Source organism: Miniopterus natalensis, chromosome 17 (genome assembly GCF_054644295.1).
Source record: "Miniopterus natalensis isolate mMinNat1 chromosome 17, mMinNat1.hap1, whole genome shotgun sequence".
Taxonomy (NCBI): Eukaryota; Metazoa; Chordata; class Mammalia; order Chiroptera; family Miniopteridae; genus Miniopterus; species Miniopterus natalensis.
Genome location: NC_142097.1, coordinates 36,893,759 through 36,964,467, shown reverse-complemented (window position 1 = coordinate 36,964,467; position 70,709 = coordinate 36,893,759). Strand labels below are relative to the sequence as shown.

General features: G+C 48.7%; 1 protein-coding gene across 3 annotated transcripts; it reads left to right on the top strand.

Moving 5' to 3' along the window:
• The first annotated feature begins 17,276 nt into the window (after nt 1-17,276).
• PECAM1 (platelet and endothelial cell adhesion molecule 1) lies at nt 17,277-61,414 on the top strand. 3 transcript variants are annotated; one of them, XM_016204598.2, is made up of 15 exons: nt 17,277-17,519; nt 17,605-17,631; nt 23,062-23,355; nt 24,868-25,173; nt 26,615-26,890; nt 31,338-31,586; nt 32,690-32,965; nt 36,001-36,288; nt 36,882-36,989; nt 38,146-38,173; nt 38,891-38,964; nt 40,778-40,831; nt 42,188-42,250; nt 56,666-56,688; nt 60,988-61,414. In XM_016204598.2, exons 1-15 carry the CDS (start codon nt 17,456-17,458, stop codon nt 61,015-61,017), a joined length of 2,160 nt encoding a protein of 719 aa, XP_016060084.2. In that variant the 5' UTR covers nt 17,277-17,455; the 3' UTR covers nt 61,018-61,414. The 3 variants fall into 3 exon arrangements, with proteins under 3 accessions (XP_016060084.2, XP_016060076.2, XP_016060093.2); XM_016204590.2 differs by lacking the exon at nt 56,666-56,688 and adding an exon at nt 48,173-48,229; XM_016204607.2 differs by lacking the exon at nt 56,666-56,688.
• The last annotated feature ends 9,295 nt before the right edge of the window (nt 61,415-70,709 follow it).

Sequence of the window (70,709 nt, the reverse complement as noted above, 5' to 3'; positions counted from 1 at the left end):
GATATAACTTCAGCCCAAAGTGAGAGGAACTTGAGCTGGGTGGTAAGAGCAAGGGCCCTGGGGTCGGCCCCTGACCAGCCGTCGTGCTGAGGGTGAGTTCCTGCAGCTTTACGGACCTCATGAGACTGAGTCATAGTGCATAGAAATCACTTATTACTCTACAATAAACGCACGTTACTATTATTGGCATTTTATCCAACATGAGCCTCCCGATCCATAGGCAGCCACTTGGAATCCCACTGACCTGTCCATCACGCACATTGAGAAGTCCCAGGTGGGCACCGTTGGTCCGGCTTTACCTTTGGGCTGGCCGTGAGGATGCTCAAGCACTCAGAAGTGCTTCTCTTCCCTGCCTGAAGTCCCCGAATTGCCCTGTTCATGGAGTTGGTGAGCTGAGCAACAGGTTCTTAGGTGTATGGTTTGCGGGCAGTTTTTGTGAAATCCTCTGGTATCAAAATGGTACCACTGAAGTTAAGAGCACAGAGTGAAATGTTTATGAGGCCCTTTCATTCAAGAAAAGAGTCAGTTTGCAGACCTCAGGTGGTGAATTTAAAGAACAGATTATCATAATTTTGACAATTGGTCTGAATTTGGTACCTGGATTGCTTAGAGCCAGACCTACCAGCATGTGGCGTTGTGTGTACAGTTTACCTGTGAACAACTCGGGAATTAAGGCCACTGACCCCTGCACAGTAGGAAATCCATGTATAACTTTTGACTCTACAGTAGGAATTTTGCATTCAGGGATTCAACCAACCATGGATCGAAAACAGTATTTTCCACCCACAGTTGGGAATCTGCGGTTGGGAATGTGAAAATACAGTTTCCGTTCCGCAGGTGGTTGAATCTGCGGCTGTGAAACCCAGGGATACATAGGGCCAAGTGTATTTATTGAAAAAACTCCACGTATATGTGGGCCCTTGCAGTTCAAACCGTGTTGTTCAAGAGGCAACTGCATTTGCTATGCACGTGTGCAAATATGCCAATTCTAAAAAGGTAACTGGCATTCTCTTCTTGATTGGGAAATGCAATGCTGGGCAAACCCTACAGATATAGGAAAGTTTATTTTTTTGGACTAGGTGAAAAGTTTTCTTTTCCATAGCAGAGAGAGAAGAGTAAATTTTCTGTGTTTAATGCTATTAGTGTGCATGTTGGCCGGTGCGTGTGTACTGGGCTTGCAATTCTTAAGATGGTACTTAGTCGCCCAGCCAGAGTGGCCCAGCGGCTGAGCATCGGCCTATGATCCAGGAGGTCGAGGTTTGATTCCTGCCCAGTAGGGGGCGTGCAGGAGGCAGCCGATCAATGACTCTCATCATTGATGTTTCTCTCTCTCTCTCTTCCTCTCCCTTCCTCTCTCTGGGGGGGAAAAAAAATCCATTGAAAAAAAGATAATACTTACTTAAGAGCAGGGAAATGACAAACTCATTTTTGCAGCCCCTGCCCAGCCTGTGCAGGGCATTCAGTGGCCACCCAGCTGATGAGAGTTGAATCGCTGGGAAGCAGTTAGTGAGGGTGTGGATGGGGATGATTTTAGGATTTGGGGCACCCAGCAATCAGAAACTGTGTGTTTCTGACCTTGGGGTCTTTCCTCTACAGGCTCCAAGCCCCAGGGAAACAAAGCTATGGCGGCTGTTTCCATTTCCTACACTGATGACTTCTATGGGTTCCTGGGCTGGTAGGTGGTTTTTATAGTTGTATTTTACCAGAGGTGAGGGTGGGGAGGGAGTGAAGAGGGTATGCAGGAGGGAAAGCTGTGCTTTCCTTCATCAACAAAGCGATTGTAGGCACTGTGCTAAAATTTAACGCCAAGTATAATTTATATACCATAAAATTTGCCCATTCTAAGTGTACACTTTAGCAACTTTTAGTTGGGATTGCTAGATGAAATACAGGATGCCTACTTAAATTTGAATTTCATATAAACAACACATACCTTTTAAGTATAAGTGTGTCCCATGCAATATCTAGGACATACTTACACTAAAAATATTATTTGTTGTTTATCTGAAATTCAAATTTAACTGGATGTCCTGTTTTTATTTGCTAAATTTGAGAACTCTATATTTTATAAATATATATGATCACCACAATCCGGCTTTAGAACATTCCCATCACCCCAAAAGTTCCCTTTTGCCCATCTGCAGTCAACCGCTGCTTTCTCAAGTCCTAGGCAATCATGGGTCTGCATTCTGTCTATAGAGTTGAGGAAGGCTGTATTTTTAAGTGGAGCAACTCAGCTGTTACACAACTTAGTTTAAAATTAAAGTATTTACATGAAGAGTTCGGTTTCACTTTCCCAAGCAAAAGCACAGAGGAGACTGGCTGCCCAAGGTGGTGTAGTTTATTTTCTGCCATCGAGTAACTTTTGAGCTGCAGGTATGTGGAATATTTTAATACCTTAATGTTTGTAAACTGCATGGGGAAGCATGGGTAAGGCTGAGAGCCTTTTGGTCTGTCTGGCCATGAGAGTGGGGACCCTTTCAAGGTGCAGCCAGGGCAGGCAGGGCAGGAAGTTGGTAGGGGCTTTCAGGAAATCAGAAGGGCCCATTCAAGGACCCTGCGTGCTACACTGGCAAAATGCTCGTCCTTGGCTACCTGGGCCCAGCCTTGGAGTAACTTAACTAAATATTTCATTTAGCTAAGTGTCAAGGTGCCTAACACGGTATCTGTTGCATTAACAGTAGCTTGAAAACAGCCGTACATGAATTCAGAGTTCATTTGACACTTATTGCTGAACACTCATTGAGGGCTGAACCATCTCGATCTGAGGCTATGCATGAAAGAAAATTAATTCTTTAGCAGCTGATGTTTATTGAGCACTAACTGTGTGCTAGAGTTTTCTAAGTGCTTTATGTGTATTAACACTTAATCCTCACAAATGCTAGAAGGCAGATACCATCATTCTCCCCATCTTGCCTATGAGAAAGTGGACGCTCAGGGAGGTTAAGTAAGCTCCCCGAGGTCACACAGCTAGTCTGGGCCTAGAGGAGCCTTTTCTTACCACTACTCTGTGCTGCCTCACAGATATGGTAAGTTCTGTGGGGGCCCAGAAAGCACCATGTCTGAGCCACTGGGAAGGAGGAGTTAATTGACCAAAGAGTCAGGGAACAGCATTCCAAGCAGAGGGAACAGCATATAAAAAGGTAAGAGGCATGAGAACGTGGTACAATGAAGAGCGACCAACAAGGCTTGGGACAAATGACATTTCAGAGCATAAAAAATAAAAATAAAAAATCCTGGCATTTTCCTTAGGGAAAAAAGTCCGATCTTGGCAAGGGAGAGTCTCAGATGAGAGCCCTAAAGGCCTTCAGGGGTGGCTTGCGGCAACTGTCTCGACTTGGTGAGTTGTTTCTAGCCCATCACTCTCCCTCAGCAGGTCGGTTCTTCTGCCATAAAAAGGCTGGTAATACCCATGCTGTAGGGCTCATAGGAGGACGCAGCATGGCGTGAGGCATGGTGTAAGTTAATGAAATGGAATAGTGTAGGTGGCAGGCGTCGAAGAGCTTTAAAGTCAGCACCTGGCCACCCAAGTGTGACAGCGCTGCGCCCACCCACTGGGTGGCCCAGGCCCCTGCGCCCTGTGTAACGCCTTCCCTGGCCGTCGGGGATTGTCAGGGTTGGCCTCCACCCGGGCGATCTCTTTCTGCCTCCACCTGTGGTTCTGGAGGCTCAGGCTGGAGAGGCCAGGGGCCCACGGGCTCTGGAGAGAGCCGTGTGTTCGCGGGGAAGCAGCGGAGGGAAGAGTCCTCCCGCTGACGCTCCCTCCTGGCTTCCCGGCGATTGATCGCCATGGAAACCGGCTCCCTTCCTCTCGCTGCCGCTGGCTGGTTGGGGGTGCACATTGTTGATGCCATTGCTGCACAGATGAGAAGTTCCTTCCTCTTTCCTGTTGCAGAAATGCCACAGTCACCGCCGCTGTCCTAGGACGGCGGCTCACACCTGAAGAGCCCGGGCCTGGGAAAAACAATCTCATTTGGTCCCCTAGGGGCCCGGGGGCCTTAGAACAATGCCGGTGTGAGCACAATGGCTGAACGGGGGGCCCCCGCTTTCCCCTTCCCTCGGCTCCCCTGGCCACATTTTTAAAATGGATTTACAGGCTGGTCGCAGGTAATACTGTGTTAGCTTTGTGGCCAAAGCCTTCCATATGGGCAGGGCAGATGCGATCCCAGGCAGGGCAGAGCCCCCTTCCCCTGCGTATGTCTCCCCGCCTGCGGAGACCCCAAGAGAAATCTCTTCTTGGAGGGTAAGGCTTTTAGATGGAGGGCGCGTGTGGTTACAGGGGAGGGGAGCTGCAGGTGGAGTGGAGATGCCAGGGGAGGGGAGACTGGCATCCAGGGCACAGGGCACAGCCGGGTCATCATCGCTCACTTACGCATCATAGGCGCTTCAGGTGTTATCAGCTGGGACCAGGAGAAAGCTGAGGCTGCCGGCTTTGGCCCAGCACTCAGGCCATTTCTTAGAGGCCAGTGCCTGGGTCAGAGCGCCCAGGGCATGACATCACATGTGCTGCGCCAGGTCCTAGGTGTAGGGACACAGGGCAAGTGGTGAGTGGGGATCCCCGAGACAATGAAAGAAGTTCCCAGGCCCCTCACTGTCTGACTGGGCAAGTCACCGCCAACCTCAGGGACCTTCTCTGTAAATTGACCTAAGGGATGGTTCTCTTGGCCTCATGCTACAGAAAGAAGAGGGGACTAAGGACACTTCCCACTCACCCAGCTCACTGTTCCAGAGGTCCATCTGAGAATAATTTCCGGGTGCAACCGATCATGAAATTATCTGGGAGGGAAGCATTCCACAAAGGAGCCTGGCATTTCCCTGCGGCTCTAGAACAATGTTAAAAAATCGCGCCTAACCTCCTTCATCTAAGGTGTGTCCTGTCTTTCTTAGGTCTCAAAATGTTCCTCTTCACTTTCCATCTAGGATGTCCCTTTATTTGGAGCATGTCTGCTCCTTGTGACCCTGGGGTTCTCCCAGGTTCTAGGTTGCAGTGTGAAAGTTTATGTTGTATTTTTGTCAGAGGAGCAGCCTGGGTCCCTGGACCCCAAGGGAGCCCTGGCCTCAGGAAAAAGGCATTGGAGACAGAGGTGGTCCAGCCAAGTGCCTTCAGAGCAGCTCAGCTCCCCTCCCCCTCTTGGTCGGAGAGAATGGGCCTCTTTGGGGAGGACATTCCGGATCTCCCTGATCCTGTGCGCTCATGGGACCAGCAGAAAGGGAGGACTTCCATGCGGTGCTTGGCTTTCTCCTCAGCACCTGACGGGTCTCACTCCCCATAAGACCTCAGGAGAACTGGAGGGCTGAAAGTTGTAGGGGCCCCCTAATGCGGTAACCCCCCAACAACATCTGCATCAGGGAGCATCCGGCCAGAGCTTGAATCCTTTAGGGACAGGCAGGTGTCTGGTCCATTTTCTAAAAGTGAAGATTTTGGCTGAGATAATAGTAGACCCACGTGCATTTGTAGTAAATGATGCAGAGAGGCCCCTTGTACACTTGTCCAGTTTTCCCCAATGGTAACATTTTGCGAAACTCTAGTATAATATCACAACTGGGACATCGACATTGATACAAGCCATGGATCTTATTTAATCTCCCCAGTTTACTTGTTTTCATTGTGTCTGTGTGTAAAGTTCTATACAGCTTTGTCACCGGCATGGGTTCATGTCCCCACGACTGGGCAAGACACAGTTCCAGCACCACAGGGGTCCCTCCTCGTCATTTTATAGCCATACCCACTTCCTTTTCTAGCCCCAACCTCTGGAAACCACTAATCTGTCCTCTATGTCTAAAATTTTGTTATTTCAAAAATGTGTTGTAAATAGAATCATATTTAGGACGGAGGTTGGCTTTTTTTGCTCAGCATATTTCCCTGCAGATTCATCCAAGATGTTGGGATAAATCTATTGCTCATTTCCTTTTATTGCTGAAGAATATTCCATGGTGTGGATGCACCACAGTGTGTCAAATCATTCCACCACTGAAGGACGCCTGGGCTGCTTCCACTTTTTCAGGACAGCTGGAATTACAAGTAAAGCAGCTCTCAACACTCATGTCCAGATTTTTGTGTGAACATAACACTTTTTATTCCTCTGGGGAACTGGTCCATTTTTTAAAATAGCTCTAATTAAAGCAGATCCTGGAGGTTTGTGAGCAGTCCATTTGGAGACTTACATGTGTTCTCACATCCTCGATATTAGAAATGTTTATGCAGGTTCCTGGCTTGGTCCTAAATCACATGAATCTTACATCTGTCTAGAAGCACCATTTCCTGCGCATATTCTCAGGCCCCAGCTTGGCTGCCTTTTTTATTTGGATGTTTCTATTTATTTTAATTTTGTTTAACCAGGTAATGAAGCTACAAAGAAACAGGAAACATTAAGACAGTTGTATAGAACACACTGAAGGATTACATCCTAGAGTAACCTTGGTGAATAAATACTTAATATTCTGTGTATTTCAACTTTTTCAGATATTGGTCCCTTCAGTCTTTATTCTGAGCCAAAGATTTTCCTATGGCGGGCCATTCAAAATATTTTTCTTCTAGAGGCACTGTGCAAAAACTTGGCGCTAGAGTCAGGCAGCCAGGGCTCCAATGGACTTGACCACTGAAGCCTGCCGTGGGCCCGGCCGGCGTGGCTCAGTTATTGAGCCCTGACCCGTGAACCAGGAGTTCGCGGTTCGATTCCCGGTCAGGGCACAGGCCCGGGCTGTGGGCTTGATCCCCAGCAGGGGGCGTGCAGGAGGCAGCCGATCAATGACTCTCTCATCATGGATGTTTCTATCTCTCCATCTCCCTTCCTCTCTCTAAAATAAAAAAAGGAAATTTGCTGTGGGATCTTGGGCAAGTGTACTAACCTCTCTGAGGGTCTTGTTTCTCTCCTGTCCAACGTGGAGACATGTGGCTCATGGCAGCAGCGAGACCCTCCGTGGGAACGCTGAGTGCCCCGTACATTTTGGCAGCAACCCCCTGAGAACAACGCTGTCCTTGGAGGAAGGTTGTTTGAAGGGGGCAGCGAGGGGCGAATTATATCACACTTCCCAGGGGAAAGCTCGCTGCCAACCCTCTACCTGGTCGCTCCTGGTCTCAAAATCAAGTCCCCGCCGTCCCTCCTGGAGGCAGCCAGCCTGTCTGCTCTGTCACCCTCTCTCTCAGGCGCCTTTCTTCCTCGGTTCTTTGTGTCCCGTCTGTGGCGTGTGGCATTCTCCTGCCCTCCAGTCCCCAGGGATGAAGACTGTGAGCACTTGGGCCGAGTTGTGTTTTCCTTCTTGGCTGTTTTGGTCCCTGCGGTGCTTGATGTTTGGTTGGTCAGTGGATCTGCTCAGGTTTCCACGAAGGGGACACAAATGCCCTCTGGCTGGCCGTTCATGAGCTCCATGAACAAGGTCACCGCCCTTCTCAGCATCAGGCAGAGCTGTGATCCCGGCCCACCAGCAGCTGGGGCCACTAACCACTTCTGTGATGACTGCCAGCAGCTGTTGCTTCTCCTTTCCTTTTGTCTTCAACCCTGGCCGTCGGCAGGAATGCTTCTCTGACTCATGGCGCTGGTCTTGACTAAGATTTGCTTCCATAGCAGCCTCATCAATAAGGAGAGGGGACGTTCGGGAGCCACGGTTTTCCCCTGGAGAGAGGAGTGGCCCGCGTGGCTGCTGGTGTCCCCAGGAATTGGCATGTCCACTCGCCTCTTGCCAACGTTGGCTCAGAGGAGACACCACAGATGTTTCCTCTGGAAACATCTTCCTGTCCCTCGGCTGCCTTTAGAAACCTTCTCAGAACTTTCCATCACCTGCTGTGTTGCCAAGTTCTAACTGAGATATACCTCCCTTTCATTTCTCCCCCAAAGTAGGAAAAAACTGCCCCATTCCTCTTTCACATAAAAACAGTGTAATTACTTAAAGATAATTGTCAGATATGCCCCCAGATCTTAACATTCCCACTTCCTTCCAGTGCTCCTCTTAGGATGTGGCTCGAAGGCCCCTGCCTCAGCATTTTCATCACTGGTCCACATGCTTTGGGGTGCCACACCCTCTCGGTCCCCAGAACCAAGCATGTATGACAAAGAACAGTGGAACTGTCTTCTCCCCTCTTCCAAACTCTTTATTTCCATTAATGCTGCCAACTCTGATGGCAACCAGACAGATCCCTTTCAAACTCACCAGTCTTTCCCACGCATTCTACTGTTGAGTAGCATGTCCCCCACCCTGTATCTAAAAGGTCAGCTTTGAGGAACCAGAATCAGAAACTGACTCTGTTCTAGATCAGCATTTGGCCCACTGCTTTCTCCTAGGGACATCTTTTTGACTACCCCTCCTGTCACTTGGTCTCTCCCTACCCCCTCTCAGTGCTGTGTCATTAGTGATTCAACCAGAGTGTTTTCAACTAGAAGTGTCAACAGGACTCCTTTGAGTGAACCCCAAGCAAACACTTCTCCATGAAGGCCCCGGGACAGACTTGGCCAGATGTCTTTCTGAAATCTAGAAACCTTGTATCTGTGGTATTTGACTGTTCTAACAATTTAGTAACCCTCACAACAGTTGAAACCTGGTTAACTCGTCTGGACTTATTGTTAGAAGATCCTTGCTGATTTTCGGTCATCTCCACTTCCTGCCTGGATGTCCTCCAGGTAGCTGCAATGTCGTCCACCAAAGCCTGTAAGAGTTCTGCTGTAATCAGCGCTGTCTGTTGGCTGCTAGGCCCCCATCTCAGTCCCTCACTGAGCACCCCTCCTCCTGGCTCCCCTGCTTCATGCCCCAGGCCTCACCTAGCCCCTACTACTGGCCTGACCACTCCTGGGCGTGACCTTCACTGGCAGGTGGCCCTTGTTAGGCCTGGCCGAGACCCCCTATTCTCAACCTTTCTCTATACTCCAACCACAGGGGGCTGGGCCCTCTCTCTGCATAATGTTTTTCGAAGAAGATTTTATTGAAGGTCTGCACACAGTGTGAGCCGTGACTCACCAGAAGATTGTAGGGAATGCTTGGACACACATAAAGTTTTTACATACCTAATAAATAATCCGTTGGAGTTTTGTAGAGGATGAGTATAAAAGCCCCTGCGATCTGTGGAATTCCCTATCCCCACCCCTGTTTTCTTCAGCTCAGGACATTTTCTGGGGTCCAGGCTAGATACTAGCAGGGCACAAGGTCTCCCCCGCCTCGTGCCTTTATCACCTGGAGGCCCAGCCCAGGAATAGCAGCAACCGGTTTGGCCCAAAAAGCTGGAAGGAGAAGCCTCTTAGGCAGGAGCCTTCGTTTCCTTCCAAAGCAGAAACAGGGATGGGCTGAGAGCAGAGAAGAAAGTGCCCTCGCAGGCCCAGCCTCTGCTCCCTCCCAGCACCTCCGGCCAGATTTCCTTTTCAAACCAAAGTGAGAGCTGATCGCGATAAGAAAGGTCACACATTTCTCCTGGCCTCATGGAAGCCAGCTGGGCATGGACGGAGCTAATCACACACTAGACTGAGAACCAATCTGGTGAGGTATGTTGTAAGTATTTTAAAGTATTATTCTCTTGTAACTTCCCAGGGCCCATGAGCAGAAGTGGGCAAATCCCATGGGCCAGCGCTCTGTCTCTGACCTTCCGTGTTTTCTGCTGCTTTTCCTCAATCCCTAATATTAAAACCTTAGGGGAAGGACAGGTACCTAAAGCCCAGAGCTTTAGGCTTAAGGAACCAGTTGGATAAACGGCTGCTTACGTTTTCCTGGGCCACCAGGTGAGGCTCTGTCATTCTCCAGGCACTGATGGGGTGACATGAGGGATGGGGACACTGTTCCTGTTGGTAAGTGCCCTGGAAAAGGGGACTGGACTCTAGTAAACATACTTTTAAGTTATAGTCATTGAACTTAAAGTGCTCCCGGCACACCGGCAGCTAAGCAGCTACCGAGTCCCACTGCTGCAGGGGAGGGAAACTGCCCAGACCTGCCCCCGGGAGGAAAGGGGTTTGGAGCTTGGACGTTGAAGAGACTTGGAGCTCAGGCTGCTCACAGTAAATTTCTTTCTTTTTTTTTTTAGGGACTTTTAAAAATTAAACTTATTGGGGTGACATTGGTTAATAGTATCATATAAGTTTCAAGTGTACATTTATTTCTATGATACATGATCTGTATATTGCATTGTGTTCCCACCACCCAAAGTCAAATCTTCTTCCATCACCATATATCCCCTCTGTGCCCTCCTTCACCTCCACCCACCCCTACCCCCAGCAAGCACCGCACTGTTGGCCGTGTCCATGAGTTCTTCCTTTTTTTCTTTTTTGCTCAATCGCCCCACCCCCATCCCACCCCAGAGCTCCAGCCTGCTCTCCATCTGTGGGTCTGTCCCTGTTTTGCTTGTTAGTTGAGTTTGTTCATTAGATTCCACATCACTCACCGTAAATGCCAACCTCATTGCGGGGAAATGGTCTGAGGGGGGCTGACTAGGGAACCTCAGCAGTGTTTCCCAGATTGTTGCTCAATACACTTAGCATTTGGCTCAACAGTCAGTGTAAAAACAAACTCTGAATCGGAACCTGGTGATAGGCTGGAAACTGCCTGTACTTTAAGCCAGAGCCACTTTTTGTATCTAGAATTCACTTTGTTGATCTTTAGATAAACCACAACCATTCCTCCCCCTTCTCCCGTACCCCCTCCTCCCTCCCCCACACCCCTCCCCCCACTACCCCAAGAGATGTTCCTGGCAGGGTAATCTCTCCAAGAACTTATGATAAACCAATTAGAGTTTCCTTTTATTTTAGTAAAGTTTATTCATCTTGGATAGAAAGGACAGAAAAGGGAGAGCTAGGAAAAAATTCTATTAATTATTATTGTTTTGATTACTATCATTACTGCTCCTACAACAGTATCAAGAGTAGCCGCTATCTAGTGGATATGTGGTTTGCCAGTACTTCTGGGTTTTATCCTTATGAGGAATCCTTTTCTCATGGAGGGGGTGGGGTGAATGATAGCAGAGCAAGTGGCTTTGTAACTTGCTAGACATTTACATTAAAAGAATTTTGATTGAGTTCAACTTGGGGCAAGTCTCTGGTAGAGTGCCATAGGTCCTATCGTTTTTTCTCCTGTTGAATCTTTTTATTAATGACTTGAACGAGGACTCTGGTGATCTTCTTTAAGAAAAAAAGTTTTTAATTAATTTCGGAGAGAGAAAGGGAGAGGGAGAGAGAGAGAAAAGCATCAATGATGACAGTCATTGATCGCCTGCCTCCTGCATGTCCCCTGCTGGGAATTTAGCCAAATCAAACCTCCATCTCCTTGATCATAGGTTGATGCTCAACCGCTGAGGCATGGCTGCGGGGCTCTGGTGATCTTCTGATAAAATCTGAGATGATGCAAAGCTGGGAGGGCGAGTCAGAGGATAAGATCAATTGTCCAGAAGATGGATAAGGGCTCTTCCCTGGAGGCCGATCTCTTATCCACCTTAGACCGAGGAGGAAGCCAGGGAGCAGCACCTAGGTGGACGCTGCAGTCGGGGCTCCGGGCCTCCCCTGGAGCTCATTGAGCCAGAGTTTCCAGAGCAGCAGTTCAGGCGGGGCGGGCTGGGCCCCACACCAGCCTACAACTATTGTTACTATTACTCTTGTTTTTTCCCTTTTCATATTGTTGTTGTACTCTGCTGACGAAATGTCTTTCAGATGGCAGCTCTGCTTTGGTCTTCATAACAAGACTAAAATAGGTAGAATTAGTATATTATTCCCATTTTATAGGCGAAGAAAGGGCACCTCCAAACACTGACGCTATTAAACTGCGCGGAGAAGGGACTGGAACCCGCCCTTCTGATCTGCACGTCCATTAAACAGACGGGCGGGCGGCCCAGGCTGGGAGGGATGGCTGACCGCTCATTTCCTACCACCTTAGTCGGGAGATGGGAGGCCAGCGGTGGTGGTGCCTGTGGCTCTACGAGAAGGCTGCCTGTGTCCCCCTGCCCCCACCCCAGCTTCTCAGAAAAGCCCACTTCCTGAGGTTGCACCGGCAGGCCTCTTTCTCACGCAGCAGGGACTGGTGAGGGTTGGGTTTCTGCGACCTTCCTGGTATTTGAAGGTGGGAGCCCGCGTGTACACACCACTCGGTCCCCCGCAGTTCCCTTTGGCCGAGGCGGGGAGAAGGGGCCGCGCTCCTGGGGAAGTGGCCTGGCCAGAGGTCCTGCTGCGGGCACACCCACCTGCCACCACCGCCCTGAGGCTGAGTAAGTCAGAGGCTGGATTAGTTACCAAGGAGCGAAAAGAGTTGTGGGGAACCTCCCCCCCCAATCTAGGAATCCACTAAGGGAAGGGGAAGGAAGGGGGAAGATAGGTAAAGGTCACACACATATAAAAAGTCACTCAAGTTACAATATTTAAACAGGTGACAGAAAAAATTCCACTTGTACATTTTTAATTCTCAATAAGACAGTCATACTTTATAAATAAAGACTAAGGAGCATGATTGTCTTTTCAGTGAATAAAATAAACGATGAAGAACACATGCCTTAGCTCTTATATCACAGCCAAGGCATGAAAGGAGGAAGGGATTTCCATCAGAATGGGAAGGAGTGGTTCCCAAGGAGAGACAGTGAGAGGGAGACAGACAGACCCAGGGAGAGTGGGGAGGCGAGGCTCTCCCGTGAGGATCCAGAAATCCTTGTTGTCTTGGCTCCGGGGGCCTCAGCATGTGACCCTGTGGTACTGTCTGGGCTGGGGAGGGGCAGGTACAACAGCCATTTGAAATGATCTCCAACCCTCTGGGGCACAGGTTGTATTTTAAAATTCAATTTCTTAATTTGATTCTTAATAGATACTACATTCCCATGGTTTAAAAACTAACAAGGACACCGATGTTTATAATGAAAAACACAATGAAAACTATAAAACATTAGTGAGAGAAAGTAGACTTAAACAAGTGAAGAGATATGTCATGTTCATAGATCAGAATACTCAGGTATGTGCTAAGATGTCAGTTCTCCTCAAATTGATTTATATAGATTTAATGCAATTCCAATCAAAATCTCAGGAAGCTTTTTTGGGTAGAAATTTAGAAGCTGATTTAAAAATTCATATAGAAGGGCAAAGGCCCCCAAATAACTATGAAAAGGAAGAAAAAAGTTTGAGGACAAAAACTACCTGGCTTCAAGATGTATTATAAAGCTACAGAAATCAAAACAGTGTGGCACTATGTAAAGATAAACAAGTCGATCAATGGAACAGAATCGAGACTCCAAAAATAAACCCACGTATATACAGACAACTGATTCTCAACAAAGGTGCAAAGACAATTTACCGGAGAAAAGATAGTCTTTTCAACAGACAGTGCAATTCAACAAATGAAACAATTAGACATCCATATGCAAAAAAAAACACAAAAAACTCTGATTGATACCTTGCATCATATACTAAATGTAAAAACATGAGGGAAATCTTTGTGACCTCCTGGTGCATGGGATGACGCCCAACCAACTGAGCCACACCGGCCAGAGCTGGACAAAAGATTTTAAGACACATTAGATGGCCAATAAGCACATGAAAATGTGCTCAATATCATTGGTCATTAGGAAAATGCAAATTAAAACCACAATAAGAAATTGCTACGCTCTCCACTAGATTGGCGTAAATTAAAAAGATTGGCCTGCCAAGTGTTGGTGACCGTATGAAGCAACCGGAACTCTCATCCATTGCTGGTGGGAATGTCAAATGGTGTAATCAGTTTGGAAAACAGTTTGGCAGCTTCTTAAAATGTTAAACATACACCTGCCATATAACCCAGGCACTCCACTAGGTACTTACCCGGGAGAAGTGAAAACACGTGTCCACGTAGAGGCTTGCTCACAGCTGCTCTGTCGTATTAGCTTGAAATCGAAACAACTGACGTGCTGTTCGTAGGCGAATGGATGAACTAACCGCGGCATTGTCATGCACCAGAGTGTTACTCGGCAGTAAAAAGAAAGTACAGCACTGATCATGCTGATTGAATGAAGACTTTTTTTAAAAAGGGTACCTACTCTATTTCATTTATATAAAATTCTAGAAATGCAAAGTAGCCCATAGCGACAGAAAGCAGGTCAGTGTTTGCAAGGGGGCTGGTGGGTGTAGGGAGAGGGGTGCAGAGAGAGAGGGGGTGCTGAGGGGCACAGGGAAGCTTTGGGGGTGATGTATATAGTCAGGGCCCTGGGAAGGCTGCCCCAAAATATCCCACAACGGCATATTGATTATTTCGAATGAAAATCACATGAGAAGCAGCAAGAGTCGAGGCACTCTGGCTCGCTAAACGAAGGAAATAAACGTAGGTGCTCTCCCTGCTCCTGAGAGCTGAGTCAAGCTTATCATAAGATATAGTTATAAAATCCAGAGCGAAAAGCTTGTGTAAATAAGCCTTATAGGGCCTTTGCTAATTTATTACCCAAGCCCAAACCTTGCTTAGATTCCTTTCTAATGAGCGCTAACTTTCTTTGTCCTGTCAGTTTCTCAGAAATGTTGTTTGTCTGAAAAGTATAAAAAAGTTGCTTAATTCAATCATCTCTTTGAGCCTTATTTTATGACCTGAGCGTCATATTGTGACTCTCCTGCACACATGTATTAAATTGCTATCCCCCCTGTTAACCTAGTCTTGCGGCAATTTTGCTATTTTATTATTAGTCCAGCCGTAAGAACTAAAGAAGGGGGCAGGTATTACCCCCCTCCCTGTTCACTTGCTTAATTATGGCTGTCATGTCAACACTTTTCTAATTGTACCTTTTAAATATGTGCAGATTTCTGCATATCAATGATATCTCAATAAAGATGTTAAGGCTTTCGATTTCTTGTCACAATTTTAAAAGATAATACAAAAAAAAGGCAGTAGTCACATACTTTAAAAGGTACGAAAGGTTTACACTGTGATCCTTTTTGCCCCTTTCCAAATTCCAGATACTTTTTATTGTTATCTGTCTGTTCATATCCTCTGCCCATTTTTCTATTGGATTGTTGATGATTTTCTTCTTTTATCTCTTTCTCTCTTTTTTTTTTGGTCATTTTCTTCTTGATTTCTGAGCACTTTTTACATATTAGAGAGATTTGCTCTTTGTTTATGATGCGAGCTGCAAATATGTTTTCTAGCTTGTAGTTTTTCTCTTGACTGATTTTTTTTTTTTTTTTTTTGGGCAAAGCAGACTTTTCATGGAGTATAATTTAACAATCTTTTGTTTTATGACTTCTGGATTTTAAGTCATAGTTATTTTATTATTGGCAGTTTCTGAAAATGTTAGACATACACCTGCGGCGAAACCAGCCTTTCCCGTTCCAAGGTTAGGAGGAATTCTCTCACACTTTTTTCTAGAATGTTTACGGTTTCATTTGCACTTTCAGATGGTTGGTCCATCTGGAATTTATTCTGGTGCGTGATGTAAATTGTAGGATATAGTTTTTCTGCGTTTCTGTTAAAACACTAAGCACTTATTTTTGAAATAAAGCCCCCCCCCCCCCCCCCCCCCCGGTGTTCTAAAAGTATTAGCATTGGATATGAAACAATGACTAATTTTCAGACGTTTACTTTTAAACTTAGGGTCAAGGGGTAGGACACTTGTCACTACTGCTTGAATGTCACTTTGAGAAGCAGCAGCTGCTTACTCTACAGTATGTACAAGTTACCTTTGAAGCCAACACTTATTTTATTACTCATGGTGTACCCTTTTTTTCCTGACAAATGAAAATTTGGTGTATGGGTGGGGATAATTTCCAGCAGGTTGCCAAAGAAGATGGTTTACAGCGGGGAATGGAGAAAACAAGACAACAAAAATGAAACAAAGGGAAAAATCCTTTATGCACACATTGCTCTTCAGCCGCTCTCATCAGAACTTAAAAGCGCGGTTCTTGAGCTGGAAGCCATCGCTTCTTGGTACTGGCCTGAAGCAGAGAAACCTTTGGTTCCTATCATCTCAGTTCAAGTCTGACTTAGCTTCAGCGTGTGGCGGCCTGAGAGGGTAGCATTTCAGAAACAACAGGGCAGGCCGACTTATGATGAAGGGCAGGAATTAGCCAGAAAAAAAGGGGGGGAAGGGTACTCCAAGCAGGGGGACAGCGCCGGCAAAGGCACAGACACAGGGTGTGTCCTGGGCACTATAAATTCTAGCAGCAAGGTTACAGGGTCAAGGAAGGCGGTGGTGAGAGGCGTCCAGGAGCGTTTGAGTGGGAGCTTGTTCCCTGGCATCTGGGGCAAATAAACTCTTAAAAAAAAGAGAAGTCCAAATCTGTGGAGAATTTTTATAGGTGTTTATTTGAGCCAAAGCTGGGGACAACTGCCAGGAAGCGAGATCTCCAGTGCTCTGGAAAATGACAGCTTTGCAGTTTCTGTGATGCATTCGAAACTAAGGGGGGAACTGAGGAAGATTCTGTGAAGGCGGGGGACAGCAAGGTGGCGCTGGGTACAGGAGAGTTAGCAAGATTATGTGCTCTCTGGAGGGTGGTTACCTAGATACTCAAAGGCGTGTTAACCTAGATGCACCAAAAAAAAAAAAAAAAAAAAAAAGGACAGGGCCTGCTTAAGGCAAAGATGGACTTTTTACTAAAAAAGTTACAGACCCTGGCCAGGTAGCTCAGTTGGTTAGAGGGTCGTCGGGATACGCCAAGGCTGTGGGTTTGATCCCTGGCCTGGGCACGGAGATGAAGCAGTCAATGATGCATAAGTAAGGGGAACAACAGATCGCTGTTTCCCTCCCCCGCCTTCCACTCACTCTCTAACATCGAGTGAAAACGAAAAGTTACGTGCCTGAGCATGACTAGCCACCTTCACCTGTCCAGCTCAGATAGGAATTTATGATTAGATAACCCTGCGAAGCTTCTTCCCGTAGAACTCCTTTTTGCCCACGGGAGACCGGGCTGGAGAGGTAAGCAAGCCAGGGCTGGACGGTGGGGACTGTAAACTGACTTTCTCTGGAGGGCAATGGGGAGCCATTCGGAGGTTTCCCTGATGAACCTGCAAATTTTCTAGAAAAGTCAGCCCTGTCCCGCGGCCTGGCCTGGAAAGGCAGGCGGTCCGCACTTACGCTGTGTGGAAAGAACCCCCTTGGAGGCCAAAGGAAAGCAGAGGGACCTTGCTGAGTGTCCAAGGAGAGAGGCCCTTTGGCTGGAAGTTGGGGAGAGGGAGGAACCCTCTTACCCTGCCGCGAGAAGGGGCCCCATAGCCAGGCGAGAGAGGAGGGTCAGGAAAGCTGAGGCAAAGCGCCCCTTATGCCTTTTTCCCCCCTAAATACTAAACAAAGCGGCTGTGTTCAGTGGCCTCTCAGGAAGACCAGTCATTTCCTGAGGAGATATCAGGCCAGCCCAGGCATTGTTCCCAGTTTCCAGCAATGGCCACCATTACCTGACCAGCACCACAGCCCGTCTTTCTGCTGCTCTGGGAGAAATTACCAGAGTGGTCTTTCTGCTTTTCACAGGGCAGGTTCTCATCTGCAGTGCGTGGGAAGCGTCTTCTGCCCCAGGAGCATGGCCCAAAGGCAGCACTAACTGCCCTGAGTCTTGCTTTCGAGATGCTGCTGGAGCTGACTAAAGAGGGCAAGATGTGGCTGGGAGCCCTGCTGGCGCTTCTGCTCTGTGAGTTTGACTCTCTTTCTACATCACTTACACATCATGAGAGTGGAAGCGAGGGAAGTCACCATATTTCTTCTGTCTTTTCCAGGTTCAAGCCTCGAGGGTCAAGAAAACTGTAAGTTGTCAAGTTTTTACGTAGGTTCATAGTGTCTTTCCGAGGTTCTTAACACTCGTGTCAAATTGCCTGTGTTAATTAATGTCCATAACTATTGAGAAAATATATTCCAATTGAGAGCAGACGTTAATTGCCTTCTGGCATTTTTAGAAGGTTTGGGGGGGGGGGGGGGAATCCACTTTTCCGAAGCCAAGTTCTAATTAGCATGTTCTAGAAGTAGCAGATATTTCCTGGATCCTAGTGAACTGCTGTATGTTAGGTTTGGGGAGGTGATAAAAACCAAACAAATTGAGTGACTGCATAATCTGTTTCTTGTTCTACCATACATTTCTCGTTTTCATATTCTACCCCCTTCCCTTTTTTTGATTCACACGTGAAATGTAATCGGTTTGTTAGATTCATGAAGACAGAAAATAGTTTAAATTGTTACGATTTTTTTCTCCTAAATGATCTAAAACATACTGGATTTCATTTCCCATCCACCCATGAGGCGATACTGTGTGCTTGTGCTCAGGGAGGGGCTCATCCTTGAGGTCTGGTTTATCATCTGCTTTGGAGTTAATTTTGAATCTTTAAGATAAGCGGGTGTGGTTTTGCTTCAGCTGGGACCCCGTGAAGGAGAGGGCTTGGCTGGGTCCCGGGTCTTAGCGGAGGGAGAGCCCGCAGAGCAGGATCCTACGTCCGTGATCACTTTGGTCTGCAAAGAATGGGGGTGAGGGGCTGTAGACAGTTGTACAGCTCTCTGGAGGTGATGAACTCGGATGATCCGGGTCTGTCGAGCCAGGGTTCAGAGCAGGGGCTCCAGGACAAGGAGGGCTAGTGTGGCTACTAGCAAAGCCAGTCTGCAGGCCTCCCGATCAACTGCTGTGCTCCAGCAGGCTTCTGATCCCCGTGGCAACCCAGGGGGGCAGATATCCATGATCATCCCAATCACCCCAACTCACTAATGGTGTCAGTGCATCTGTGTGAGTGGTGGGGAAGGGAAAGGGAAAGAGAAAGGGAACGGTGAGGGCATGCTCGGGGCAGGGAGAGCTGGAAGGGAGAGCATGCTGGGTCCCCAGGCCTAAGGGTTTTAAGGGTGAAGATTTTAGGGGAGGTCCCAGGGGAAGACCTCATTAGAATATTCTGGAGTTTTCCAGGTCCTTTCAGAGTTGTGGTCTCCTCTGATTGATTGGCCGGGGGCCAGGGCAGGGGGTCATTATCCAGTACAGTTGGTCCTGAGGTCAGCCAGGGGCCGCTGGTCTGGTTTGGCTGCTTTTCTGGGCCTGAGGTCTAAATGTTTATCTCTAGGGAGGAGAGGTCAAGGGGTCCCAACCGCTGGGGGAGGAAAGGCCACCCTGGGGACCAGGTCCCATCCTACAATTGCCTTTTGCTAGGCACCCGGGGCTCTCTGCCCTGGTGACCTCCTGTGCCTGGTGCATGTCCTTGCTCTGCTGGCGTCCGTCCCTCTGCGGACCACACCACCCTGCTCCCCGCGCCCCGGGCGCGGTGCTGGGTCAGCCTCGGTCCCGTCAACTCTCGCCCCCCCCCCCCCCCAAACAGCGCCGTCTGGAGGGAACTCCCTGGGCTCCCGCGCCCGGCGGCTTATCTGCCTCCGCACCCGTCCTCCCGGCTCCCTCCCGCCCGCCTGCCCCGCCCCATCCCCGCGCCCCAGTCGCGCCCAGGCCCACGTCCTGTCCTTTAGGCGGCTGCCGTCCCCGTTAGTATCTTCCCCTCTCCCCGCAAACACGACTGACAGCTCTTAGTTTTTTAGGAAAAAGGAAAATCACGCACAGCCCCCGCCGAAGGCCGGCTGCGCTCCCCGCCTGCGCTCCCTGCCCTCGGGGGTCCCCGCGCCCGCGCCGGTGCGCCACCGACCCCGCGGGCGGTGCGCTGCGGGCCGTTGCTGCGCCTGCCCGAGCTCCGCCCTGGGCCTCCGGGCCCTCTCCGCCTGCTCGCTTCCATCTCCCACACAGCCCGCCCCCCGCATCCCCTTGTCTCTGCAGGCCCCCTGCCTTGCCCTCTCTGGAGCTGGACCCCCCTCTCCACCCCCACATACCCCCAGTTCCAGCGGCGCCCTGGCCTCTCCCCTGAGCATCATATATACGGGGCCAGTGGGTGACATCGCCTCCCAGCCACGTCCCAGCTCCCCCCAGAACTGTGCCATCACCTGACTTTTTTCTTCACCCTAATCTTTTCCTGCCATCCTCTACTTCAGTGGGCGACACCTGCACCCAATCCAGGGACCTCATCTTGGAGTCTGCCTCAACTCCCATATTCAATCAAGTAATCCTTTAAACAATTTTAAATAAAATGCGTGTAATACAAAATTTATTTATTACCAACGACGTTTAGTACGTTCATGATGTTGTGCAAACATCACCACTGTCTAGTTCCAGAAACTCTTACCTCCCCTCCTCCCTTTTTGTGTCCACTAAATATTTCTAAAATCTATCCCTTCCCTTCATTCCCACCGCACCTGCCCTCGCTCAGGCCTCATCCGCTCTCACCTGAACCCCTGTCCAAGCTGGTCTCTCCCTCCAGCCCACAGTGAACTTTCTAAAGCTCCAGTGTCACCATCACCCTTCTAAACACCCCCAGGACAGGGCCCAGCTTGTCAGCATGGCGGGCAAGGCCCTTTGTTCTGGCACCTCCTACCTGGCTCGCTTGGCCCCTCTGGCCCCATACTCTGGTTCCTGTGACTGTTTGTGCCCGGATGCATTGATTTCTCATGCCCCTGTGCCCTGGTACATGCTGTTCTCCTACCTGGATCACCCCTGTTCTTGGCCTGGTTCAAGGCTCAGTTCAGGAGTCACTTCCTTCAGACTTTCCTTGGCCTCTCCTGGGCAGCCCTTCCTCTTGGTGTTTGCATCACTGGAAGCCAGTTATCTGGGTCCCCGCCAACCTGAGTGGTCCACGACAGCAGGCACGATTTTGTATTCACCTCCTAGGCCCGCCACCTGGCACAGGTAAATATCTCCTTGAAGGAGACTCCAAATGAATTTGGAAATATTTGAGACTCCTATGAGAGGATGGGCCAGCATGCTCTATGCTGAGCACTGAAGTTCAGCAGCGAGTCCATGCTCCATGGCTCTCTGATTTTCCTGACAATAGCGGGTGTCTTCTCCTTACTCCCCCCACCTTTCTTTCTGAGTCATTTCCAGGTTGGGGGCCAAGCATCTGGCTGAGTCACAATGACTCATCTTCCCAGGGAACATCAGCATCCGCTAACTGGCAGCTGGAGGTACAGGAAAGCAGACCCCTTGGTTTTAGGGCTCGAAGATGTGTCACTATGGTCCCTGGGTGCCTTATCTCACATCATTTTGGGGGGTCAGGAATCCAGGAATGGCTTAGTTGGGTGGTTCTGAATCCAAGTCTGCCAGGAAATTGCAGATAAAATGTTGGTCAGGGTTACAGTGATCGGAAGGCTTGTCTCAACCCAAGCATTAGAATGTTACCCATACCTATATCTACCTGTATCTTCCTCCCAATCTTATCCCTACTTCCTTTCAGAAGTCACCGTTCTCCTGACTTTTTTGTATTAATCTTATACCCATCCACCCTTTAAAATTTATGTTGTTTCAGATGATTTGTCAGTAGGCACTTTGGGGTTTCTTAGGTAATATCATAGTATCTACCTTTGGGGGCTTTGAAACATTTGACTACACTATCCACTCAAAAATTTATTTTATTTATTTTTATTTTATTTATTTAAAATATATATTGATTTCAGAGAGAGGAAAGCAGAAGGAGAGAGAGAGATAGAAACATCAATGATGAGAGAGAGTCATTGATCGAACCTGCAACCCAGGCATGTGCCCTGACCAGGAATCGAACCCCAATCGCCTGGATCCCAGGTCAATGCTCAACCGCTGAGCCATGCCCGGCCAGGGCCACTCAAAAATTTAAATAAAACTTTAAAATCTCATGATTGTTTTACTCACATTTGTGGAGGTAGATGACACAGGAAGCTAACAAAGTAACTCTCAACCCCAGGTAGCCTCCTTAGAATGGGAAAGGTGAAAGTTATGGCCAAGATGTGTAGGAGTTTGGAGGTTTTAAGAGGCTGAGCTACCTGATTTTAAGGTCATGGACTTTAGATAGATTTCCCCCCACGCTCTCCAAATATTGTCCATTCTTTCTAGCCATATGCAGATCACAAGGTGTTTGAGGTTGGTGTTGGGGACAGGAGTTTAGACAATGACTATTTTATAGCACTGATTGGGCCCAAATCCATGTGCCTTGGATAATAAACCACAGGCAAGGTAGAGCTGAGGTGCTTTGAGGTGCATCAAGGAGCATAACTAGGAACCCAGGTAGGCTGCAGAAGGACCTACAGCAGGATCAAGAGGATTCTCAAAAGACAGACCTGCCCTGGTCTGCTCTGAAGCTCGGACAAAAGTCCTGACCAATAAGCATGGTCCAGAAGCTTCTAGCCTGAAAAATTTTTCAGAGCAGTGGCCCACGACCAACCAACCAACAGACAAAAATACTTATTTGCTAGCCAGAGAGCATCCAGTTTCAAGCAGTCCATCTTCCCATCAGCCCATCATTGTAAATAAGTCTCAAGATGTGCTCTCTAGTCAGCTGAATTCTGTTGCTAGCCTATGGTTGCTGGATATTAGGGCCAGAAAGGATGCACTCGGCTAGTCGATCCGGTGCCTGGTTTCTGGCAGAGATTGGGCAGCTAGCTGGGCATTGTAGCTGCCCCGCGTGCTTGAGGGAGATTTCCCTCATCAGTGGAAGGAAACCTGCGCTCTTTGCTTCTCAATGGCAGATGGGGATGGGGACTGCATGTGGCTGCCTGGGACATGGTTTCAAGTCCTTAGCCATCCGGCGAGGCCTCTAAGCTCATCAGATAGAAAACGCCAGCTGGGGCTGTGCTATTGTGTCAGTTGAGGGTGAGAAGGAAATTTCCAGGGTGTGACCATCTGACTTCAGCATAGTGGTAGCTGTCCCTTAGTAAGCAATTACCGCATGTCAGGCACTGTATGGGCGTGTTCCCGTTCCTCGCCCGTAAGTCTTGCAACAACCCACTAAGTAAGTATTATTACCCCTTCGTACCGATGAAGGCTCAGAGAGGTTAATCGCCCAAAGCCACACAGTAAGTGATGAACCAGGACTCGAACACTTGTCTGCCTGAATCCTACACGCCCTCCAGGGGCCACAGTGTGGCAGCTCACGGGCTGCCTAGGTCTTATGGACATGCTTTGTTTGTCCCACCCTGAAGACCACCACCTCGTTTTGGTGGGAAAAATGAGCAGCTTAGTACTAAAGGCCTCATGCTTGACCCACTCCCCAGAGTCATTACCCACCTGGCCCCTGTAGGCATTTGGGACCCCTGGACACTCTGCTGCCTAGGATGAACCCAACCCAATGTGGTGAAGGTCACCAGGACAATGCTGTTCCTGAGACAGCAGGTGTGTCTTCCCTCCTTCCCTTGTCATTTAGCTTTCACCATCAACCGCATCCACATGGTGGTCCTGCCAGGGCTGGAGGTGCAAAACGGGGCGAACCTGACCCTTCAGTGCGTCGTGGACATCAGCACCACTTCCCAGGTCAAGCCTCAGTACCAGCTGCTCTTCTATAAGGACGACACGCTGTTTCACAACGTCTCCACCACGGAGAACGCAGAGAGTTATTTCATCCCTCAAGCCCGGGTCTACAACGCGGGAATATACAAATGCACTGTGATTCTGGACAACAAGGTGAAAACCACACCGGAGCACTACGTGACAGTGAGAGGTGAGTCCCTGGGATCGAGCGTAGCTCAAGCAGACGGAGCTGCCACACGCAGCAGCGAGAGCAGTGACAGGGGGTCCACCTGCTCACCCGTCACCTTTCTCACTCATCTGCCTGGCATTTTCCTCACCTGAAAATGCTCCCAACATGACAGGCTGTTTCTCACCATCTTGCCTTTGCACATGCTGTTCCCTCTCCCGGGAATTCCCTTCTTCATCTCATCTCCTTGTGAACTGCTATTTCTCCCCCAAGACTCAACTCAGTGGTCTCTTCTCTGACACTTTCCCAAATAAAACTGTTCTCCCCAGGGTGCTCGCAACTCTCACGCTCTCTCTACATTCAGTGGTATTTGTGTAAAGGCCATCGGGCCAAGTGTTGACATTGGATACTGTAGTCAGTCTGCCTGGATTCCAATCTGGGCAAGTCCCTGAATGTCTCTAAACTTTAAAATTCTCATCAGTGAAATGGAGATAATAATAATACCCAGTTCAGGGAATTTTGAGAGGGTTAAAAGATATCTGTAGATAAAGGACTTAGCCTCGTACTAGCACGCAAGGAGTTCCCAGTAAGTGGCATTTACTCTCCCTCGATGTTGCAACTATTTCTTACATGTGTGTCTGCTTCTCTGGACTGTGAGATCATGAGGAAAGAGGTAGTGTTTGGCCTATTTTTTGTATCTCAAACAAATAATGTGGCTCATAGTAGGCAATCAATAAATGTGAAATAAACAGATGAAAAGAGGAAATAGAAATGGACAGGGATGGGGAAACAGAAGAGAAATCATTGTGGGAAATTTGGGTTCAGAGATATAGGGTTTCATTCATTCATTCATTCATTCATTCATTCATTCATTCCCTCAAGAAACATTCCCCAAGGCTGCAAGTCAGGAAAAAAAACAACCAGTGCAGGACATGAAAATGCTCTGTTATTCTGTTTTGCTTTTTGAACTGGGAGGCCATGCACCCTCCTCTCTCCTACCCCTCCACCCCAACTTTTGGTTTTGGAGTCAGACAGACCCGGGGTCGAATCTTAACTCTAGGGCTTGACAACTATGAGCTTTTGGATGAGCCTTGAACCTCCCGGAGCTTCACCTTCTTCATCTGTAAAATGGGCATAATTTTATCTTTCATGCTCATCCAAGAGGTTTATTGTGAGAATTACATGGGGTCATGGGTATAAAGTCAACCTAGCACTCAATGAAATATAACAATCACAGTAATACTAATGAGTACTGGCTGCTTCGTTTTGTTCTGTTTTGAACTGTTTCATTTGGGAAGACTTGTCTCCCCAATGGGATTATAAATGTTGAAAGCACCAACCACATCGTCAATATATTTTGTCTTCTTCAAAATCCCTGGCGTAATGCTGGGCACATGCACGCTCAATACTTACCCAGTAGGTAGCGCCGGGTGTCCTGGGAATAAAAGCAAAGGACCCTTAGGTGGGTCAACCACAAAGACTCAGCCTGCGCTGTTCAGTCGAACTGATACTCATAGACTTTCTCTTTCCCCAAAGGAGTGGCCCATCCCAGAGTGACACTGGACAAGAAGGAGGCGATAGAAGGCGGGGTCGTGATGGTCAATTGCTCTGTCCCAGAGGAAAAGGCCCCGGTATATTTCACAGTCAAAAAAGTTGAACTGGACACAAGAGCTGTCAAGCAACACAAAGAAAAAACTTCTCAGCACCAGAATTTTGTGATGCTGGACTTCACAGTCGAGGAGCAGGACCGTATGATCTATTTCCTATGTCAAGCCAGAATCTTTTCTGGGAAACAAGTGGAGACCTCTACAACCACCAGGAGCGATCTGGTCACCGTGAGGGGTCAGAGTCCTGCTCTTCTGTTTTTCATCCTTTCTGGCTTGCTGGTTTGGTGTGGGGAGGAAGAGCCCGGGATTGGAAAGGGGCTGGGCACATCCGGCTGGACTGCTGTTCTCAGCACTGGTCTTAATCACTTTAGCTCCATAGTTTTCAAACTTTTGGATGGTGACACAGTTTTATTTATATAAATCATATATATATATATATATATATCAGGGTGGGGCAAACGTAGGTTTGCAGTTGATTGGGCTATTACATTTGCCCCCATAAACTGTCAGCTCATATGCACTTTGTCCATTTTTTACTGTTTCTTATTGATTTGTTTGAGCCCTTTATAAGTGAAAGGAATTAGCTCTTTGTCAGGTCCTGTGCAGATATTTTCCCCGGTTTGTCACTGTTTTCATTTTATGATTTTTTTTCAGTGCAGGAGCTTTTCATGCTTAGGTAATCAGATTTATCCATCTTCCTTCCTTATGGTTTTGAGAGTCAGTTTTGTGATTCACCCCCAAAGTTCCTCCCCACTCCAAGATGATCAAAGAAAAAAATGCACCTATGTTTCCTCTTACTGTTTCTCTTACTGTGGCTTAAATGTGTGTGTGTTTCCTGCATTTAGGTCTCTGGTGCATCTGGAGTTAGTTTGGATGTAAGAAAAACCCTTCAGTTATTATTAAGCTACCCCAGAGGGCACTTGCTGAGGGTCCTACAAGATGTTCGCTCTTTTCTGACCTTTGCTCAGACTGTTTATTTAAATGATAGCTTTTTTGGTTAATTTTTATTTATTGATTGTAGAGAGAGAGGGCTAAACATCAGGTTGTTGTTCCGCTTACTTACGCGTTCATTGGTTGATTCCTGTACGCAACCTTGGCGTATGGGGGCGACGCTCTAACCAACTGAGCTACCCCGCCAGGGCCAAAGTGATAGCTTTTTATTGTGAACTTGAATGATTTTATAGTTAAAAAAACTAATGAATATGAAAATATATCACTCTACATTCACTTTTGGCATTTTAAATGTCACTATCTGTATGTACTGTCTGTGGTCTACTATTTTTTAGCAGGAGCGAAGGCCTAGCCCTGCTTCCCTCACCACCTCCTGACTCATAGTTTATTAAAACAGTCTGTTTCTAATGACTGTGCTTAATTCTGAGGTCATTTGAAGAAGGCTCTGCCGATGAGATCTAGAGAAGATGGTTTAGCCCTGGGGAAGCTCAAGAAAGTTAGAGAATTGCAATTAAGAAGAAGGTTGAAGATGCAAGAATGAGCGAGAAGGGAGGGCACATCAGAGCCGCCTAGTTGAAATTTTTTGAGAGGACAGGTTGACTTTTTTTTTTAATTAATAAGGGGGAAAGGTGGCTGGTAACAAAAAGAGCCGAGCAAGGAGAAAGCGCCTTTTTCCCTCACCCAGGTTTGAACCTGAGCCCAACCAGCTTGTCCTCTTCTTGTAGAATCCTTCTCCAATCCCAAGTTCTACATCGACCCGGACGGGGTGATCACTGAAGGAGATCAGCTGACTATCAAGTGTACCATTCAAGTGACGCACAGCGCCCCGACCTTTCCGGAAATCATAATCCAGAAGGACAAGGCAATCGTGGCGCACAGCAAGCTGAAAAACGAGGCCTCCTACTCAGTAATGGCCATGGCGGAGCACAGTGGCAACTACACGTGCAAAGTGGAAACCAGCCAGATATCCAAGGTCAGCAGCATCGTGGTCAACGTAACAGGTAGGGCTGCTGCTGGAGGGTGTCGGCCTGTGGTGGGCTCAAGAGGCGACTGTGCTGGAATCCGGGATGGCCAGTGACACCCATACTTCCACTCCTGCTGAATGAATGAATGAACGAGTGTCTGAATGAATGCTGTCTGAATGAATGCGCTCGGGTGGGGGGGATGGTGCCCTCAGGGGGGAAAAGTCAATACAGAACCATTAAGCAGTTAGCAGTGGGGGTTGAGGCTGCAGATTCTGGCATCAGGTCCCAACCTTGCCACTCACCACTTCTGTGACCTCCGGGGACTTCCCGAGTTTCTCTTTGCCACAACTCTATGAGATGAGGGTAATGACAGAACTCAGCGATAGGACTGCTGCAGGGAATGAGTGACCTCAGGAGCCTCATACAGAGCAAGCACTCAGTGAGCATTAGCTAGTGTTTCTATTATTATAGCACACTTACCTCTCCTCTGTGCCAAGCCCTGTGCTAGATCACCAGGCGGGCCCTGTGACAAGGGCAGGAGTGAGAAAGCATTAGCAGACTCAAAAATAATGGTAACCATTCCCCTTTGTTGAACACGGTGACCGGTTTACATACTTTTTAATTTCATGCTCATAACAATGCTATGAGATCCGTATCATGATTCCAGTTTTATGGATGTGGAAACTGAGGCTGAGAGGTTGGGGGCAATGCACCCAACGATGACAGGATTACCAAGTGGAAAAACAAGAGTTGCCCTTGGGCCTATTTGACTTCTCAGCACATGCACTTAAAAGTTCCCTTAGATTCCTTCCCCCCCCCCCCCCCCCCTTACCTGGCTTTACTTCTCTTTATAGCTCTTACCACACAAAAAAAAGTCTTCTACTTCTTTCTGTTTACTGTATGTCTGCAGGCACTAGAGTGTAAGCTGATTAGGGCAGGAACATTAGCTATTTTATACAGTGCTGTATCCTTAATACCAAGAACAGTGCCTGGCACACAGTGGGAATTCAGTACTTATTTGTTGCATGAACGAATGAACATAGGATGAAAGTGTTTCAGAGGGCAGAGAGAGTCAGCACTTCTTGGTTCCCAAGAGAAGGTGTTCATTCATTCACTCATTCACTGAAAGCCTCCTGTGTGTTCAGCACTGAGTGTCACAGCAGCATCCCCCAGTACCATAGGCAGGCTGAGAGCTACCCAACTGGCTGATGGGCATATGTGCTGGATCCTGCTGGTCTATAGTGTGTGCTAGCGATTGAGCTTATTGTTGATCATGACAAATATTTTGAGGCACGTGATATTTTTCACTGATAAGACATGTCTCATCTCATTAGAGAAAAGTATTCGGTTCAACATATATTGAGCACCTTCTGTTTTGCTGGGCAACCTATTGGGGATAGAGAGTTGCCTAAGGTCGAGCTTTGCCCTTGAAGAATTCACAGACATAAATGGACCTTAAGAATGCAGAGCAATGAGGAATGAACAAAGGGATGGGCACACTGCTGTGAGAGCCTCAGGGACCAAGTGGTGAACGTATGGACCATTTCTCCAGTTAGGCAAGCATCCTTAAGCCTCGGGCCAGGCTACTTTAGGAAAGCATACAGCATCACTGGACCACAAGATGCTATTGTAGCTGATCACCCCCATCCAGATGCCTGTGTCATGTGGGGTATATAAGTCATTCAGTAGACCAGTCTCCCTGGCCCAGGAAAGCAAAGTGTCGTTCTCAGTCTGCCCTTCCATGCCTGCCCTGGGCCTGCATGCCCTGTGAGCCTGAGCTCCGTGCTTTCCATGTGGAGCTAACCTAGCCACATCAGAGCTGGCCGGCAAACACCCCCATGTTCAAGTTCAACCAAGCCTTTGGAAATGTTTCCAAGCCCACTTATGCATCTGGTTTTCCACGCCCCTATTACTATCAAGCCGGGAGGCTCAAAATAATTTTGTGAACATAAAAATCATTGAATTAGTCATTTGTCTTTGGATAGAAAAAGGGTTTCTTCTACCCCCACTGTATATCTTTTGAGGCCCAATCTATCACCAAGTGCCGCCAGGTCTGTCACCTCTGTCCTGTCTTCTTGGCTCTACAATCACACCCTAACGCTGGCCCTCACACCAGGATTATCACAGGGATCTCCTTGAGCATCTCTCTTCCAATTCATCCTTCAGCTGCAGGAGAAGCCCTAAGATGGCCTCTGTTTGGCGTAACCATTCCTGGCCTTAAACTCCTCTTGCTCGGTCATGATCCTTCACCTTGACCCCGCCGTCTTCCAAATATCCCTCCCCACTCAGCCTGTCCTTTCCCCTTGTCCACTGAAAACTTCTGCTGTCCTTAAGGACTGAGTCCCAAATCTCAATCCAGGCTCCCCAGGCAGAGCCCCGCGGCCACACCTCAGGTCCCATTGCACTCTGCTCATACCTTGACATCAACAGTCACTGCAAAGATTTAGCGTCTGTCCTCACCACTTGGTATGAGCTCTTGAATGACCAGGTCTGTGGCTCAATTAATCTTAAATCATCGATACTTAGCAGAGCACCTGGCACGTGGTAGGAGCTCAATAAATATTAGTTCATGAGTGAATCAAAGACTGGCCCCTGTCAGTCCACGTCATGGTCTTGGCTGTCTGTTTACATGAGCTCCTTTACAAACAGACTAACATTTCCTTCCTCATTGTAAACCTTCTTGTACCTGCCTCAGCGACATGGCTTCTATTTTTACTTTTTTGTTTAAATATTTTTAAAGGTAAAGTCATTGCTTTCGGATTTTTTTCTAAGTCATTTTTTCCCATTTTTGGGTATCCGCCCAGTGAGACTGTAGGGCACGTTAGGATGCCAGCTTCCTTGGTTCGCCTTCCCCACTCCTAATCTAGAGCTCTGAAAGCAGATGAGTCCACACTTGCGACATGGAAGGAAGGATGGCGCCTGCCTTAATAAAATGATTAATTATTGGGCACCACTTTACTCAAAGTTTTATTTTATTCCCCATAGAGGACACTGTGGACTGATTAAGATGGAAATGACTTCCATAACAATGTAACATCGATGATGACAATGGCAGTGTTGATTTGTACCCCCAAATCTGTACAGCAGGCAAATTTAGAGGCAAAGGTAGAACTGGATCTCCTGATTCCTGCCTGCATTCCCAAACCTCTAGCCCAAGAAGCTTTCCTGAGAGGAACTTTGGGACTCAGTCCCATTTTCTTTTCTTTTTTTTATTATTTTATTTTATTTTTATTTTTTTTTAAATATAGCTTTATTGATTTCAGAGAGAGGAAAGGAGAGGGAGAGAGAGAGACAGAAACATCAATGATGAGAGAGTCATTGATCGAGCCCGCAACCCGGGCGTGTGCTCTGACCAGGAATCGAACCCCGATTGCCTGGATCCTAGGTCGACTCTGAACCGCTGAGCCACGCCCGGCCGGGCTCAGTCCCATTTTCAATATGCAGATGGTCTCAAGAATCACTGACTCCTTCCCTCTGCATTGGGGACATAACCTCGAAGTCAGGGTGCACTGCTTCACATGAAGGAGCTGAGTCTCCACAGGGGTTAAGGACTTAATTAGTACTTTCCCTGTAGCTGAAAACAGAAACATGTACTATAACTATGAAATACTGATGTATTTAGGAAATATTTAAATAAAGCAATGAAAAAACCTCTTAAAAGCCAACTTCTGTCTTTACTACTGTTGCCATCCAACCTAAATGAGGGTACTAATAACTCCTTAAAGTGGCACAGAACATTGTAGCTTATGACTTGACCTCAGGAGGTATCGCCCATCCATTCTCTCCCAGAGACCTCCCCACAACATACACCTATGCCCTTCCCCTCACCCCCACTCTCCAAGGCCACAGGGACACAATCCACACTTCTTTAGGTGGTTCCCATGGTCCATCAGGATCCGCAGGCCTTCCTTTGGCCTATTCTACTCCCCCTTTGTTCCAGGCCGACTGAACTTGCAGGAGCTTGAACCTTCTGCCAGGCCTTCCAAATGCTGTTCCCTCAGCCTATGACCCTTTTCCTCTTTGCCTGGATGACTCCCTCCAAGCCTAGGTTCAGTGGCCCCTCTATGGGCTCTGCTGCAAACACTGGGTCTGAATCACCCACCAGACATCAGCCCTTTGATGTCAGGGACTGTTTCTTTGTTCACTGTTGTCTCCCCAATGCCAAGTGAGGTGCCCAGCCCAGAAGTAGCCTGAAATAAATACTTGTGGAACAAAACATGTGAGCGAATGAATAAATAGGTGAATTTTTACAAGTTGCAAAACTTTCCTAATCCACATCTGTGAAAGAAATTGGATTAACAAGGGCCGAAAACCTGCCCATTCTTTAATTGCATGGTTATCAGGTCTTTGAAAAGCGCTCTTTCTGCAGGAAGTTGGGAGTTGGTTCTGCCAAAAGCAGCTGGGCCAAGGGACTCTCTGTAAAGGGGGTTTGAGAGCAGTTCCCAGAAACATCTCACTCCATTCCCACTCACTGTTTTCTCAGAGCTATTTTCCAAACCGAAGCTGGAATCTTCCGCCACACATTTGGACCAGGGTGACAGCCTGAGCCTGTGGTGCTCTGTCCCAGGAGCACCTGAAATCAACTTCACCATCAAGAAGGGACACGAGAATGTGTCTCAGTCTCAAAATTTCACCACGAAAGCCTCAAAATGGGACAGTGGGATATACACCTGTGTCGCAAGCATCGGCAAGGTGTTCAAATTTAGCAACGCAGTGCAGATAACCGTGTGTGGTGAGTACGTCCTTGCTGGCGCAGAGTCTGAGGTTGAAGGGGAGACGGGGAACGTTTCACCAGCTGCCACCCCCTCCAGTCTGAAGGCAGATCAGACCCAGGCAGGGTAAGAACTCGAGGGAGAGAGAGGGGAGAGAAATCAAGAGGCGGAACAGAAGCAAGTGGTATTTCTGCCTAGAGTACAGGGGACAGGCAATGCAAAGAAACTGTTGCTGGCAAAAATCAAATTCATGGCTTTATTGTGGCTGCACGCTGACTGGCAGGATCTGGGCGGCTGGAGCAGGCACCTACCCACAAGTTCAGGGAGGGGACACTGCTTCGTCAACACTAAACTTTCAGAGCGAAGCTCCAGTTTTTCATTCAGATCCTGGCTGACCAGAAGGTCTAGGACTTCTGGTGGGCAGAGCGTAGGTACTGGGGTCGCCTAGTGCTGTGCTTCTTAGACTTGAATGATTGTGCAAAGCCTGGTTCGAAGGCAGGTCAGGATGGGGCCGGGTTCCCAGGTCCATCCCTAACTAGCGCTTTGAGGATGCTGGTGCTGCCGGGCCCTGGACCACACTTTGAGAAGAGGGATCCTAGATGAATGTGGGACTCTGGTCAAGGTGTCACTGTCACTGTCATTATTCAGTCATGGTCCTTCAGTATAACCTGTGGCCAAAGTTTCTCCAGCCATGATCTTAGTCTGAAATGAACCAGGATTTTAGCCTACTGTCAACCCTCTAGGCACCTAACTCAAAAGGAAATAACGCAAAAAACAAATGTGAGTCATCCCACCCTGATTCTTCTGGTGGTTCTTGGGAGAAGGTCATTTCATTCCATATGGACGTGTGTATATGTACATGTGAGATACATGAAAATAGAAACATATATTTAGAGGGGTGTAAGGTGTTTCTTGAATTTATGTCTTTTGTTTATAGCATTCTCTCTCTTTCTCCTCAACACACACACACTACCTGCCCATTTTAAAGACCTGTAAAGGTAGATAGAACAGGCAGGCATTTAAAATCACAGTGATGACAGAGAAAGCAAAGCCCAGAGTTTGGAGAAAGCACCCCGTGGGCGGGGTGTTTTGCTTCAGACGGTTTCTCTCTCTGTCATTCTAGAAATGCTCTCCAAGCCCAGGATTTTCCATGACTCCACGTCTGAGGTGATAAAAGGACAGACCATCGAAATCCGCTGCCAATCCATAAATGGAACCTTTCCTATTTCTTATCACCTTTTAAAAGCAAGTAACACTTTGGAGAGTTACACCATAGACTCAAATGAGCCCGCAGTATTCAAAGATAACCCCACAGAAGACACAGAATACCAGTGCCTGGCGGATAATTGCCATTCCCATCTCGAAATGGCCAGTGAGATTCTGTCGGTCAAGGTGATAGGTAAGTTGCTGTGCTATCGGAAGAAATTAGGTGGGGCCCTGGCTGGGTGGCTCAGTTGGTTGGAGTGTCGTCCCTTACACCAAAAGGTATTGGGTTCGATTCCTGCTCAGGGAGGCAACTGATCGGTGTTTCTCTTTCACACCGATGCTTCTCTCTCTCCCTTCCTCTCTCTAAACATATCCTTGGTTGAGCATTTTAAAAAAACTAACCATGTGGGGTGGGGGCTTTAGTTCACATTTTCAAAGGTTTGGGATTTCCCAGGGTTGGTGTGGACAAGGGAAATGGGTGGTACTTATGCCAAATCTGTAAACATAGCATGTAGACAAGAAGGACCAAGACCCAGGTCAATGGGGCCAGAAAATATCTGGGGGCTACTAGTGTGACCAGTGCCCTCTCTTTTCAGAACCTTTCAAGTGAACTGTTAAAATATGAGAGAGAGGTGTCCCAACTTCAGGAAGCTCGAAGTTGTGCTTTTGGGCTCTCTTAGCATTTGTTCCTTTTTAGGTGAACTGCCAGCCATCTCAGAATCGTTGACCAAAGCTCTCCTCTACTGTTGACCCTTGTCGGGCAAACTGTCGCGTGCAGAACCCACAGCAATTAGAGCTGCAGGCTGTAGTCTCACGAGGACTTGCTAACAATCGCCTGGGACTCTCATACCCATTGTCCTGGGCGGATATTTTTCCTTGAGCCTCTATCTGTGCCTCTCAGAGGCCTTAAAGTGCCATTGCCTGCATCCCTGAGATAGCCTGCATCCTGCTATAAAATGCATACGCCTCCCTTCTCTTCCCACCTTTCTTCTGGCTTAATAACTTTTATCTACATGTGCCGTGTGAATATCTTGAGTTAGACAGAGATTCCTGCTGCTATTAACATACAGTCTAAGAATAGCCATGCTTTTCGCATTAATACCCATATATATTAAGCACTTAAAGCTATAGGGCATATTAAAAAAGACATATTCTTTATGTTTTCAATAATATAACAAGAAACACAAGATCGCCTGATAAAATAGTGGGAAGCTATTTGGTTATATATGAATATCTGAATAACAGTGTAAATAAGCCTAGAAAAACGTTATTAGGCAGCACATTATTAATTGTCACATGAAATAGCCCCGCACTGATGGTGATAGGAGTTTAGGGCATGAAGAGCTGGGGCTGGACAGTGTATCGGCAGAGAGGGCTAGAGGCGTCCTAACAGCCTTGTCAAATACATGAGCAGAATCTCCAGGGACTAGTCAGATCGGGTGGCTGGAAACAAAGGTTGGGAGTGGAAAATGATTGACTATACACTGGGAAAGCGACTGACCCCAACTGTGAAGGGCATCAAATGCCAGCCTTGGGGACAGGGAATTTGCCCTGTGTGAGTAAAGAGGCAGAAGAAGGGAGGCGGACATGGTGAGAACGGGCCTGGGAACATGAGCCCGGCGCCTGTCAGTGAGAAGGAGAGGTGACTTCAGACCTCACACTGCCTTGAGGAGCCAATGTGGGAGCCCACGTGAAACTGTTGGTTTAAGTTGGGTCCATAACATTTACTGAGCCCTGCCCATGTGTCCACCCCTGTGTGAGCTATTTCAGTAAATTATTCCCTTTAGTACTTACAACAGCCATGGAAGACCCATAATAATATTTATCCTTGCTTTGTGATGAGGCAAATAAGACTGAAGACAGACAACTGGTAGGCAAGCGGGCCTGGGAATCGAGGCAAGGCAGTGTGGCTCCTGATCCCAGCCTGCCGCTGTCCCTTCATGCTTCACGAGGAAAGAGGCTGCCCTGTCAGGCTGCACCCGTCAAGAGTCTGCCCTTGTGGTTGACCTCCACACCTCATCCCAGGCCTGGGGCTCCCTTACTCGGACCCGCAGCTCCACGGTCTGGCCACCCACCGCACTCACGAGGGTGATTCATGAGTCAGGTGCCAGTGTCACACTAATGGGAAGGTCTACAGGGAAAGACAATTTAGGGTCAAAATTTTGGTGGTTTCAACCAGGAACCAGGGAAAGGGGACACGGGGAAGATAAGTTCTGCTTGGATCTGCTGGGAAGGAGAGGCTGGCAGGCCTCCAGCTAGAAACGCCCAAGTGCAAATCAAGACTCGGAATTCAGGGAGCAGTCTGGAGCAGAGCTAGGTATTTAGGCACCCAGTGCTGTGTGTTTACGTGTCAAATGCAAGAAGAGAAGCGATGGTGTAGGTGAAATCTCCGAAGAGGAGAGTGGAGAGGGAAAACAGGACTGACTTTTGCAGAAAGTCCCTATTTAAGAGGCACAGGGCAGAAAACCCGGTGAGTATAGAGGGAGTGGCAGGGGAGGAGGGAAGAGCCCCTGGATCTGGAGACATCACAGGAGCCCCAGGGGGCTGAGTTCATAAGGAAAGGCGGGGTGACGGCTGAGAGCGGTAGGGAGGCCAAGGAAGGCTGGGGCGACGGGAGGAAGGTCTGCACTGGACTTAATCTGCTGGGCACTCAGGGACAAGCCCGTCAGGGGATCAGGTGGAGTTTCTTCAAAATCAGAGATAGGGTCCAGTTCCAGAAGCAGAGGGATGGAGGTCAGATTTCAGGGGTAAGAAGAAAGTGGGAAATGAGGGTGTGAAAGCAATTGGTTTAGACCACTCAGAAAGGAAAACAGAAAAACAGGAAGATCGTGAGTCAAGTGACTTGCTCATAAGACCTGGAAATGCCATGTATCTTTATAAGCAGAGAAACCACACACACACACACGCACGCGCGCGCGCACACACACACACACACACTCACACACAGAATAGACCTCCACAGAGCACGTAAGTTAATGGGTATAGTCAAGCTGGGCCGTCAGCAATACTTGAGGTGGCAAATGAAGGCGGGTGTCTCTAGCATCTTGTGTTTAATCAGCACATGGGGACAGGAGGTGTCCGTTGCTACCCTCCTGGGCTAATTACAGGAGGAACCGAAGAATGCAGGGTATGAAGACTGACAAATCCAAGCCTGAGCCACGGCGTAGGTGGAGGCCCCCGCCCCAACCTCCCACCTGTCTCAGCGCTGATCCCTCTCCTGCTTTTCAGCTCCGGTGGCTGAGGTCAAGCTCTCTATCTTGAATAAGAAGAAAGTGGAGTCTGGGAAGGAACTTGTGCTTCGATGCTTCGTGAACGAAGCGTCTGGTCCAATCACCTATAAGTTTTACAAAGAAAAGGAGGCGAAGCCCTTCCACGAAATCACCTCGAATGACACCCAGGCCTTTTGGTACAAGACACAGGCTAGTGTCGAAGAGGAGGGACAGTATTACTGCACAGCCGCCAACAGAGCCAACCCTGCCAAAAACATCCCCCAAAGCAACATATTGGCAGTCAGAGGTGAGTCGCCGTGTCCACAGCGAGGTGTCGTGTGGCCACCAAGGGTGAGGCCAGAGGGCCCACTGCTCGTAAGAGGGAGTGGATGGGGGGTTAAGAGACCAGTGTCCTCCAGGCTCTTTGGTTGTAAAGCAACAGAAACCCACTCAAATTATACATAAAAGAGGAATTATTATAAAGAATTGGAAGTACTTCACCCAGTTTTAATTCCAAATTCTTGGTGGAGAGATAGCAAATGGCCTATTTTGGGTCAAACTTCTACCCATGAGCCACCTATGGCCATGGGGACCGAGTCATGAAGAACAGAGATGGTTAGAGGAGCCCGCCTATGTGAATAGAGAGGGTGGTCTCCTAGAGAAGAGACCCAGGAGGAGTCGACATCAGTCCTCTACCTCTTTAAAACCAGAGCTGATTCTGTAGCAAGAACAACCATTTCTGCACCAGCTACGAACACAGAATCCCTCAGAGGGAGATGCTCAGTATAAGGTGCGGTTACGGGAAATAAAAGTCAGTCTTATTTGTTGCTTAAGGCTAATGGTTTTTTCTTGCTGGCAGAGAAAAAAAACGCTCTTTATTTTAATTTTTCTTATTTCCAGTCTTTCTTGCCGCATGGAAGAAAGGACTTATTGGAGTGGCTGTCGTCGCAGTGTTAATTGCCATCTTGGTACTTGGGGTCAAGTGCTATTTTTGGAAGAAAGCCAAGGGTGAGCACAGTTCCCTCATTGCATTCTGACAGGTGGTCCTCGCCAGGAAAGCGGCCATAGGTGTGAGGGGCTTCAGCTTTAGGGGAGGCTCTGCTCTGCCCCAGTGGGAGCTCAGGAGATGTAACTGACGACGGTTGTTTTCTCCTTGGGGTGTCACCTTGATAACCAAAGATCTTGGCTTTGGTGGGTGTGGAGCTTTTACTGCCACTGGATTTAGCTAGGCCAAAATGAAAACGATTGCTTTCTGAGTTGAGCAACCCAGAAAAGATAAATTCGGGGGAACATTCCATCTATGTATGGTCAGAAGAAGCCGTTGCTGTGAATTTGGCCACCCTTAGTCCTGCAGTTGGTAGAGGGGTGTGAGTGTTATGGAGACACCCCCACATACACTGAATACCGCCCCTCCCACCCCCCCAGTTAATTTGCCTGCTGTGCTGTGATTTCTACCCTGGGCTTGAGGTTGGCCACACAAGGAAGGGAAACCGGGACCCCACGCTGACATGCCTGAATCACAGCCCGTTAGCCTGGACGCAAGGAAAAGGGCCCAGCACCAGTAAACCCACCAAGATCTGTGTGGGATAAAGCAGGTTCTGAGGGAGCCCTGGTGCTGCTGCCCGGGATGGGTAGGGGCAGAGAGATAAGGAGGGGCCCTGGTTTTTTTCTAGAACAGGAAATCCCTCTGAGAAGACAAGCTCCAGATCAAACCCCTTCCTAAGGGAACTGGGTCATCGCAGAGCAGACAAGGTTAGAGGTCAGACTTGCTCTCAGGCCAGCGAGGGATTCAAAGCACGGGGGTTGATTTAGCCTTTACTCCTTGGGACGCTCTTGAATCAGAAGTGGCCTTTTTATCTGGCTAATCATTGTTTTCACTTCTATCACGTCCCACTCAAGAAAACAGCTCCTGGCTAACAGAACAGAATGTCGTATTTCTGAGTGAAATGATGTGAAATCTCTCAGAATAAGACCGAGAGAAGACCTACTTGGTTAATTTTTTTCGTTTCTTTTTTTTAAAGCAGAAATATATTGGTGTTCTTTTCACTTTTTATGGGTAGCCAATCTTTAAGAAAGCCAAATGTGGTTGAAATGAGTGTCCCTATCTGGTACGGACATGGGCCCCTTTTCCTGACTTTGGTTTTTTTCTCTTTCTCTTTTCAAGCCAAGCAGATGCCAGTGGAGATGTCCAGGTCAGTGCCTGTCCTCGGAAGAGAGGCGCTGCTCTGTGGGCCTGGGCGGACTTGTCTGTAGGGAGAGCCTGGCTACGAGGATGTTTTTGGGAGGTGGTTCTTGGGAAACTCCGAATAATAAGGGTGTAAATATATTGGGGGGGGGGTGCTTGTCACAGTGGAAGATTGCCAGCTGTCCTTTCACGGGAAGAGATGGCTTTATTCTGAGGTCATATCCTTCCTTCCCTGTTACTTGTGAAATCCCTTTTTCCTTACAAAATTACAATGGTAGTAGATAGAATTTTTAAAACTTACTTGGCAAAATAGAATTGGCCTAAAAAATAAGCGGTTGTACTATTTTTACTGTTCTTGAACCCCCAAATCAAAAAGTATGCAGACAAAAGAAAAGCAATTTTTTTAAGAGAACAAAAGCATAAGAACAATAGCTTTGCGGCCCAGAATGAGGAATTCAGGGGGTTGGGGTTCACCTAGGAAAGGATTCCTGTTGTTCACGCTCCCTTTGGCCCTGACACTTAATTTTAACAGCAAAAAGTGTTTGTTAAGTAATCTTACCATGGAAAGAAAACTTTCGTTTTCCAAATGAGAGAGTCAAGTTTGCCTCACTTTGGAAACCCCATTCTGGTTTTCTCATGATCTTCCTTTGGTTATTTTGTTGGTTTGACATCAGAGCCCAAGAAACGTTGTATATTTTTTCCCTTTTCAAATTTCATTTTTAAGGCCGGCAGCACCACTTCTGACCTCCAACAATGAGAAGATGTCAGGCTCCAGCACAGAAGCCAACAGGCCTTACGGTACAGTCCTGGGTTCGGGCAGTTGCTAAGAGGTTTTCCCAACTCGCTACCCACTCGGTTACCCTCCTAGAAGCAGACTCTGCAGGTGCTGGGGTTCAAGTTCCTGGGGTAGCCCCGCCTCGAGCCGGAGCGAATTATCTAATCAGCCACTGGGTGGTGAGCTGGTCAGCAAAAGAAAAACATGAGGAGAAAGGCAGAACGTTTTAGTCTCATTTCACCACCTTAGACATCCGGAGGAACGAAAGGTGGGCACTAATGACAGTGCTGTGGGTACCCACCGCAGGTCGCCTTCAAAGACTCTGAGCAGTGCCCAGGTGCAATCACCCTCCCTGTGTAGGAGAGACCAGGTAGATTAAGGCATCGATAAAACATCTTCTCAGATTATTTATTGCAAGCACAAGACATTTTCCTTTTGAACTTGACACAACAGGAAAACAACTGAAATAATTCTCTGTTAGTAGAGGCATTTTAAAATATAATGGAACAACGTAGGACTCCCTGGGTAGGAGCCTATTGCAAGCTCGAGTCAGCTCAGTCCTGGGGCGGGCAGTCCCAGGAGCTCTTAATCCCATGAGGTCTAAGAGAAGATTGCTCCAGGGGGGACTGTGACTACACCACGCAGAAAGCTTTGTCCTGGGCCAGGTTCGGAGCGGCTTCCTTTCTTTATCAGTAATTTTGGGAGCAGAAAGCCCGTGCTCCTGTCTAATTCAGTAACAGTACCCCACAAACGAAGAGAATTTCAGAAGAAAAGTAAAAAAGAGAGAAAAAAAGAATAAAAAGAGAATAAAAAGAAAGAAAAAAAAAGAAAAAAATACCAAAAAACAAACAAACAAAAGCCAAGAAAAGAACACAAATAAATATATAAATGAGAGACTTTCAGGATATGCCTTTTACAGGGCATACTTGAGAGATATGTTTTAAGAATTCAGCAATTCTTATAGTAATGGATCATAAACCTTTAAAAAAGGAAATAAAACATTTGTGGTAACCAAAGTAATGCTCCAATAAAGAGAAAAGAGCAAATAAATCACTTAAGAAACTACATTCAGAAAAATCTGGTGAATATTTAGCAAAAAGGAACCCAGTGCTGTAGAGAAAATACCTTTTTGTGGCATAAGGTGAATTCTGTCAGCTATTAGTATTATTTATACAGAAATACAGAGACACCTTAAATTAAATGCTGATATAGACACATTGAAGTAGGACTTCCCCCTAAATTTCCAAAATGCAAGAAATAGTCCAGTTCTTATGTTGTCTCTCCATGGAGTATTTCAGTTTATAAATACATGTTAGGAATCACAATGCCAGTTCAGAATCATAATGGACAGCCATGTGTCCTTCAGCAGCAGTAATTATTTACAACAGTCAGAAGAATCGTTTTCAACAGAGAACAACTCGATTAAAAAGAGTACACACCTGTTTGCCTACTGAGGCCTGGAGCCACCGCCTTTTAAACCCGTTCTCATGGGTCCCGTTGTCCAGCCCGAGAAGGTCAGTTTCCTAGTGTCCTTCACGGCCGGGGTCACAGAGCCGTCTGTCCCTTCCGCAGTTCAGTTTAATTTCTCATGAACTTGCTCAAAATGAACAATTCGGAATCTTGAACCACTCGCAGGTAGAAGGGCGCCCCCCCGAGGGATGGTGGCCGTCCCGCCACGTTAGGAAGAGACCACAGTGGGGCCAGGGAGGCCAGGAGGGAATTCAGGGCCCGGAGACCCTGCCATGGTGGGGGCGAGGAGGGAGGGGAGAGAAAAGTTATGGATTGAAAACTAGAATTTCCATCACCATCCACCCTAATTGTTATTTTTCATACTAGGTTACAATGAAGAGACTGGAAACCACGCAATGAAACCAGTAACAGAAAATAAAGGTAATTATATAATTTAGTTTTTTGTGTTTTTTTTTTTAATTAGAAACCTTTACATGACAAAAGCCCCCTTGGAAAAAAACTAATACCCCAGTGGGTGGGTGTTTCCCCACCTCTCCTAACGACCCTGTGAGCAGCTGATAAGAAAAATGGACAGGGCTGGTTGCTTTCTCCAAAGACACTACCCAGTGTCATTAATGGGAAAGTGACCCAAATTCTAGTAGAAAAGAACTGGGCTAGGCTCAGAAAGGAACTTCCTGAGTCAGAGAGGACTCCTGGATAAGGCAGGAGAACCTCCTTTCTCTTGCAAAGTAGAGGAGGAGGTGCTGTGTGTTTTTTAAACGGCATCGCTGCAAATCATCAGATTGGACCTTAAACGTTCGTATGTTATCTGTCAGCTCTGTCTCGGTAAAGCTGGCAGATGGGTGCTGGGGGCTGGGGTGGGGAAGAAGGACCGCAGGTAGTTCAAAGGAGACGGAAATGTTCTTTTTCTTAAAAAGGGTGCTGGTACGGCGTGCAGTTATCTATTGATGGGTTATCATTTATGTTTTATACGTAACTTACAAGTATTTTGGACCTACTCAGTATTTCATAGAAGTGAAAAACACACTATAAAAAAATAAAGTAAAATAGCACTGCTGCTTGCTTTGAAGACCGTTAACAGTAGGCTGCTTGTTTCTGCCTAAAGCTCGGAGGGTTGGGCTAAATCAGTTCTCCAAATTCCTTTCCCCTGGGGGCTGCTGTCATTGCCACGGAAAGTCGCAGGAACTACGCGGGTTCTGTGAACACCTTGAGCACAGAATCATGTTTAGTTGCCGACGAGAAACCCCAATTCTTTGGGGCTTCAAAAATACAACAAGGTTATATTGAGTTGAAGACAGACTAATTTGCTAGATTTCACCCTGCCCCCCTGACCGCTTTCATTAACTTACATTTCTCTGCGTCCTCTCGGAGCATCTCTAGGCTGAGGTTGCCCTCTGGCTCCCCATTGCGGGAGACCCTTTCCATCTGGGAGACAGCTTTCTATGCCTGTGGCTGTGGGGGCTTCCAGAGTGAACCCCTGTGCCTGATACTGGCTGTTTTCTGTAGCTGCTGTCCTTTCCTGACCCGCCCACTGCAGAAACACCAGGGACCCAGGCAGGAGGGGCCCTCCGCAGTCCAGGGGTGCCGGGTTATATAACTGCCTTCTCCAGCCTGAGGTTTCTCACCCACTTAGAATGGACTTACACCTGTGCTGTCTTCCCCTCAAAATACAGAATACTTTAATCATTTGAAGGGAAATCTCTAGTGTGGTCTGAGGCCCCTCCGCCCCCAAGGGGATTCGGTCTAACCTCAGGGTGCTGTGTTTCCTTTGAGCAGACCCTCTGACCTTGGACGTGGAGTATACAGAAGTGGAAGTGAACTCACTCGAACCTCATAAAGGTAAACGCCTGCCGCTCAGCGATTCCTCATGCTTTGCTCTCTCTTTGGGTGCAGACGTGCAGAATAAGGTGGGGTAAGGTGACCCAGGGATAAGTGTCTAGTCACCCTCAGTTGCTCGGAAGGGGGGTGGTCAGCACACAGACCTGCTGAACATGCCTAAGGCAGAAGCAATGACCCCTGCCCTGGCTTTGAGGTGTAAAATTTTATTAGTTATTATTTACCACACTACTAATAATGGGTATGTTTTATTGAGCAATTACTAAGTGCTAAGAAATATGTTTTTTGGAGAGACTTTTAGAGACCAGCCTCACTCCTGGGTGTTTGAGCTCTCTTCCAGAGGTACACCCCCTTGCCCAAACCCAGCAACCTCCTTTAAAAAGTTGCTTGCAGCCCTGGCTGGTGTGGCTCAGTGCTTAGAGCATCGGCCTGCAGATCAAAGGGTCTCGGGTTCCATTCCCAGTCAAGGGCACATCCCTGGGTTGCAGGTTCCCGCTCCAGTCGAGTGTGGGAGGCAACTAATAGTTCTGTCTTACAGGGATGTTTCTCTCTCTCCTCCCCTCCCTTCCTCCCTCTCTTCCACTCTATCAAAAGCAATAGAAAAATATCCTCTGCTGAGGATTAGCACAAAAAACAAAAAAAAAAAGTTGCTTGCAGACGGAGTTCGTGTAAATGAAATACATGTTTGAAGGTAGTGAGGGCTTTGGTATTTAAGGGGACACTTGGGTAAAGGCTTTTGAAAGCACAGAACCCCTTCCTGTGTATATAGTGGCTTTGGCTTTAGTTTCAGGTTTTGTTTATATGTGCATGGTTCTCTCAGGGGCAGGCTGGCCTGGAGGGCCTTGGCTCTGGTTCTATGCTGGGGAGATTGGTTGGGAGTGGGCCAGGTCCACAGCAAATGCTAGAACATCCATCTCAGCTGCTGGGAAGCTCGAGGGGCTATTGCCATGCATCCCTCTTCCTGCCGAGGCTGAGGCTGGCCTGTGTCCACTCAGCCAGGCAAGCTTGGGGCTGTTTCCAGACCAAGCCACATGGTGATGGCCTTCTCTTATCACCTTTTGCTCCACCATCTGGGAGGAGTTTTGGGTTCCTTCCTTCTGTCCTTGCTTAGGTTCCCGGTACCATGTCAGCAGGGGTGGGTGGAGAACCTTCCAGGTAGCGCCATCCCGTACAGCCCCTAGGCTGTGAGCTGCACAACTGGGCACCATGCCCACAGCCTGCAATCAGAACGCCCCTAGAGTTGGTGTGGCCCATCTGCACCCGGGAGGGTGGGGGCCATGGCAGGCCTGAAGCTCTCTTCTTTATTTCATTGTAAAATGATTCACTTGTTCAGTTAATAAATTAATGGCCCATGATGGGCCAGCAGCACAGGTATCTCCCCCAGAGGTAGAGCCTCTGAGGGAGCCGAGCAAACAAAGAACCAAAGAATTAATCGTATCAGGTTATAGCAAGTGCGCAGAACGGGGTACAGAGAGAAGGCGTGAAAGGTGACGCCTATTCCGGCTTAGGTGGTCCCAGAGGCCTGCTTGAGGGGTGGCATTTAAGCTGCATCCTGAAGGGCACAAGGAAGGTGGCTCCACCCAGAGAGGGAAGGACCCAGGCAATGGGAAGGGCAGTGTGAGGCGGCCCGGAGCTTGGCTCACTTAAGGATCTGAAAGGAGACTCCTGTGTCTGCAGAGAGAGCGAGAGGGAGAGGAGGCCGGTGGAGCTGGGGGGACGGCATGGGGGCCTCCAAGGCACTTTTCAAATTCTAGTCCCAGGGGACTTAAGCAGGGAGGTGGCAGGGTCCAACTTCCTTCTTTAAAAAGCAATCCTTGTGGCTGGTTAGAGGACAGGCGTGATGGGGGAGCAAGAATGTTATCAGTAGATACAGGAGGTGAGGGCCGAGCCAAAGTGCTGGCAGTGGATGGATTCCAGATATATTTTGGAGACAGAACACAGCACTGGATGGAAACTTTCACGCCCAGAACAGGGGAGAGAAAATGACTGCATGGGTGGTCTTGGCGTCTGAGATTGGGAGGAACGTGCCCGTGGTGACAACCGGTTCAACTGGGTTAAATTCGAGATGCCCAAGAGGAGGCAGCCTAGGGGTCTCGCGCCCAGAACCGAGTCTGGGTGGGCTGTGGCCGGTGGGACTACAGGGGGCTCCCTGCTGCTTTCCCTGGTCCAGCCGGAGCCCCTCCATCGCTGGACATGCTGGGCTTGGTCCGTGGGTAGCAGCTTTTCCTCCTCAGGGGACCTCAGGGGTAGGAGAAAGGGGGTTTTAACAAGAGAGCTGGGCTGCCCAAGGACTTCGAGTGTGAGTAGAAACACTTACACACACACACACACACACACACACACACACACACACCCATCTTCTTGACCCTCCGCACCCCGCTGCGTGCCCAGGCGGACAGTGATTGCCCTGGGCTGTGCCCTCGGGCTCTGATGCTACCCCAGAGGCCCAGGCCCTGCCCTTGCTCTGCTGCTGGGGTGGTGGGCTGAGGGGGGCACAGGGTGAAGTGGAATTAAGAGGATTCTACCTGATGCCTGGAAGGCTTTAGATGTGAGGACACTGAAGGAGAAAGAAGGAAGCAGGGCTATGGCCTTGGAGAAAGGTTCCTTCGGGGATGTTTCATGTTAGTAGCAGCTGGTTTCATTTTTCTCGATTGCGGGGGGTGGTTGTTGAAGGGAAACGAAGCGTTAGGACAGGGTGAGGCAGGTTTGCCTGCCTTGCCCAGCTCTGCACCTGCAGGGTTGCCACCACCCAAGTGGTCACCTTTTCCCAGTTGGCACAAAGGTGTTATGGGGGCTGTGGGGGCCTCGGCAGAGCTAGAATGGGGGTCACTTGGGTGGAAATGGAGTTTCTCGAGGATTCACGCTGTGTTGCTGGACCCAGCCCCTGTGGCCGCTGAGAGCAGTGGGGGAGGGCGGGCCCGGCCTGTGGTGCAGCCCACCTCGCTTTCTCAGGAGCAGGGTGTTACCAGGCTAGGGGGAGGCTTTGTGGGTGCGAGGCCAGTGATAAGTAAACTGAACTTGGTCTCGGCCAACCCAGTCCTCAAGGCCTCCCCCGTCCGTAGTCGGGTGGAGGGGGGACAGGAAGGAACTCGGTAGACCCGGGTGTGCTGCATGTTTGCTCTGAAGCTAATTGCTGGGAAAACCCCATGAGGTTGAAGCCATCTTCTCTGTTAACAGAGAAAAACAAGCCAAAATAAAGCCCCGCCCGGAAATCTCTCCGACAGCAGAGACAAACAGCCTGCTGGCTGGTTTGGTCATTAGCCGCAGCTGCTGTGCGGAGCGGCGAGGGGAGGGGTGGTGATGGGCTGCAAGCTCCCACCCACCACCGACCTGGGCAGGACCAGGAGGGCGAGGGAAGCCACGGGGCCACCAAGAAGAGGCAGCCGCCCTGCTGCCCGGGCGTGCAGCTCTTCAGGCCCAGAGGGTGTTAGTGTCCCCAAGGTAACCAGAGAGGTCTCCTGGCCACCCCTGATGTGCCTGGGCAGTGGAGTTCACAAGGGTGTCCAGGGCCCCAAGCTTGGCCGTCCACCCCCCAGCTCCATTCCTTCCCCCGCCCCTCCTCCACTTCCACGTGGGGCTGGGTCAGAGGATGAGCTGGCAGTGACTCTGCCCACGGTGCATCTGGCACACAGCATCCCGCAGCATTGTTTGCACACCCATGCATCACCCCATAGAAGGCTGGGGCCAGGTGCAGTTCACTGTTTCCTCTTCTGTGGTGCCCAACACGTAATAGCTTTAGCATCACACTGAACAAGTGACCCGCCAAGCCTGACATTGAGCAGAGAGTCCCCTGGGGATGTGGTGGATCCCTGCAGATATGAGGGTCCCTGGAGCTTCCCTTTACTTCCCCAAATCTGTGTCACAGAGGGATACTAGTGTGGGCATCTCTGCTGTCTCTTAGGGAGAGGCAGGTGTCCCATCAGGGAGGTGCCCGGTACCTCAGCCACTCTACTGAGTTCTAGCTGCTGCTCAATGCCACAGGGGAGCCGCCATGATGCCTTCTGCAAGGCCCTGGCAACCCCAGGTTCAGCTGTGGGGATCTGAACCATCCCCACACTGTCTCTGGCATTTGGGTCCTGTCACAGAACCACCACCATTCAGTGTGTATGGATGACCGGGATTTTAATCCTAAAACCAAAAACCTCAGCAATCAGCTGATTGTGCCCAGACCTTCCTGAAGGTCATGGGTCTGAGATAGAGGTACGCACAGGGACATTGACCGGTGCCTTTACTGTCACATCAAACCTTTACAGGTGCCTCCAGTAGCCTTATAGGGCCTGGGATTGGGAGGGGCACAAGACCTCAGGCGCTGCCCTGGAGGAGTGCTAGGGCCACCAGGGGAGATAGTCGTGGGGACAAATACTGTCAGTGTGTCACGGGCAAGTGTCCCCAGAGTGCTGTGAGAGCCCAGAGGCCTATGTGACTGCCCAGGGCACAGGAAGGGGTGAGTGTGTGAGGGAGTGTGTTGGTGTGTGAGGGTGCACCCACGTACAGGAGCAAAGCTTGTCCTGGGGCTTGGAGGACTAGGAGGAATGGGGCAAAGAGAAAGGGCCATGCAGGCAGTGGAGGAGTTTGTGCAGGATCAGGGGTGAGAGAGGGAGCTGTCTCTGGAGCATGGTAGGTTGAGGGTATCTTGGTGCAGTTAGAGTCCATGGGTGTGTGCCGGCCACCTGCCACCGAGGAAGAAAACATGGCACTGACTGGCAGCAGAAAGTGTCTTACCCTGTGGGGGGCTGTTTCCCAGTGCACAGGGGGAGGATGCTGGCCACATGGATCAGAAGCCTTTCTACAATGAGGCCTGGTCCTTTGAGCAGGTGAGAGGAGCCAGGGAAGCAGCTGGGTTGCATCCTGTTTCCTGAGGGTTTGTGGGGGTGTGTATGTGAGTGTGTACACAGCTGTGCATGTCTGTGTGTGCATACTGTGTGTGTTACTATATGTGTATGTACAATGAGTGTAGATGCACTAGGAGTTTGTATACATGTGTGTGTACACAGCTGGTGCATATACATAAACAGATGACCCAGTGGCTGCTCTTTGTCTCCCAAACCCTTGTGTCTCCTCTGGGTGGAATCCACACCCGTGGTGGCCCATCTTGTCTGCTGTTTCGAAACAGTCCAGACCAGAGGCTCTCAACCCAGTCTGCCTATCAGAATCCTTTGGGGACCCGGCTGGGCGTGGCTCAGCGGTTGAGCATCGACCTAGGACCCAGGAGATCGGGGTTCGATTCCGGGTCAGGGCACATGCCCGGGTTGCGGGCTGCAGCTGATTAATGACTCTCTCATCATTGATGTTTCTATCTCTCTCCCCCCTTCTCCCTTCCTCTCCCTGAAATCAATAAACATAAATTAAAAAAAAAAAAAGAATCCTCTGGGGAGCACTTAAAAAAGACCAAAGCCAGGGCCCACCCCAGGCAAATTCCCACAGCAGCTACAGGGTCCCGGGCGCGGTGTGTGAAATCACGCAGCCCAGCTGTCTAGATCTGTAAGGGGTTCTCAGTCCCAGCTAATGCTTACTCACAGATGATGCCCAGGTGGTGCCTAGACCTTGGGCGATTGGGAAGCCATAGCCCAGCCTCTTGGGACAGGCTGTTGGAGCAGCTGGACACAGGGACACAGTGACAGGGAAAGAGGGATGAGGCCACCAAACTGGAGGCTGCAGGCCTCTCAGGTCCAGGGTCCCCATGGTGACCTGTTGACCTCATACTTCCAGGCTGAGCGACTCTGGTTAGACCAGGATCTTCTAAAGGTGGGGAATGGCCCAGGCTTAGTGGTGAGGGGGTCTCTAGGCGCTTCTGCGGAGGGCACTGGTGGGGTGGGGTAGTGGGGTGCAGCCTTGCCTGGGGAGCCTCAGCTATTTTCCTGCTTCATCAGTGGGCCAACCTGGTGTCGAGAAGCAGCTATTAACCTGTGCCTGGTACTTTTCCAGTTCTGAAAATGAAGGGCACGGACACAGTGTACAGTGAAATCAGGAAAGCTAAGCCTGGTGAGTGCGGGGCCCCTGGCTCTCCAGTCTGGTGGACACTGTCCCCAGAATTTTCCACGAGGTATTGGGAGTGGGCCGGGAAAAGAGGGAGCAAAAGAGTTCAAAAAGGGGTGCCACCTCTTACACAGAGTGACTCTCACCAGGCAAACGGGCACCCAGCTGCGGGGCGAGTTGGACGGGAGTGTGTCCTGGCACCATTGTGTGCTCATAGGACCGGACAGAGCTCCGGGTGCTCTCCTGTGACCCCGATAGAAGCAGTGCCGCCCTGCCTGTTCTCAGGTGCCAGCCAGTGAGCTTCACCTGCTCCCCACACAGGCCCCGGTGCAGTGGGGCCCCCGAGAGTCTTAGACGGTCAGTAGCTTCAGCCTTCCTGGGAGCACACTGACCTTGGGGTGGGGAGCATCGATCTGTTCCCGTCCCCTTTGATTTCTGCCTAGACCCACTTCCACTCCCATCCCATTGCTTCCTCAAGAAGAGCTTCCCCCAGAATGAGCACAGCGTCTAGCAGACATGGAACATACAACAACCTCATTTTTTGTATAATTACTGTGTTCCATTCTGCAGAAATGAAGCCTGCAAAGATTACTTTTAAGATCTGAAAATAAGTCTCAAGCTAAAAGGCATAAACATCCTGGGGGAAACAGTCATTAGAGAGATAGCTTGCTTTGTACAACAGACCTCTGTTTAAGTTGATTCTTTGAAAGGGAGTCATTAAGAGGGGCTGGGAGATTCCATTAAACCTGGCTAATGCAAATGTGGTCCACGTGCCAGAAGCCATGGTCCTGGGCCCAGCCCTACCCACAGAATCAGTCTCCAGAATCTGAACTCTAACAAGTTCCCAGATGTTTCTGATGCTGTCAACCTCTGAGGAATTGGGTAACTGTCTTACCTGAAGAGCCGACTTTTCATCTGAAATCGGGATCACTCCTTAAGTAATTTTTTTCTAAATCCTATTTTCATGGCTAGAGCAGAAACTCAGCCCCGTGTCGGACTCAACACTTACTGAATAATTTTTGCAAAACATTTGTTGGGGAATTTTTTGGCTCAAGTATCTGATTTTGCATTTTTAATATATTCAGAACTAGCAAAATGTAAACTTGAAAACAAATAGGCCTTCTCTCTGTTCTTCTCTCTGTTCTTCCAGTGTAATGAAAGCTAAAGGTCAGGTAACTGTCTTACCTGAAGAGCCTCAAGGTCAGTCCTGGTTGGTAACTGTGCAGAAATGTCCCTTCTGCTTTCCTCATAGTGCCAGATATGGTTCCTTTGCAGTTGCTATGTGGCCTATGTTACATGATCTCTTTCAATCCTCACAGTAAATCCCATTTTACAGATGAGGATACTGAGGCCTAGAGAGGTTAAAATACCTGCCCAAGGTCACACAGCAAGCAAGTCCCTGAGAACTGGCCCACCCCAGAGCCAGACTCCATGCTCCTGATCCCTGAGCGGCACTGCCTTGGGTTTCTGGGAAGGGAAGCTGGTAGGTGGAGAGGCTGCAGGGATAAGACCTTGGGGTCTGCAGTCACCTAAGGCTGCCCCTGGAGGCCCTTTCCAGCTGGCGAAGGCCACCCCCAGTGTGGATTCCCAAGGGTTGGTGTTAGGGGCCCTGCTGATACGAGACAGGTTAACAAGAGAAAAACAAGCAGTGATGAATGACACGGTGGAGTGGCTAGAATCTGTGGCTCATTTAGCATGTTAAGCAAGAATAATAAATTCATAGAGAAGTGACAAGACAAAGAAAAAGGGGTTCCAGGGTGGAGAGCTGGGGGAAGGTATATATATATGGGGGAACTAATGGGGAGTCAGGTTTATTTGTGGACGTCCACCGCAGGACCAGCTTTTCCTTGTCTTCATGGCCATAAAGCTCCCCTGGGACAGGGGATTTACGGTGGTCCTTATATCTCTGAAGTTTCTGCTTTTACTCTGATAAGAGGAGCTCCCAGACGGCTTCTTTCTGCTTCCGCTGATTCTCTGCCTCCAGCTCAAAATAGCTGGTATGCCAAAGTGGCGTATTTGGGGAAGTGTATTCTCGTTTCCTGAATCTTCTTTGAGGCAGCTGTTCGAGTGGGTTCTCTCAGGGTCCCCAGGCTGGTTCCAGATGCCGGAGTCCTCAGTGCCAGGCTGTTGGAATGGACCTGCCCCCTCTGGCTGGAATGGACCGCAGCCACCGTAGGAACCCAGCATGCAGGGAGGGGTTCAAGGCAGTGGAGGGCCCTGTGCTGTTGGGAGTCGCCAGGCCGCTGCCCTGGCACTGCCACTTACCGGCTGCGTGACTTTGACTGAGGTGCCTAACCTCTCTGAGACTCAGTTTCTTCCACTGTTAAATGGAGATGGGATTAAGTGAGAAAAGAGGAATGAGACAGGACCAGGGGAGATGCTGCTAATTACCTACCCCAAGCGCAGTCAACGTATTATCTCTACCATACCGTGAGCCTTCAGTCTGTTTTAGCCAGAAAAACACAAGAGGAACTGAGTCCTTGAGAGTTCAGTGCCCAGGGCGAGACTAAAGCCATCTCCCGACTCCCAGGCCTGGATGCTCTCCCTGTGCCATCTGAGCCATCAGGGGTCAGCTGGGCCTGGGTCCCCGTGTAATCTGGTCTCTGGCCCGGCAGCTGGCTCCTGCCCAGGGGCTGAGGGTCTTGTAGCCCAAACCACAGGGCTGCTGCGAAAGCCAGCGAGTGCCCCCATCTCCCGGGAGCTTCCTGCACTGGAAGCCGAGGGGCTTCCTGTTTCTGGGCGTTTCCTGCTCAGCTGCTAAGGAGAGGAGGCTGAGGCCTTGGTTTTTCCCTCTTTACCTCTTACTCTCAGATGCTCACTTAATTCTCAAAATCATCTTGGGAATGATGGAGGCTCTATTATTGCTCGTGCTCTACAGATGGGGAAATGGGCCCAGGGGATAAATAACTGGTCCTGGTCCCAAGGCCAGAAGTGGCGGAGAGGGTCTCGAATTCAGGGAGCCTGGCTGCAGAGCCTTCCCCGTTTCCTCTCTGTGTTGCCAAACTGATTGCGTGCTTCTACATTTTCCAGCTCTTTTGTTTGTTTGTGTGGTTTCCACATTATCATCAGCTTAAACAGAGGACTCTGAAGTTAAGGGTAACAGCCTGGTCTGGTCTGGGTGCCTCTGGGTGAGTCACGGAACCTCTCCGGACCTCGGTTGCCTTCCCTGTGAAATGAGGGGCACGGGCTCCGATGCAGGTCAGGGGTTCTCCAGGTTTGTTAAAACAGGTGGCTTGGCACCACCCCCTGTATTTCTGATTCGGTAGGTCCAGAGTGGGGCTGAGAATTTGCATTTCTAATCAATTCCCACATGCTTCTTGCTGCTGCTGGCCTGGGGACCACACTTTTAGAACCATCTTCTCGATGCTGGGAGCTCCCTTCTGATTGTGTCACTCTAAGTTCTGCTCTGCTTGAAGGGGTAGGGTCTTTCCTACTCCTCAGCAATCCTGGAGGGATGGCTCAGGGTGGACAGCAGAGATAACCCTGTGTGTGGGGGGGGGGGTGGGGGGGTGATCTACAATAAAATAAAGGCCTTGTTGGGATGGATCTCTGAACAGGCCAGCAAGCAGGCTGAGGGCAGAGCTGTCTTGTCTGACCTTTCCTTCTTAATTTTTCATTCTTCCCCACCTTAATTCCTCAGTTCCCTGGAGTCTTCCAACGGGCAGCATTTCAGGGCTGGCTATTTTGGGAACTGGCTCACAGGGCACAGTTCTGGCTCTTAAGCCCCATTTTCCCCTTAGTGACACAAAAGCAAACAACTCTTCCAGATAAGCAAAAAGGCCCTGGGGCAGGCCTGCCTCCAAGGAGCAACCCAGGGCTGGCAGGCCTCTGGGGAGGGCGTGGAGAGGGTGGGCTCTGCCTGAGGAGTGGGGGGGGGGGTCTCGCACGCTGTGGGAGGCCCTGTCTTTGTAATCGTGGCTTTAGTCTCTAAGCTCAGCTTTTGTTGTTGTTTGTTTATTTTTAACTGTGATCTAGTATACCTCACACTTGCCATTTTCACCACTTTTAAGTGCATTCAGGGCATTAAATTCATTCACAATATTGTACAACCATCGCCACCATCCATCTCCAGAAGCTTTTCATTTTCCCAAACTGCAGCTCTCTACCCACTAAACAATAACTCCCTGCTCTTCTTAGCCCCAACAACAACCATGCTATTTTGCATCTCTGTGAAGGTGACTAAGCTCAACCTTTTTATCTGTCAAAGGAGGTGGTTGAAAGAATGATCTTAAGTTGCCTTCCAATAATAACATTCAGGGAGTCTCAATGTCCCGGTATTTGGAAGTGACAGTCATTTGTCTCTGCCTTAATCAGTCCAGAAGCACCCATCCCCCTGAACATGTTGGTGAGGAGGAGGTCCTCGGTCACTTCTCTGAGTCACTCCCTGGGTCCCATGGAGCCAATCCTAACCCTTTAACCACCCTTGACTCCAAGACCACATAGGTATTTTCTTTCAAGCCTGAATTTCCCCTTCAAATCTGAATTAAGTTAGGGATCTAGGGTCCAACTTAATTGGGCTTCTGCTGCATTCACATCAGCCGGAGTTCCACCTGGAAGGTTCTTTGTACTGTGAACCTGATGGAGAACACCCTCTGTAGGAGGTGGAAACCTGGGGTTTGGTCTCAGCTCTGCCCCATCAGGTTATACGACTTGGCCCCCACCACGCACTTCTCCCTGCCATGTTAGTTTTCTCATTAAATCTCAACATAATGCCCCTGAGCCATGTAGAGTTGCTATAAACACTTCAGTGTCCCTTGGGAGTGTGTGTGGCCCTTGGGTGCATAAGGAAGGGCTGTGGTGGGCAGGTGGGTTCTTTCAAATGAAGAGGAGGGGGGCCCAGCTGGGTGGCTCAGTTGCTTGGAGGGTCGACTTGTACACCAAAAAGGTTGCAGGTTCAATTCCCGGTCAGGGCACGCTTGGGAGGCAACCGTTCAATATTTTTCACTCTCTCTAACTCTCTCTCTCTCTAAAAATCAATAAACATATCCTCAGTGAGGATTTAAACAAATCAACTGGGGAGGAGAGAGACATCTCTGACTCCATGTCTCCCGCTGAGCCGTGGCCATGGTCATGCAAATGTGCTGTTTTGGACAGAGCCTGCCATCATGCTGACATATAGTGAAGATGACATCTTCTTGTCCTAACAATTAACTCTTAGTCTAAGACAAGGAAACCTCTTGGTCTTTGGGCTTCTCCCCTTTCCAACTATTAGATCATTTGTTGCTACATGTTAGGGAAGGAAGGAGACGGGGGTTCTCAGAACTAAAAAAATTACACCAGAAAAAAACCAGATTAAGAGCTTTTGCATCTCTGTAACCGTCCGTCCGTCCGTCCACCCGTCAGTCCGTCTGTCCGTTTCTCAGGGGAGTGGGGAAAATGCTGATAATTTCCTTGTGGTTTAGATCTGCAAGCTTAGCACTTGAAATTCCCCAAAGTTCTTGTTCCCTTTTCAATTATTTGCAAATCCCAGTCAGCAACAGCTGCTTTAATTATGGGTTCTGATTAGGCTGAAGCAAACTAAGACTTATCCAGACCAGGATGCCAAGAATGCCAATGTGAAGAAAGCCCGGCTTAGAGGAATTCACCTCCCGTGATCTTTCAACAGCAGAGCTGCTTTTCCCCTCTTGATGCGCGTGCCCACCTTGGGAGGTGTCCTGGGCACAACCCACCTGACAACTTGAGGCCCTGGGAAAAGATGCCAAGCCCCGCTCCAGATGCTAACCTGAGTCTCCTGGGTCAGACGGAGCCCACCTTCCCACCTGAGTATCTGCTCGCTCAGCCTCTGCCTTTTGCTTTTGCTTTGCCTGAATTCAGACTCCCAGAGGTTTCTTAAGAGGGAGAAATCCAGTTTACCAGGAGCAGCTGGCTATCGAGAAAATAGAACGGGTGTCCCTGCTGCGAGGGCGAGAGGAGCATGGGGCCCAGTCCCCACCCACCCTGTGGGACCCAGAGCAACCCGGGCTTGGACCTTGAGAGGGTAAAAAAATACTCCATGAAAGAGAAAAAGCATACTGCCCTCCAGATTCTATTTTTGGGGTGGTTCCTCTGTTACTAAAGAGAAAACTACAAGTGTACGTAAACTTGGTGTTTATCAGCAGTCTCCAATTTTAGTATTTCATATTCAGGTTGCTTTAAGAAACACGGACTGAGGCATTCCCACTCTTTTGTCTCATTCCAGAGCCCTCGGGGCTTTGGGGGAGCAGGAAGCATGGGGTTCTTCAGGTCCTCGCAGATTGGGGGTGGGGGTGGGGTGCTGCTCAGTCCTCACTCAATGTGTGGAAGTTTACTCAACTCCACCGTTGGACTGATTCATCCATTTGGCCGTTGACGCCTGCGCCTGTCCCAGCCAGGACAGAGGGGGCCCCTTAGGAACTTCTGGCCCTGTTCCTTCTAGAGGGGACACACAATGGAGCTGTGATAAGACAGGGTCCGAGGGGGAAGTGGACTTGTGGAAACAGGATATTTCTAAATTAGAAAAAAAATAGAAGGGTTGTGACAGATGGGCCCTGAGACTGCCCAAGACTCAGAAGGAACCAGGTTTGAGCTTGGGCGGCTGGTAAAAACCTGGGCCCCTTGGAGAGCTTCCACCAGCAAGACTGAGGACTCGAGAGCGGTTATGGCCTTCCTGCCATCACTCCACCACCATCAAGAATGGCAACCAGCCCAGCCGGCCGTGGCTCAGCGGTTGAGCATCGACCTAGGATCCAGGTGATCAGGGTTCGATTCCCAGTCCAGGCACATGCCCAGGTTGCGGGCTGCAGCCGATCAGTGACTCTCTCATCATTGATGTTTCTCTCTCTCTCTCCCTCTCATTTCCTCTCTCTGAAATCAATAAAGATATATTTTAAAAAAAGAATGGCAACCAGCCCAGCCGGTGTGGCTCAATGGTTGAGGCACCGGCACAAGAACCAGGAGGTCAAGTTCGATTCCCGGTCAGGGCACATGCCTGGGTTGCGGGCTCGATCCCCAGTAGGGGGCATGCAGGAGGCAGCCGATCAATGACTCTCTCTCATCATTGATGTTTCTCTCTCTCTCCCTCTCCCTTCCTCTCTCTGAAATCAACTGGGGAAAAAAAAAAGAGTGGCAACCACCCCCAATTCGAATCTATCTCCTCTCGGGGCCTTCCTCAGGTAACAAGAGGTCCCCGTGGCTTCTCCGTCTTCATGTCTATGTCCATGTCCATAGGAATCAGCCCCAATGTGTGGCCACTGCCCATTCAGAAACTCTGCTATTAGTGGGGCCTGGCCCTGTCCAGTGGGGCAAATCAGACCCCTCTCTTGCCTCTAATAGTGAAAACCATCTCTAACTAATGCAGGCAGGGACCACTCACCCTCCTGTTCCCACTGGCCCTTCTCACCCTCACGGTCATCTTCCTGGCATTTGCTTAGGGCTACGTTCATCACTGAAGCCTGGCAAGGCCGGCTAATTCCAGATACACTGGCAAGAAGACAGCGTGGCCTCCGGAGGCTCAGGGCATGTGGCGGTCCTGCCCTTCAGACAGCGCTTGGGCCACGCATGCCAAGAGCATCAGCAGTGTTCATAGCTTCTGCTCCATTGATCCCACTCCTGGGAAAAGACAGACTAGGAAGAAATATGGAAACAGCTTTATTCCCGAAGAGGATACTGGCAGCATTATTTAAAACAGCAAAAACTTGGAAAGAACCTAAACTGTTAAAGTCAGGAACTGGTTAAGTAAATAACTGCACATCCATCGAATGGTTATTATGCAGCTGCTAACAGTAATGTTTCCGAAGATACCAGGAAACATTTATAAAATCACATTATGCGAAAAAGATATGCTATGAAACGGCAGGTACTGTATAATTATATCTCCGAAAGAAAGCCTACTTACAGCAGAAGAGATAGAAAGTGTCAGTGGGGTTTCAAGAGTAGAACCAGAGATACTTTTTATCTGCTACTTTCTACTTTTCTGTAAGTTTTTCCTCCCTAAAATAACAGGTGGTACTAATTTAAAAAAAACAACTGTTTAAAATGTCAAATGAGCCCTGGCTGGTGTGGCTCAGTTGGTTGAGCATCCTCGCATGCACAGAGAGGTCGCCAGTTCAATTCCCGGTCAGGGCACATGCCTGAGTTTTGGGCTCAATCCCCAGTAGGGAGTGTGCAGGAGGCAGCCGACCAATGTTTCTCTTTCTCTCTCCTTTCCTTTCTCTCAAAAACCAGTAAAAACATATATTTTTTAAAAATGTCAAATGAGCTGCAAGGGACATTACATGCTTGTCACATGGAGCTACAGGGCCCGGGGAAGCTGTCTGGGCAAAGGAGCCATAAACCTGGGCACCCAGTGAGCTTGCAGGTCTGGCACCCTCTTCTGCACCATCCCCCCCTTTTCCTTCTGGGCTCAGCCCCTGAGATGTTGAAATAGGAGGACCCTAACATGCTCTCTTGGCATTGCTCACCTCCCTGTTACCCTTTGTTTTACAGATGTCATGGAAAACAGATATTCTGTAAGTACACATTTTACATACTTTTTGTTTTAAATAGTCCACTGGACAGTGAAATATTTCCAGACTTACCCAGATTCTGCATTCCCACTAATTACACCCTGTACTGGCCTCGTCTGTTTTAGACCAGGAGCCCTGGGCCCATGAGATGTGGTCATTAGACCAGCCAGCTTTTCTGGGCCAGTTGTGATGTCAAATATTCTCTCCCACTGTTTCCATCATTACCTCTCAGTCCACATATGAAGGGAGACCCTGGAAGTCCCCTCCCAGAGAACTAGGGCACTTAGCTCCAAACAAGCCAAGTTCATACTTCCTGCTAGTCTAGGGTTCAGGCTTGGGAAGAGGGCAGTTCCAGGGGGTATGCTTGGAGGAGTGGGGCCTATGCCAGTCACCCCTACACACCAGCCCTCTGCTGCAGGGGACACTCAAGGCCCTTGCCCAATGAGGGATTCAGACCAGTTACCACTGATGAGAAAGCAAGGTGCTGATAGCTACCCCAAGGACTATGGAAACACAGAAGAGAGGTGCTTCATCCCACCTGGTTAGTGGCCTCTTTACCAAGGAAGGGCCCCTCGGATGGGCCATGAAGAATGCCTTGGCTTACAGCAGGGTGCAGGTGGAAAGATCAGCAGGAGCAAAGGCGTGAGGCATGGAGCAGCTTTAAGCAGCTCAGAATTGGAGAAGAGAGTGCTGGGGACCAGGGAGGGGAAAGGTAAGTTAGGGCTTGCATGTGAAGGACTGAATGCCTCATTAGGTTTCATTCTGTAAGAAACCGGATTTAAGAAACTGCTACTTGGCATGTGAGAAAGTTTAGAAGAAATGTTCAGATATCCAGGTTCAAATTTTGCAAAGACCCATCTCTCCCTGTCTTCCTACTCCCAGCCCTTTTATGAGCCACGCAGCAGTGCAGGAGTTAACTTACCGGGCAGCTTGTATCTTAAGAGATGAAGAATTTGCCCCACTGAACTGCTCCTTTAAGGTCTGGGAAGAACTTTCAGGAAGATTGCTCGTCGCCCTTCCAGTGGGCCCCCGGCTTCCTTTGTTTGCCTGAGCCTGAATTCTTATAAAACAGAGAACTCATTATGCCTTTGACAGACAGGAAACCGCTGGCATCCCTATTGTGGAGGAAAGCTATCAATTTAAGGACAAAAGGAATGAAATGAATGTCTTTTTCTAACCTAAACCCACCCAGACTTCGGAAATCAGAGACTATTGCATGGGAAGGGCAGGGAGCCTAATTTATAGGTGAGAAAACTGAGGCCCGAGTTGCCAGAAAAGCCTGACCAGGGTTACCCAGCTAGTCCCTAGCAGAGCCAGAACTAGAATTTAGGTCTCCAGGCCCGCCTCCCCCTGGCCAGTCCATGACAGGAGACTCCCTCCAAGAAGGGATGTCACTGTCCCAGCCGTCACGGCCTCGAAAGAACGGAAAGTGAGACCGTTGTTCCACGGGCAGTGTGGGACCCAGATAAAGAGACGCTGCAGTAAACAGCTGTGTCCACCCAAGGCAAGTCTGCTGGACCTGCAGGACCGACTGACTGACTTTGTCTTCCATCCAAATGGTCTCTCTAGACAAAGGCTCCGAGCCCCAGGACAGATAGAACTTTCTCTTTCCCCAGAAGCTGGCCCATGAGTACAGAAACCTGCTCCCAGGATCCCCTGAGGGCCCCCCCATGGCTGGGCCTGCTCTCCAAAATACTCAAGCCTTTCGGGCGGGAGAGCAGGGGTTCCCAGGCGTTGGGAAGGAATTTGGAATCTCTAAGTGAAAGCATTTTGTTTATAAAAGACGCAGGTATAGTTTCCCTAATAATCAGCTGGTGGGTGAGGGTCAGGAGAAAATTAATTGAATTGCCCAGCAGGGAAATGGGAGGGGGTTTCCTTCCTGAAATCAAACCTGGCGATCATTCCCAGTTGTTTAATGGCCGTTGCTTCTGAAAACATATTGGAGGAAATATCTTAACAATGAGATAGCCACTTAGCCAAATACCAATTTAGTATTGTTTGACTTGCTTCAATGGCGCATTCTGACTTCATTTTCCTCTGCCATTTTTGCCTTGTTTATAAATTGTGTTTGCGGCCAAGGCAGACAGATAACATGAAAGAGAACACCCCGTCCTTAACTGAAAGGGGGGCGCGGGTCTGGACCTGCATGGGTCTCGGGATCTTGGAGAGAACTTTGCCTTTTTACTGAAGAAAAAAAAAAGAAAACAAAAAAAAGGCAGCTCCTATTTTCAGCCTACCTCCTTCCCTCCTGGGAGCCAGCAGGCAGCCAGGCTGCGGGCACTGCCCAGGAGCTGGGATCAAGAGACCAGCGGCAGTGCCAGTTCTGCAGACATCTGTTGGGTGGCCCTGTCGTCCTGAAGCCTAAGCTCCCTGATCTATACAATGGAGATAGTACTTAGGATCAGAGACACCCCCCACTGAAACTTGACCTTTCCCTTAGTAGTCATTTATCAGCCATGTGACTTTGGGCAGATTTCCTAGGTTCTCAGGGCCTCAGTTTCCTCATCTGTAAATTTGAGACTTTAAGACCCCCACACCTGGTTGTGGCAAGAATTAAACGAGCACCTGGCACAGACTTGGTTTATTGGAAGTGCTCACGAGGGGCACGGTCCAGAAGCTGGAGTAGAGATGCCGGGGGCGTTAGAAGCAAAATGACCTTTGGCCAGAAAGCAGGGCGGTTTCGCGAGTGGCTGGCGGCTGGCCTGTGAGCAAGCGTGGGCCTTGGGTGTGAGCGTGTTAACCTTTACTTAGAAATCCCAAGGCGCTGTTGACTGTGGCCCAGCCCTTCCTGTCCGGGGCCTGGTCTGACAGCAGCTCCCCAAGCACTGGCTTCCTTCAGAGAGGGGAGAGCAGAGGTGCGTGGGGAGGGACTCGGTCTGGGCCCCGCAGGAAGGCTGGGCACCAGGGTCACCCCTCCGGTGCAGCGGAGGAAATGGGGCGAGGGCAGCTGCCAAGGCTGGTGGGACTCCAGCCCCCTGGGGCCAGCACAGCTCTCTTGGCCCGCTTGCCAGGGTCTCTCCTGGCAGGGGAGGAGGCAGAGCCTTGGGCTTCCAGCTAAAGCCCCTCAGACCTGCATCCTGCTGCACCTCTGAACTCCCTCAGTTTGTTAGGACCTCTATTTTACGGTGGTGGTGTTTGTCAATAATTTCTGGGATATAAAATGTGGGGGGGGATCTTGCATCCTCAGCATAGAGAACTGCCTGGGTAAGATGTGGGTCCAGTCCCTGGTGGGGGGGGGGGTAGGTAACAAATACCATATGCAGCAGTTAGAGAACACTACAACCTTTATTCTTTTTTTTTAAATGTCACAAAACATACAGATGAAATTTACCATTTTAATCATTAAAAAATTTTGTTTATTGATCGATTTTAGAGTGAGAAGAGGGGGAGAGAGAGAGAGAGACATTGATCTATTGTTCCACTTATTTATGCATCGTTGGTTGATTCTCGTATGTGCCCTGACAGGGGATGGAACCCGTGACCTTGGCATATTGGGACAACACTGTAACCAACTGGGCTACCTGGCCTATTTGAACCATTTTTAAGTACAATTCAGTGATATTACGTGCATTCGCATTGTTGTGCAATTACCACCATCCACCCACAGAACTTTTTCACCACCCCAAACTCAAACTCTGTGCCCCTTTAATAACACTAACCCCCTCCCCCCCAGTCCCTGGCAACCACTGCTCTACTCTGTCTCTCTAAATTTGAATACTCCAGATACCTCACATAGGTGGAATCATACAATAGTTATTCCTTTTGTGTCTGGCTTCTTTCACTTAGCGTAACATTTTCAAGGTTGGTCCACGTTGAAATCTATCAGAATTTCATTTCTTTTTAAGGCAGAACCATATCATTTTAAAACATTTCAGTTTGGTCATTGGAGTTCAGACCTTCATTTGTGAAATCCAAAAACAGACCCAAAGATGGTCCGTCTCATGTCAGAGGCAGAGCTGGGGCAAGAAGCCAGGTCTCTGTGGACCTTCTTCTGCGGGGAGGTGTAGCACCCACGGGACGTAGTGCTGGGCACACAGTGGGTGCCTGAGGAAGGTGCTTGGTGGTCCTACGTGCAGCATGTATGTGGTGAGCGGAGGCTGCAGGCCCCGTAGGGCGGGCGCGGAGGGGGGGGAGTGAGTGAAGGCAGAAGCTGCCCCTCGGGGCGGCCCGTGCCAGCGGATGACAGCATTGCTTTGCAGTTCCTTTGAGAAGCCCTGTCTCCTGTCGGCATGCCTTTCCCCCAGCCCAGTCTTCAGGCTGGAAGGGTGTGACCCTACCTTGTCTTGTCTCTTGTCACTACAGAAAACGGAAAGCTCCCTTGATGGAACTTAGGACTGCGAGAGCGGACACTCGTCCCCGGGAGGACATCCACATTCCAAGAAGAGCAGTCGATTCCCGATTCTGAGAGCTCTGTGCACTTACTTCTGAACCTGCCCTGCTCCCACTGAACACAGCAAGCCCTCAGGCCAAGCCACCAGTTTTTAAAGCCATCTGGCTGCATCTGTGTTGTGTGTAAAGAGAGAGAGAGAGGGGCCAGTTCATTCCCTCCCGGCCCCCTCCCAAGTCGGAGCGCCCGTGGGCGTGGAAAGGAGCAGAAGGAAGCTCAGAGTCAGCAGGCCATTGGGATATTTTGAAACTTGAATATTTTTGTCTTGTACAGAGATAAAGAACTTCTCCAAGTACCTTTATACACAGAAACCTGTTGTTTTTTTTTGGTTTGATTTTTTTTTTTTTTTTTTTGTAGTCGATCACTTCTAGCAAATGGCCTGGCTTAGGGGCTAGTTTTTTTCTTTGTCTTTGGTCCTTCAAAGGCCTGTAGTTCTGGGTAGTCCTTGTTCCTTGAGTGCATAGCACTCACCAGACAGCTGCACCCTGTCCCCTCCACAACCTTACCCCCCACACAAATGGGAAAACAAAGCTGCTTGGAAGCAACCCCATTGATATGTCAACTTGAAGACAGGGTTCATTCGGGCAATGCACAAAATAGAAAATGAACTTGGACGGCACAGATGTTCTTAAGCTGTTTCTCTATACTCTTTTATCTCCTCCATGCTGAAGGCTGAACAACAGGAAGATGGTTGCCTACAGCAAATAGTATTTTTAATAGAAAAATGAAATGCGTATTTTTCTTACTAATTTTTTTTTATTTATTCCTTGCTAAAGAAATGGTCTCCTGAGGTCTTACGATGTCTGTGATGTTGTCTTGAGTGGGTGGGTGAGGGGCTGCAGCCCTTCCCAGTGGAAGTTCACTAGTGGGCACACCTCACCAAGACCACTCCCTTCATCCGCCTCAGAGACACAGCGGCAGGCACCCTGGCGGGGTGTTGTATTCAATAAATTTGATCTTTACTCTTCAAAGACCTGTGAAATGTCATCTTCTGAGAGGCCACATGCATGTAGGATATCGGTAGTGCTCAAGGACTCCTCAGGCCCGTTGAAGTCACAGACAGAACAAAGCAGGTCTCATCAGCAGACTGAGTCAACACGGGCCGAGGGCCTCTGTGCCCTCCACTGACACCAGGGCCAGAGATAGGCCGAGTCTCAAACACCAGTCATTAATATCCACTGGTTGGCGCTTCCATGTTTGCCGCCCATCTGAAGACTCCTAGGCTGTCCTGGGCAGATAGGGTTGTCAGATTGAACAAAAGAAACGACAGAACCTCCCAAAACCCAGGTTTCCCAGTTAAATTTGAATGTCAAATAGATGAATAATTGAGTATAAGTATGTCCCGGGTAATATTTGGTACATACTTATACTATAAAAGTATTCATTTATCTGAAATTTGCATTTAACTAGGATCCTATATTTTATCTGGCAGCCCTACTGGTAAAGCACCCACCCACCCCTCTAGGCCTTGGGATCCACACTCCCCAGTGGCCTCAGACTAGACCTGACTGCCCCACAGGCGGGGTCCCCCATCAGAGCATCCCACCACTGGGCCTGAAGGCAGGGGGAGATCCAGTGCATCCTGGCTCTGCCAGTTTCCAGCTGCAGAAGCTTGAACTTTAGAACTTCAGCTGCTTTAGCTCTAAAATGAGGTTAAACTAATGGTTCTTAACATTTATAGGGTTTAGACGCCTTTGAAAATACGATGAAAGCTATAGATGCACACATACACACACAAAGTTGTGTCACAAAAATGTTATACAACTTCCCAGTTTTCAGGGCTAAAGACTCAGGCTGGAGGCAAAGGATTAGATGATTTCTAACAACCTCGCCAGAGCCCCCGGGTCACTTCATCAGAGCAGGGCCATTGACGTGGAAGCTGGGAAGACTCTCTTCTTACTGCTTATGACTTATTTACGGGGCATAAGTGGGTTTTTAATTATTTATTCCTTGTCTCTATCTCTAAGGAAACCACACACGCAGGGGTCTTTCATGGTAGATGTAATGACTAAAGATTTCTCTAAATCCAGGATCCCGGTTCAGCTGTCCTAACTGGACGGCATAACCAAGCATCCAAGTCTGAGCTCATCGCTGAACAAGTGTCCCCTGGCCAACTCCACGCGAGGCCATTTTTCTCCATGGTTGAACTTATTAGTTAGAGCTCCCTCTTGTGTACCCACGTTGTATCAAGTCATTAAAGCGCTTGAAACGCTCCAAAGCAAAGGCACAGTGGAATTTTCCCCCTCGCCTGAGGAGCCACAAGAGCTCAACGACCCATTTCATGAGCCTATATTGAGCGCTCCGTGAGCATTGACTGATTAACTGAACCCTCACTCCCTGACCTAGACTCAAGATGGGCAATTTGACTCCAAGGTCAACATCCATTCATTGAACCTGATTTTTCTACCATGGGGATTTTGCCTCCCAGTTTCTAAAGAGATTTTTAGTTGTCGCACCTGAATGGGGTCGCTATTGGCATCTGGTGGGTAGAAAAGCCAGGAATGCTGCTAAATATCTTACACTGCACAGGACAGTCCCCAGTGACAAAAATTACCAAGTCCAAAACGCCAGTAGTGCCAAGGTTGAGAAACCCTGCATTAAACCAGCAGTTATTCATTTATTTACTCAACAAGCTTTGCCGGGAAAATTTCCTGGGGCCCAAAGATTGAAGAAAGAAGCTGGAAACTCTAGCATTACATTGAGTTTATTAAGAGAATTTATGGACAGAAGCAGCATCTTGGACAGCAGCAAGATGATAAATCTCCACACCCGAGAAGGGATGGGGCTTGTTGTCTACAGCCAAGTGGTCTGAGTTAACACAGGTGACTTGGAGCCACATGGCTCAAGCTTGTTAAGAGCTATTAAACCCAAAGCAGAAGCAACTTAAGGGGCCCACTTACCTATGCAAGACTATTCCCTTCAGGTGATGCAGGCCCACCCCACCAGGGTCAGCTTGCTACGTAAGGTGGCGTGGGTACCGGTAAGTACTGGGAATTATTTCACCTAACAAGTTTGTATCCCTCGTGCTGTTTTCTGGACATTGTTGGTAATAAGATTATAAAGTCACGCGGCATCTCCTCTCCTGGGACAAACAATACGGTAGATACAGGTTAGCTGAGAGCCAATTGCAACAGGGGGACAAATGCTGTGATGGAGAAATTCAAAGCAAATGGGGACAGAGAGAAAGGGCTCCTAACACAGACTTTGGGGAACCAAGCAAAGTGATGGTGAAGTTGGGGTCTAATTGTTGCAGGCGGCGGGGACAGTCCCAGGTGTTAGGCTGGTGGGGTCAGACCAGACCTGGGTGCAGCAACCTCAGTACTTGAATTCTGGCTAGGAAAGAATTCAGAGCCAAGACTCCAGTTATAAGAGAACATTTATTTGTAAAATCACAGAGGTAGGAGAAGTAATTCCTAGAAGAAATGGGCTTAGGAAACAAGTTATAGAGGTAAAGGAAGGGCCCTTGGATCTTGGGAGTGAGGGAGGTAATGGTGATGCACCTTGGGGGAAAGGGAAGGCGAGGGGGGGAAGTGGAAGGAGGGGGGAGGGGGGAGGGGGAGGGGGAGGAAAGGCTCACTGTGCTCCCAGAAGGGAGAGCTCTCTGGGTCTTGGTCCTGAGGGTTTAAAGGTGGAGATTTTAGGGGAGGTCCCAGGGGACGATCTTAATAGAATATTCAGCAGTTTTCCAGGTATGTCCTTTCAGATCAGGGTCTCCACTGATTGATTGGCCAGCGCCGTGCGGGGGTCATTATCCAATGCGGCCAGTCCTGAGGTCAGCCGTGGTGTCACTTGTCTGGTTTGGCTGCTTTTCTGAGCCTGGAGCTGAATACAACTGGGGTCTAGATGTTATCTCTAGGGAGAAAAAGTCAGGGGATCCAAACCACATCAGATACGCTAGGGGAGGAAGGGCCACCCTGGGGCCAGACCTGGGTGTAGCAACCTCAGTACTTGAATTCTGGCTAGGAAAGAATTCAGCGCCCAGACTCCAATTATAAGAGACTCCTATTATAAGACTCCAGTTATAAGGAGGTCACACTCTCCAACAGTCTGTTGCTTAGGCACCCAGGGCTTTCCACCCTGGTGACCTTCAGTACCTGGCCCATTGTCCTTGCCCTGCTGGTGTCTGTCTAACTGTGGACGGCATTTCCAGGTAGACTTGGGGGGGGGGGGAGGACTATTCAACCCAGCACAGAAGGAATTGGACAAGATGAGCTCATGTCCCTGCAGCTCTGACTTGCCACATCTCTAAAATGCTCAGGTGAGTAGAGAGGTGTGGCAACAGTGACTCACCTTCAAATGACAACCTTTCGAGAATTCTCCGTCTCTCACTGTACTTTGCTCCCTTGTGTTTTGTGTCTCTTCTTCTGAAAATATTCTTGTGTTTCTCTCTAATGTCCTTCAAAGTCCTCCCTCCTCTCGTCGCGCATCCTGTCCCTGCTTCCTCCCTCCTCTCTTTTTTCTGCTCCACTTGACCTTTCCCCTGACCCCTCTCACCCCCAGTTAACTGGCCATCATATAGAATTGAAATTTATGTACTTCCTATATTTATAGATGAGTTTTATATTCCCAGCGGTTCATTTTGAGAGCCAATAATGGAATATTTTCTGTTTTTCTCTCTCCTTAGAAAAAAAAAAAGCCTCTAAAAGCCTGCGAAGTTGTTTCCTATCTATATTTGACCCTTGGTGGGTTATTGTCCTAAGAGTTTATTGAATTCATTAGGAAAAAGTCCCCCGTTGCTGCCCTACTTCCTCTGATCCTGGGATGTGCTAGTTTTCCTGGAACCTCTTGGCATAGGAGGGTCCGGTGAGTGCCAGAAACTATTGCATGAGTTTCTGGTACACCCACCTCTCCCCTCCTCGGGGCTTGGGTTGTTAGGGCCAGAATTTGCAGCACAGAGGAAAACTCCCATTGTTGGGGCTTTGAAGGAACCTGGAACTGGGTCCTAGAAAAAGAAAATAGAGTGGATTTCAGTGCCTTCCAAGGCAAGGATGACCCTGAAGCAGAATCTGAAAGCTCTGTCACACCACCAGCCACTAGTTAAAAGTGTGTGTCCCTGAGCCCAGATGAGCTCAGTTTTCAGGCTGCTCCTCCGGCAGGGTTAGTAAGAAGAGCAAGGTGGCGAAAGCCAGGCCCTTCTTTCTACCCTGAAGCTTTGGGCCACGACCATTGCAGCAGAGCCTTTGGCATGTGCAAATTTGCCACTTGAGGTTTTGATTATTTAGGAAGGGCCTTTTGATTATTTAGATGTGAGGCAGGTCCTTCCCCGGGGCTCCTGGGGCAAGACCATTCACTGAGATACAATCTGTTATGAGCTCTCTCTGGGCTCCTGGAAAAAGAACCTTCCATGGATGTGATGCATCTGTGATAGGTGGAGTGCAAGGGGCCCTCAGTTGCAGACACAGACATAGTGATTTCTATTTAAAAGTGCACAAGACAGAAAAAAAATGCCTTGAGCGAGATATGAAAATATTTATAAATCCTATATCCGATAAGGGATTCCTATTCTGAATATATAGAAAGCCCCTAAAGCTCAACAACAGAAAAACAAACAACTTGATTCAGAAATAAGCCAGGGACTTGAATAGACATTTCCAAAGAAGTTATACAAATGGCCGGTAAGCGCACAAAAAGATACTCAACACCACTCATCATTAGGGAAATGCAAATCAGAACCGCAGTGAGATCGCACCTATTAGGAAGGCTGCTACCAAAAACATCAACAACAAAAAAGCCCAGAAAATAATTACAAATGTTGGCGAGGACATGGAGAGATTGGGACCCTTGTGCACTGTTGGTGGGAATGCAGAATGTAGAGCTGCTCTGGAAACAGTATGGTGGTTCTTCAAAAAGCTAAAAATAGCCCTGGCCAGGTAGCTCAGTTGGTTAGATTGTTGTCCTGATACGCCAAGGTTTGGGGTTCGATCCCTGGTCGGGGCACATACAAGAATCAACCAGTGAATGCATCGATAAGTGCAACAACTAATCAGTGTTTCTCTCTTTCTCCCTTCCTCTCTCTCTCAAGTCAATTTTTAAAAAATTTATTTAAAAAGATTAAAAATAGAATTACCATGTGGTCAGGAAATTCCATTTTGGGGTGTATACTCAAATGCAATGACTGCTGAGTCTCCATCAGGTACCTGGACGCTCTCCCTCCTGGCAGTATGCCACAAGAGCCAAAGGGTGGAAGCCGCCCAAGTGTCCATCATCAGGGGAATAAATAGACAAAATGTGCCACCTACGTGCAGTGAAATGTTACTCAGCCTTAAAAAGGGAGGAAAAGCTGACACGTGCTACAGCAGGGATGGGCCTCGAGGACATTAGGTTAAGTGAAATAAGCCCGTCACAGAAAGACAATTGGTATACGATGCCAGCTATGTGAGGGACTCGGAGTAGTCCAAGCCATGGGCACAGGGCACAGAAGGGTGGCCGCCAGGGCCCGAAAGGGGAGGGTTGGAATTCCTCTTTCATGTTTCGGTGTCGCAGGATGAAGAGAGTCGCGGAGATGGATGGTTGTGATGGTTGTACATTATGAATAAATGGTTAAGATGGTAAATTTTTTATTATGTATATTTTACCACAAAATAAATTTAAGTGCATCAGGCAAAAATATGCCTTGGCAACTCTTTAAATTAAAAAAGACGAAAAAGAGCCCTGGACGGTGTGACATCGTCCTGTGCACCGAAAGGTTGCTGGTTCGGTGCCCGGTCAGGGCACATGCCCAGGTTGCAGGTTTGATCCCTGGTAGAGGTGAGTGCAGGAGGCAGCCGATCGATGTTTCTCTCACATTGACGTTTCTCTCTCTCTCTCCCCCTCTCCCTCACTCTCTCTAAAATCCATAAAAACATATTTTAAAAAAAGACAAAGGGTCTATAAGAAAAAAAGTTACTGTCATTTATTCAAATACATTGACTAGTATTCACTCAGGATATTCAGAGGCTTTGTTAAGAAAAACGAGGTAGGTTTTGAAAATTCACCCCTAGAAAACAGAGCCCTTGTCCCTGTTCAGTGGTGGGGGACATTTTGAGGCATCAGGCATTCGGCAAAGACACTCCTAGATGCGCTGAACTAGGGGCTCTCCTAGACTCCCTGGTTTTCATCGCTATTTTCAGTGAGAGCATCGGCGCAGGATTCACCGAGCCACGGAGCTGCGCGCTTTAACGTTGTACTCTTAGCCTTTGCGGTTAAAAGGGTCGCATTCTTCAGCCGTGACTGGGATTTTTGCAAACATCGCCCCATTTGGGGTGCGGCGGATGTCCCGCAGAGCTGTCCTGCACCGAAGGCTCCTGGACGTGACTGCGCCGGGTGCTCGGGCTTTCCTGGGGCGGACGGAGCGCTCTGCAGCCCCACGTGCTTCCTGCCGAACTCAGCTGCCAAAGACTTCGGAGCCAAATTCTGCACCCATCGGAGTAATTACTGCTGTCGAGTGCCCGTTATGTGGACTCCCGCTTCCTTTAGATGGTATCTCTTCCATTTTGATTCCCAACGGCTCCATGTTACATGACCTTTAATCTTGTTGGCTCCTTCAGATCCTTTTTGGAAAAGGCCTAGTGCGAATAATAAAAATTATCATTGTAGCTTAAGAGTTAACTGATAGAAACAAGTCCTACTTTTGATTATATTCATTTAGAAGAATATCCCTAGGGTCAGTGTGACCTTGGATTTGTTGCCCAAAGACCTGGAGCTCATTTTTTCATCAACCAAATGATGGGATCGGGCTCTGTTATCTTGAAGGTCCCATTGAACTACACAAATATTTTCTTGTGCACCTACTGTGTGCCAGACACTGTTATAGGTGTTTGGGATATATTGGTGAAGAAAACAGACAAAAATCCCTACTCTCGTGAAGCTTAGATTCTAGCAGAGAGAGATGGAAGTGACAATAAACATAATAAATAGATAATATGGTATGTGAGAAGGCGGTGAGACCGTGGGAAAGACAAGCAGACTGAAAGGAAGCAGGGCTGGGGCAGGTGTCAGTGTCTAGTAGGATGGTCTGGGCGAGCCTCAAAAAAGATTTGAGCAGCGGCTTGAGGGAGTCCAGGGAGTCGGCCGAGCAGAAGGCTATCTGGGGAAAGAGCTTTCCAGGCAGAGGGAGCAGCTATAGCAAAAGCCCTAAGGTACAGAGAGCAAAGAGGCCAAAGGGCTGGTGGAAGGAAGAAGGGGGGGAGGGGGGGGCAGTAGAAGAGTCATTGCTGATTATAATGTAAAAATAAAAGTTGCCTAATTGTAAATATATGTGGTTCTTCATGGGCTCGTTCCAATACCCTGCTCCTCAGAGTGTGGTCCGCAGACCAGCAGCATCTCAATCACCCATCGCCTGGCTGCTTGTTAGAAATTCAGAATCTTAGGACCCACCCCAGGCCCACGGATTCAGAACCCTCTGACCCGGAATCCATAGAGCAGTATGGTTAAGAGTGATATGTGACAAGTCACGCTCAAAAGGACAGCATCTTTATAAATATGCAGGCATGTCCCACATGCTGCGCGTTGCCAACTGGTTTTGTCTGGGAGAGACACCCGGGTTTGCCTGCCTGCCTTTGGCCCCTCACAAGGGCTTTGGAGGCCCAAGGCCCGCCGAGAGCGCCACCTAGTGGCCTGAAGAAAATTCACACACGGCCAGGATACAGCGTAGAATTCGTATGATATTTAACGTAACTGCAGTTTTTTGTTGTTTTTTCGATCCTCACCTGAGGATATTCTTTCCATTGCTTTCAGAGAGACTGGAAGGAGGGAGAGAGAGAAACATTGATGTGTCTCACATCCACTCGTTGCCTCCGGCATGCGACCCAACCAGGGTACGTACCCTTCGCCGGAACTGAACCAGGGACCCTTCAGTCCTCAGCCTGGCGCGCTGGCCACTGAACCAAACTGGCTGTGGCTAAAGTTATTGCGGTTTTAACCCTGCAATTGGCTTGGACTTTCCAAGTATCTCCATGTCTGGAAAGATCCAAATGGGCTAAGGGAACTGCTCTAGGTTAAAAGAGACCGAAGAGGCTGGACAACTAAATGCAACATGTGATCCTGAGTTGGATTCAAGACTTAAAAAAAAATACAAGCTGATGAAGGACACTATTGGGCCAGTGGGAAGGTTTGAATATGGGATGATATTAGATACAAGGAGGACAGTAATGTTAAATTTCCCGAGTGTGGTTACGGATGAGGTCCTCGTTCTCAGTGTTACGAATAAAGGAGACGATGTTCGTATCTAAATTTCAAATAATTCAGCAAAACTTAGAGAGAGAAAGCAAATGGACAAAATGTTAACAACTAGGGAATCTAGGTGAAGGATATACAAGTGTTTACTGTATTATTTCTTGTAACTTTTCTGCAGGCTTGAAAAAGTTCACAATAAAAAAAAGGGAGGGTATCATCTTTAAGTGGCAAGAAACTACAAAGGAGCCCTGAGAGCTGTGCCCCCTCGAAGCCTCCCCCACAAAGGTCTTGTTCCCCTGGCTTGTTTTCCTTGAGAGACTGAAGATCACACCTATGAGCTGATGGGAAGCCAGAGCAATGGTGTCCCAGCTCTTGGGCCCTGGCTCTATACGGGGCTCCATTTCTGCATTTCCCCTGTACTTTATTTCCTCATTTTGTATTATTTTAAATTACAGACCCAATGCACATTTGTTGTGGGGAAAAC

Excerpts from the sequence above, each read along its gene's own strand:
- PECAM1 (XM_016204590.2), top strand. The coding sequence starts at position 17,456 with ATGCTGCTGGAGCTGACTAAAGAGGGCAAGATGTGGCTGGGAGCCCTG. Across the intron at positions 17,520-17,604 it reads CCTGCTGGCGCTTCTGCTCT|GTTCAAGCCTCGAGGGTCAA; the intron begins GTGAGTTTGACT and ends TGTCTTTTCCAG. Across the intron at positions 38,174-38,890 it reads ATGCCAGTGGAGATGTCCAG|GCCGGCAGCACCACTTCTGA; the intron begins GTCAGTGCCTGT and ends TTCATTTTTAAG.